Here is a 72089-nt window from a genome sequence, read left to right on the forward strand (position 1 = left end):
GACAACCCATACAACAACTAGGGCAGACTTTGTTACCGCAGGGGCAACCTTTTTTGCAGCAAGGGCTCTTTGCGCAATAGCAAGGGAAAATTATCCCGCAGCAAGGTCACCTGCAACAACCGTAAGGTTAATCCTTACAACAGTTGTAGCAAGCCACAAAATAGCAGATGCAATATGCTTTACATACCTCTCAACCCATACCCTCGTCGGGCCAACCTATGCAACCCCTAGGACAAGTTTTGCAACCGCAAGGTCAACCCTTGCAACAACAAAACCAACTAGGGCATCAACAACCCTTGTATACATACCAACAAGGTCAACCCTTGCAGGGGTACGGTCAAGGTCAAGTCCTACATCAACAAGCCCAAAACCCTCTTTTCCTAGGTCAATAGGTTTAGAATCCTGCCAACCAAGGGCACCAGGTACAAAACCCCTACATCTAAGGGCAAAAACTGTATCAACCTTATGCCCAAGGACTGCAGGTCCAGGACCATCTTGTTCAGGGACAACATGCTCAATGGCCCTATGTTCCAGGACAATAGGTCCAATATCCATATGTTCAAGCTCAATAGGCTCAATAGCTTTTTAACCCATACATTGCTTATCAACAACCTATGCCTTGATAGTTTCAAGGTATTCAAGGTCAAAATCCTCCCTATGGTCAAGGTAATCCACAATGGGGACAACCTCAGATGCCATATATCCAAAATCCCCCACTGTGGGGCCAAAATCCTTATCAGCAGGGATGGGCTCTTCCCTATGGGCCCGCTCATCGACCTCCCATGCCTTCTAACACTCAATTACCTTTCTTGGCTACACTTGAGTTGCCAGATGTATCACACCTTATGAATGATCCAATCCTTCATTCATCGTACTGGCCTCTGATGTCGTCCAAGATACCAAATGATTGCCCAAATTTCGATGGAAAGGCTAAAGAAGATCCTCAGGCCCATGTAATGACATATCACCTCTGGTTCTCGTCGAACTTGTACGTGGATGATTCTGTCCATCTTCATCTTTTCCAATGAACCCTCATGGGTGTTGCAGCGAAATGGTACATAGAGCTACCTAGAAGTACTTTCCATGACTTTAATTCATTAGCCATGGCTTTCCTCACACATTTTCGGTTGCCAGTTCACTATGAAACTGGCACCTATTTTCTCACATCATTTAAGAAAAATACTGCAATGCACATCTTTGATCATATCCATGAATGGAGACATAGACGTCGCATGAACAAATTCGAGATAGCTAATCAGTTTCTCACTGAATGGTTTACCAAATAATTCGTAGCCCTAATTTCTAGCGATATAGCTATGGGTGGTTGCGTCACTTAAGAGCAAGCCATCGCTTGTGCCTAGTACTTGGATCTGGTTTACTCTCAGCCTGGCACTTTATACGAGTTGTTACCAAATGCTCTGTGGCCATTGCCTAGTCAATTTAATGTCTTAAATTGCTCTACATAAATCATCAATCCGGGTATCGTAAACTGATGAAGTGTGGTGCACCATATGTGCTTAGTTATCCTTTCTCTTACTTCATTGTTTTATAGTTTATGTTGTGTTTTTGGGGTTTTGTTCTTGTTGGTTTTCTAAAGTGTTTAATGCAAATGGAAATCCTATTCTAAGGTCTTAAGAATACTTTTAAAGGACAAGTATGGATAAAGATTTCAAGACAAGGCCTATGTCCCTAATGGTAACTTCCAAAACTTAGCACTTCAAAAGAACTTAAAACATGTTATTGATGGAATTAGTATTTAAACAAAAGTGTAAATATACAGCTAATTCAATCAAAATAAAATGCAATAACCAAACAATGAGCTAGTGACTATGAGACCCAGTATCCTTTCTGCTTCAGCAGAAGGACAAGATGATTCTATCATGTCATTAGTCATTAAAAGGATATGTGCATCACTAATCTACAATCAAAATAGAATGCAACAACCAAACAACAAGCTAGTGACTATGAGACCCAGTATCCTTGCTGCTTCAACAAAAGGACAAGATGATTCTATCATGTCATTAGTCATTAAAAGAATATGTGCATCACTAATCTACAATCAACCGGTTGAACACACTTGCATGAATTAAAATTGCATGAATGAAAAATCTAATCTATCAAACTTGAAAGCAATCAAATAACATAATGAAATCAAAGCAATATTTACAAAATTAAATCTACTCTACCTTACATTCTACAAAGCAATATTTACAAAATGAAATCTACTCTACCTTACATTCTACAAAGCAATATTTACAAAATGAAATCTACTCTACCTTACATTCTAATGTGCTCCATGACATCTACTTCACATCTCCTTCCATGTTGAGAACATCAAAGCTTTATTCAAATTCTTCAAAATTACAAAGTACAACAAAGCTCTCCAAAGCTTTCAAAAGCCATCAAGGAAGAACTACAAACTCACAAGCTAAAAAGACTTAAGAACTCCAAACTCTAAGCTAAAAAGGACTAACTAATGAAGGAGAGAGATCTCCTATTTATACAAAAAGATGAGAGCCATCTCATTAATGAGAATCCATGAATCTCTCCCTCTACCTCTAGAGTCCTAATAAAAATAGGAACTGATAAGACACATGTCTTCTTAGAGTTACAATACAATTAGGAGATGTGACACATATCCTCATGATCCCATGATTCTTTCCACTCAAATTCGAATTTGGCCTTGGGGTGCCACATAAGGGTCTTCTAGAAGCCTCCTTTCAACCTACACATGTCAACAATCTCAACCCATTTGTTAGGTATAAGCATATGCACATTATTTTCTAATGTTTAACCACAAATTCACTTAAAAGGCTTAGAAATAATAAAGATTGGAAAAACATAAAGGTGGTCCAATGATAATGAAAGTGGGATGAATGTGGTGACATAGTAGTGAAATGGAGGTGAAGTGGAGGTGATATAATGGACATAATAGTGAAAGTGTAATGGAAATGAATGACATTTTCAAGACTCAACAACCATCATCCAATCCTGTAGAATCAAAATCACCAATTATTCCTCCCATTGATGGAGTTATTGGTTGAGTAACCCAGACCCCTTCTGAAACTTCTTCCAAATAGAAGTCAGTCTCGAATCCTACTCCTAAGAGTTCATCTTAGAATCTACCTGGCCCTGGTAAAATCTTAGAGGTATATGCTATTCAATCTACCATAGCAGACAAACCCTCGAAAGGAAAAAAGAAAGGCAAAGGCAAAGCTAAAGCTGATGCCCCAAAACAGGGTCCTCCCAAATCGTCTGCTGGCAAATCTTCGCAACAGAAACCTAAGTATCCTTACCTCATTTGCAAGGAGGATCACTACACTATGGATTGTCCTCGACGATCTGAAGTTAGTTGCTTGCTCAAAGGGAGCCTTGTTGTCCTTAAAGAGACATTTCCGTCTCAGTAGACCGAAATGGTAGACTAACCTCGATTTTCTTCCTATGGATCTCAAGTGTTCATGATGAGCATGCCAATTAATGTGGCCACCCAGTCAAAAGATTATCAAACTCCGGCTCCAGAAGCTGGGAAAGAAAAATAAGTTGCACCTTCTTATTCTATCCAAAGTTCTAGCCCTCTGCAAATTGAGTGCCCTAACCTTGATTCCTCTACACGGCCACCCTCTCAAGGTGTGCTGTGGAAATCCTCATATAATCCCAATGCCTGAGGTGCTCAGTACTACAATATTGTTGAGGATTTGGCTCAGGCGCCGTCAACCATGTTGGCTCTTGAGGTATTCCAGAGTTGCCCGTCACAATGGAAATATTTACTGTCAGCTATCGGGGGCATCAATCCCACCGATTCTAATTTGATATGTTCCGATCTGAAGAACCATGTTCCACGGCTCCCTCATCAGTTTGCCTTTGTTATTCAGGTAATCATTAATGAGAAGACCATCCACCACACTGTCATCGATGAAGGTGCCTCTACCTAGATCATGTCAACTACATGTTGGAAGGCTATTGGTTCCCCTGCACTAAACCAGTCTCCGAACACTTTGGAAGCTTTCGATGGGCATGATTTACAACCCTTCGATGTCTTACCTAACCTTGCCATCACCCTGGAAGGCAAGATAGTGCAAGTTGAAGTAGAGATTGTTAATGTCAATCTCAATTATAATCTTCTACTCAGCTGAAGTTGGACTCATGCCATGAATGCCATAGCCTCCTCTTTGTTATGTTTGATCCATTTTCCCCATCATCAAAGGATTGTCACCATCGATTAGTTGTCTTTCTTTGCCTCTTCCTCCTCGGATGGAAATTTTCCATATGTCAAGCACTCTGGTGCTCCCTATGAGAGTGTGGGGGTAGGTCTCTTCAAAGATTTTTCCTTAATGGAAATGTTTCGACTCCCACCTCCTCAAGTTTCCTCTTTCAACATGATATTGGTCAAATATGATCCCTGGGTCATACTTGTGCTAGATCTTGTTGATACTTGGATGAAGTTATGCCGCTTAGCCCCGCTAAAGTCAACTACGTGGAAATTGTTTCAGCCTCAAACTCTGCATCCTCTGATTCTCATATGTCAAAGACATCTTTCGATATGTACTCTCAATCCCCCTAGCTTGGCACTTTGGTATCATCTGATCCCTTAGCCAAGATCTTCCTCGCTAATGAAGGTATCATGGAAATCATGTCTCTCAAGGAACTACTATGGTTTGATACTCATCATTGCTCCTCATTCATACCTCACCCGACGGTTATGTCTACCACTTTTGAAGAGTCCTCTTCTCCATTTTCACCACCAACCGTTACTCATGAAGTATGGTTGGAAGGAAATATGGGTAATATTACCCAAACGGTGCCGATTGACATTTCTATCAAACCCGATATCGTTGAACATGTTCATATTATGGTATCTTGTTCTTCAGATGAGATCAAAACATATACTCTTCTATTTCTGGAATTCCATGATGTGTTTGCATGGTCTTACGAAGAAATGTCTGGCATTAATCCTAGCATTGTGGTGAATGAAATACCAATGTATCTGCATGCAAAGCCCGTTCGCCAATGGCTTCACCTGGTGCACCCTAGGAAGGTTGTTGCTATTAAGGGTGAACTCGAAAAGCTTCTCAAAGCTGGGTTCGTATATCCCATCCCCTTACAGACTGGGTGTCCAATATTGTCCCGGTGACTAAAAAACAAGGCACGATCCACATTTGCATGGATTATCAAGATCTTAACCATGTTTGTCCTGAAGATAACTACCCTACTCCTTCATTGATAAAATCATTGATGAATGTGCCAGGAGCGAGATATTTTCCTTTATGGACGGTTTTTTTGGTTATAACCAAATTAATATCACACTGGCCGACCAAGAGATGACAACCTTTATCTACCCATGGGGTACGTTCACGTACAAGAATCTCCCTTTTGGCCTCAAAAATGCTGGAACCACATTTCAACAGGCGATGTCCTATGCATTTCATGATATTCACAACATTTTCCAGCCTTGGATGACCTTCTTGCCCATTCTCGTAAGCGTCAAGATCACCCAGACCATCTTTGGTAGATTTTTCTACGCTGCAGACACTATAACATTCGGTTGAATCCATACAAATGTGTTTTCTACGTGGAATCAGGACGACTCCTCGGCTTCATCTTTTCCAAGGGTAGTATTCGCCTAGATCTGCTAAAATTCGTGGCCATTGTAAATTTACCCCCTCCATCTTCACTGCACCAACTCCAGAGCCTACAAGGAAAGGCCAACTTTCTACATCATTTTATACCCAACTATGCGAGGCTAGCAACAAGATTTACCCAGTTTCTCAAAGAAGGAACGCCCTTTGCATGGGACAAGGTGGCCCAAAAATATTTTGATGATCTTAAGGCCATCCTCATAAATTATCCTCTATTGCATCCACCAGACTATTATCGAGATTACTTCCTTTACCTAGCCATGGCCCCTAGCACTATTGCTGTGGTTTTGGTCCAAGATGACGACGAAGGCAGCGAACATGTGATCTACTACCTTAGTTGGAATCTCCTCGACATTGAAAGGTGTTATGCACATGTTGAGAAGTTGGCTTTGGCTGTCGTTCAAGTTGTTCAACTCTTTTGGCACTATATCATTTTACGTACGACTACAGTGATTTCTGAATGCAACCCTATGACCTATATCCTGACTCATCAATTGCTGGGGGGAAAGTATTCTAAATGAATAGTTATCCTACAAGAATTCGATCTGGTCTTCACTACGGCCAAATCTAAGAAGTCACTTATTTTCACTGAATTAATTTGTTCTCTTCCCTCCAAAGCTCTCCCTGCTGGTGTAGATGAACAGCTCCCAGATGAGACCCTTTTCCTTATTAGCACCCTTGATCTGTGGTACGGTGATATCATCGTGTATCTCCAAACCTCCACGTTTCGGTCTGTGTTGACCAAGGATGATTTTCGAAGGATTCGACGTCATTCCCAACCCTACCGCATTATTGGTGATACTTTATACTGTGTCATTGTTGATTATGTTCTTCGTTGATGCCTCATGATTGAGGAAGCTGAAAGATCTCTCTATGATTTCCACTTAGGGGCATGTGCTAGTCATATGTTTGGTTACGCTACAGCTCAGAAAATCCTTCACGCTGGTTATTTTTGGCCGTCTATCTTCAAAGACTGCATTCTCATTGTACGTAAGTGCCATGAATGTCAAATTTACCAATGGAAGATGTGTGCCCCACCCGCTCACCTACACCTTGTCATTACCATTGGTCCCTTTTCCAAATGAGGAATCAATTATATGACATGTAACTCTTGTTCTACTGGGGGCATGGCTATATTATCATCGTTGTGGATTATTTCACCAAATGGGCCAAAGCGATGCCTATATATTTTGCAGATAGTAAGACAGCTACTGAATTTATTTTTAACCATGTTATTTCCAGGTTCAACGTACCCCAAGCCACTATCATAGACCATGGCTCCCATTTCAAAGATTACATGATCGTAGAACTGACATCTGCATTGGGCTTGCACCACGATGGCTCAACCCCATATTACCCTCAGGCCAACAGCCAAGTTAAAGCTGTGAACAAGGTTTTGGTCACCATGCTTTAGCATCCTATTGGGATGCATAAGTAAAATTAGTATCTCATGCTCTTTTCATCTCCATGGGCTTACCGAACTTCAACCAAAGATGCAACTGGTTCCACACCATTCCAGCTGGTCTACAGTTTGGAAGCAACATTGTTGATCTAATGCGAGATTCCTTCACTCAAGATAGTCGTTGAACTCCTCCCCAAAACATCACCTCAAAAGGAATGTCTCTTATATTTAGAACGACTGGATGAGACTCGCCATCATGCTTCCTTGGTCATCGAAGCACAAAAGAAATGGGTCAAATCCCATTTCGATCAGTCGGTATCCTCTCATGCTTTCTTTGAGGTTGATTTGGTCCTATTATATGACCAAGCTAACGATAAGCTAGGCGCATGTAAGTTTGAATCTATGTGGCATGGTCCCTATATTGTAAAATGTGTTTTGCAGAAAGGAGCCTATGAGCTTATTGATTATGAAGGAAATCCTCTCAATAAGCCCTGAAACAGGCTTTACCTCAAAAAGTACTATGCCTAGGTCATCTTGCATGGTTACTTAAGTACATTAGTGTGTGATTCATTTTTGTACAATATTGTTTTGTGTGATAGTCTTCAAACAAATTTATTGTTTGCTATGCTTTTCTTTCTTTGCAGATGTCTGCAACTCCTCACGTTGGTTTTGCCAATGGTGCTTGTCATAGTACCCAGAACCTATCATCTGTGGCATGGGCTATCTATGACCCTAACGGTGAGTTGATTGACCTTCAAGGCATCTGCCTAGGTCATACAACCAAAAACATTGTTGAATATAGTGTGGTCATCGAACTATTGTCAGAAGCCATTGCTCTAGGCATCAGGGAATTGGTTGTCAACCTGGATTCACAACTTGTCATCCTTCAACTCAACAGGAAATATTCTATCAGGAACCCTCAAATATTACAAATGTATCTCTATATCTGTCTATTGGAAAGGCATGTGATTATATTACATATCATCATATTTCTATACGCATGAATACATTAACAGATGCATTAGCTAATTTCCTATTGGATAGACATTTACAAAACATGTAAAAAGATAAGACAAACCATTTGTACCATAATAGATAGGAAAATACAACATAAATATATATATGTATCTCTGTGTGTGTGTGAGAGAGAGAGAGAGAATGTTTGATACATTAGAACCCAAAAAAATAATATGTGTCTATAATAACATCAACGGCTCGTAGGTCTCATACATTCCTGGCACGTAGGCCTCAAAAAAATGTAATTGCTAGACCTAGGAACTACTTAGCATGGTGTTCTTGGTAGCATGAGACAGCTTGTTCTACATGACTTAGCAATTGATGGATCCAATCCGAGACTCCCACTATATGCCTTTGGTAGCAACAGGGCATGTCTCCTATCCGAGCATACTTTGGAATACCATGAGTAAACCCCTTGAGGTTCTTCATGATCTCCTCCTCGTTGTCACTCCCTTCCTAATAAGGGGCAACAACATCAATACGGCGAGGGACGCTCCTGGCTATTGAGGACATCCTGGCTAGCCTCTCTGGTCCAACATCTGCATAAACAAGAGAAATGTTGTAAGCATGCATATACCAAACCTGTTGGGTAGCGGAGGTCCCACATAACAGTTTTGGGGCTTAAAGCCTATAATTTAGGATAATAATATTGTAAATCTCTAAAATATGTGGAACGCGAAATGTAATAGGTCGAGTCAAAGGCCTATCTACCCAATAAATAGTATAGAATAATAGGAAGTAAGTCAGCCTGCCCTTGGTCCGCAGACCATGGGAATGTATAAATAGAGCACGACTCTAAAGGAAAAGGGCAGTTTTTGTTGGTGATAAATCTAAGTGCTAGGGGTTTGTAAGGACAGTAATCTCTGTGTCTGTAAGTTTGAGTCGAGGATGTTGGTGGATAGATAGAGGCTCTACAGCTATGTGTGCAAAGGCTTAGTAGAGTCTACAACTGTGTGCGTAGACCCCTGCAGCTGAGTGCACAGGGTAGATCTAGTTGTATTGGTGACAGAGTTGAATAAAGATAAGTTGGTTCTAAAATATTGTCTTGATTATGAAATATTGTGGATCTGGTTAATTTATGGTTGATATATTTATTTGATCTGCGCACTTACACTTATATTGTGAGTTTATGCAAATCTATAACTTTTCCAGGTGCACGAACTAGTTACCTCTATTAAATGTTTGCTTAAATACCGTAAGAAGTAGATTTGATTTGTAACAAACTTAGTAATAATAAATATTTCTTTGTTCCGTATCTACGCGAAAGAAGAGTGGCACGAGGCCACAAAATGGCACGCGGACCTTCCAGACCACATCAAGACATCCCAAGGGTGTGGAAACCTAGTTCCAACACCCTCCCCTACTACCTTGGGTGAGACCTCAGTCTGCGCTCCACGATCTATTGACGAAAGGGCCAGTAGCTGCGGGATTTTTTTGGCTAAATAACTCTTCCAAACCTGGGTCAATCCCATATAATCCAACAAATGGTTCCATTACTGGGACCGAGATCTGCCTGAGGGATGATTGATGTCAGAACATTGGAATCCTAAGAAGAAAGAACTTGAGGATTAATTGAATCAGGAGTGGTACAGGTTCATAAAAGGTCCTAGTGCAGTGACGTGCAAACTAGAAGTTAAAGATGACAAGTGCAATTTAGTTGCTGCTATTCAAAGGAGCAGGAAGCGAAGATCCAGAACAATTTTGGTTCATGGTAATGGCAATATGGGAAGCGCATGGAGTTATGGACGACAACATCAAAAAGGCTACGCTAGTTAGCGTGCTACAAGACCATGCACTGACGTGGTATATAAATTACTCAAGTGATCACCTGAATGCGAGGACAGGAGATATCTGAGCTGAATTGAAAGAATAATTTAGCCAACCAAAATTAGAAACATGTTTGATTATAGGGTTCAAGGAGATCACAATGATGCCTGGTGAAACCCTGTGGGATCTAGATCAGAGATTGAAAAGTACAATCCGCGAAGCAAACATGACACTATCATATGCGCAACACTACATGTGGTTTGTGGCGTCATTGACACCACATGTAAGGACAACGCTGTCACAGCAAAAGATCTCAACCCAGGATAAAGCATTAGAGACAGCGATGAGGTTTCATGAAACTCCAATATAGGATCCAGGGTTGGGAGTTCAACAAATCCATGTGCAAATACAAAACCTATGTTTGGAAATGCAGAGCTTAAAAAAGGAAAAGCCGCCTCGGCCAGAGCTCTAGGAGGAAGTGTGGTGCATAAACTGTAGAAGCCAGGGTCACAATAAGGATCACTCTCTGGTTTTTCCGAATTATGTGGCAATGGGGGGACCATTGCCATTGTGACCAGAGGCACAAGCAGGGCCGATCACGTCACCCTCGCTCTGGTGTGCAATTTGTCAGGTGGGAGGGAAGCACAACATGAAAAACTACCATCTACTACCAAAATTTAACCAAACCCCCCAGTAATTATTTTGCAACTTTTGTAGATCGGTGGGCCATAATGAGTGAGAATACCGTAGTTATCAATTATTAATGGACCGGTCACCTGCCTACATAATGTAGACTAAAGCACGAGGTCAGGATTCAGCTGCGGCAATAGCACGTGGTGGGTTCCAGGGATGCAAACTAAGGTGGGGAGGAATGGGGCTAGGAAGGATTCGTGGGCAACTAATTTGTTACAACTACGGAGGACCAGGACACTATGTTCGAGACTGTACCAACATGACTAGAATAGTGTGCTTGTACTGCAAGCAGTTTGATCATGAAATGATAGATTACCCCACATTGATTGCACAGATATGGGAGAAGAGGGCAGCACAACCTACGATGATGCAGAATGTCCAAATGATGAGGGCCAAAGTATGCGAGGAAGACCCTAGCATAAACATGGTGCTCCGTAGTGGCGCAGCTACAGGGAAGGATAAGAAGAAAGTGACCAAGGACGATGTCGGGGTTCACAAGGAACCAGATGTGGAAGCTATGGAGAGCTTCGCAGATCTCTCTACCCCAGGTAGTAATGATCAACTTGAGCTGGAGAGGGATCCCTCAATGCTAACTACCTTTTTAGAGACATGTATGAAATTGCTTCGCGACAATAGGGTTGTTAGAGGATTACAAGAATTGATAACTAGGTGCACAGGGTTGGGGGAACCTCACGCGATCCGAAAATTGGGGAAACAAGTGTCACGGACTCGGTAAGAAATGCGACTAATGGCGTAGATTGATGACTTTGAAATGGATCAAATCATTCTGGACTTGGGCTCAGATGCAAATGTACTACCTAAACAAACTTGGGAAAGCATGGGCAAACCCACACTACAATGGTCTCCTATTCAATCGCAGATGGCAAATCAACAAAAGATTCTACCCATGGGAAGACTGCAAGGAATTATAGTAGATATAGAAGGCGTGAGCACTCGAGTGGACTTTGAGGTAATAGATATCTTGGATGAAAGTAGACCGTATCCTGCATTGTTGGGGATAGACTAGGCCACCAATATGAATGGGGTTATTAATTTTAAAAAGTGTAAAATGATATTTGAGAAGAAGTCACTCCGCGTAGTCATTCCTCTAGACCTGGTTGAAGGACCATGTTACACTGAGCCTATGCGCAATGAAGGAAGTGATGATGAATTAGACTATATCTACAAAACTACCGCACGCAATCAAGATTGGGTCATTCCAACTGCGGGAGGAAGAATCTTGTGGGGACATGCTGAATCCTGCGTCGAAGATTCAGAGGAGGAAGATGAGCAGTGGCACACTTAGCTGAATAGGGTAACCATGTTAAACTGTAATATGATGACTAAGTCACTGTATTGCGTCAAAGCAAAGGATCGTGAACTGCCAATGTATGATGGGCTCACAACAGTAGAGGAATTCCTGACCAAATCTAAAAGTGTGGTCCCATAACCCCAACTGTTTGATGCATTACAATGGGCACTACACACAACGCCTACGCATTGGTGGGTCACACGTGAAGGAACTTTCGATGATTGGCGCAGCTATAGGCACATGATGCAGATAAGATTTGGGAACCCAAAACTACAAATAACTAAGAAATATGATGGACGTGATGACCCGCGCATGCACCTTACCAGATGGGTCCAAGCCTATGGAGAAGAGCCTCAACTGGAGTGGGTACACCTATTTTATCATACCCTCAATGTCATTCCAAGGAATTGGTATACTAAAACTGTGCTCCGACACAGTACAGGCAAATGGGATATCTTGCATGAGGGTTTTTTGTTAACGTTCCTCTTTGAAGATCAATAGATGGATACGGCAGACGACGCGTTGCAGTTTGTGAAGGCCACTATCTTCAAAATACCACTGGAGCCAGAAGAAATTTTGTAGCCAAACTGGTCGAGACAGTTGAGGCAGGCCTTGGAATGTTACAATGTGCAAGTATAAGATGATGAGGACGACCCTAGGAATATCAATATTCTGGAAACAAATGGGAGTTGCGAGGTTTACAGACCAGAAATCAATGATCCAGACATCATCGTGCCATTGAAAATGAAACAATAAACATCAAAACGGAGGAAGAGCTAAAGTATTCAATTTTTGGGGACTATTGGGATGATGCCACAGTGGAAAAGGTTGTCGAATTACTTTGAGAATATCAAGACTTATTCCCGACTAAAATCACGGAGCTAAAAGGGATCATCAGTGACTTGTGAGTGATGAAGATAACCATGAAGCTGTATGCGAAGCCAGTTAAGCAGCGGCCTTACCGATTGAATCCAAAATACAAAGCAAAGGTCTGTGAATAATTGGACAAGATGCTCACAGCTGGGATAATTGAAGTAGTGGAGGAGTCCAATTGGGTCAGTCCTATGGTGGTGTAGGAGAGAAAATAGAAAGGTGAAATTCGCATCTGCGTGGATCTTCAGAAGCTCAATTATGCATGCATTAATGATCCATTTCCGATGCCATTTACAAACAAAGTACTGGAAAATGTGGGAGGACAGGAAGCCTACTCCTTTATGGACGGTTTCTCGGGGTACCACCAAATCAAGATTGTGCCGGAGGATAGGAGTAAAACAACGTTTGCTACTGAATGGGGCTGCTTTAAGTATACGATGATGCTATTTGGACTAAAGAACGCACCGACAATATTCTCACGCATTGTGGTAGGGACATTCAAAGAGTTTATACACAAGTTCTTAGAGGTATATCTTGATGATTGGACCATGTTTGGGTTGGTTAAGAAACATACCGCGAGCTTACAGTTAATGTTGGATACTTTCTGAAGGCACCAGATTGTGCTTAACCTAAAGAAGTGTACTTTCCTCGTCCCCTTTGGAAACCTGCTCGGCCATGTGGTTTGTAAGCAAGGTCTGATGGTGGATCTAGTAGAGATTGTTGTCCTACTCAACCTACAAGTGCCGTGAAGTTTCAAACAACTACACGCCACACTGTGACACATTGGTTACTATCGGAAGTTCATAAAAAGCTATGCATAGATCACAGCACCAATGGAACAATTACTGAAAGAGGATGCTACGTATTGCTAGAATGAAGAATGTAACAAAAGTTTGGAAACACTTAAGGAAAAGATGACATCAACCCCTATATTGGTCTTTGCAAAATGGGACATCGAATTCCACGTGCATGTTGATGCGTTGTGTATTGCGTTGGGAGTGGTACTCACACAGGAAAGAGTGGAAGGAACCGGTCACTCGATCGCGTTCAGAAGTCACTGATTGTCAAAAGCTGAGAAGAACTATTCCACTAATGAACGAGAAGGATTGGCAATGGTATACATGATCTAGAAATACGACCATTATTTGCTCGGAGGACACTTTAAGATATATACTAACCACTCTGCACTAAAATACCCAGTGAACAAGCCTGTGTTGGGGGGGCACATTTGTAGGTGGTTGCTATTATTTCAAGAAGATGACTTCGAAGTTGTCGTAAAGCCAGGACGTCTAAACACAGGCCAAGATCACATGTCCCAGATTGAGAACGTTGAAGAGCCCACAAACTTAGAGGAATGACTACTGGATGTACAACTGTATGCGGTGTGCATCACGGATGGCCATTTTGAGGATATAATCCACTTCTTAACCACAGGAGCCATGCCGCAAGGATATTTCATTCATCAAAAGAAAGAATTGGTGATACACGCAGTAGATTTTACTATTATTGCAGGACACCTCTACAAAATGGGCAAAGATGAAATATTACGCAAATATGTACCTGAATTTGAGCGAGGATAGATTCTGGCCGAAGCACATGGGGGGCTACTGGAGGACATTATGCAGACCGTGCCACAACATAGAATATTCTTCACACTGGACTATGGTGGCCAAATCTCCATCAAGACTTGAAAGCATACTATCGGGCCTGCGACGTATGTCAATGGACTGGGAAACCATCGCGGAGGGATGAAATGCCACTCAAGCCACACATGACACTACAAGCATTTGAGAAATGGGCGATCGATTTTGTGGGGTCGATCACACCCCCAGGAAAGACGAGGGCATGGTACATCATCACGGCCACATAATACTTGACCCAATGGGTGGAAGCAAAGCCGGTTAAAGACTACAAGGCCACTACAACCACGAAATTCTTGTTCGAGAATGTGTTAACGTGATTTGGATGCCCAAAAATTCTAATGAGCAATTGCGGAACACATTTCCTGAATGAGAATATCAACGCGCTCACTGAGGAATTTTAGATATACCATCAACAGAGTACACCATTCCATCCGCACGAAAATGGGACCGTTGAAGCATTTAACAAAATTTTGGATACATTGTTGACCAAGGTCTGTAATGCACAACGCAATGATTGGGATTTATGCATATCTACTGTGTTATGGGCATACCGAACAACATGAAAAAATTTGACAGGCTAGACACCTTTCCGGTTAGTCTACGGCAAGGAAGCCATCATGCCCATGGAGTACATTGTACCTAGTTTACGAATCGCAGTGGCGACATGCATGGCAGACCGCGTGGCTTTGGAAGAGAGGATCCCGCAACTGCAGGAACTAGAGGAGGAGCGATTTCTGGCAGGATTTCATCAGCAAGTACAAAAGTAGTGAGAAAAAGGCTTGGCATGATCTCCATATCAAGATGCGCACGTTCAAAGAAAATGATCTAGTCTTACTATATGACAACAAGTTCGACAAATTCCCCGGAAAGCTCTGCATGCATTGGTTGGGACCTTATGTAGTTAAATAAGTTACAGATGGAGGCACGGTCTAGTTAGCTAAGCTCAATGGAGGCCCCTTCCTGGGTAGCATAAATGGTAGTCGCCTAAAGCTCTACACGGGTGGGCCGACCGCCTGACTAACCATTTGAAGGACAATCTCACCGCTCAAGCCAGTTGAAAGAGAGCATGGGATGGTAAAGTAGTTTAGGGAGCAACCGCGTGACAACCAGCGTTCGTGTAGATTTGATGTGTCACAAGGGTTGTGGTCGCGCGAAAAGAGCTGCGCTGCTGCATTAACAAGTAGGGAGGTGACCATTGCTATCACTATTCATGACAAGACATCTGAGTTATGGCAAAAGGGAGTGGGCGGTGGGCAATTAAGTGATGGGGTATGAGCCAGATCTGGAACAATCTACCATAGCCATAGCATGAGGGTAGCAGAAAAGGCGGGGCCAACGAATTTGAATTTCGAGACACTTATAAATCATAGGGCACCATCCATCGAGCGGGTTACATTTCTAAGAACCGTAAGCTATTCTGCCTTCGAGCCACTATGGAACTATTCAGTATCTACGCTCAAAGAGTAAGGCCGAGCATTATGATATGGCCATTGTAGGTGTTGAGCTTTCTGAAAAACATGGTTTTGATAGTTGCGAGCACCGCACCAAGTTTAGCATCAATGGTAGGGGATGTGCCGGAAATTTATAGACATGAATTAGAACTAGTCCAGATGTTGCCACCTCACCCATGGGCTAGATGACGAACCATGAGAGGTAAGGGAACCGCTATAAATATGCAGCCAAATGGTGGAATTGCAGTTAATATGTCGTCTCTGATGCACCTTGAAGATTGGGATCTCATGGACAATAGCAATGGTCTTGAAAAATTGCAACACAAGCTGCAACAGAAAGTGTGTATAGAAGACACAAAATTGGAAAATGGTTGCATTGGTATGAAGAGTTCCCATATGTGGCACCCCAGCTAGAGCTAGAATCCTATGAGGGGGTGCTCTGTATTAACCGAGCAGAGCAGAATGAGCAGTATCGGTTGTGTAAATTGGTCGCGACACTAGAGAAGGAGCTAGAAGAAGCATTACAGGAGACAAAGAGGGAGCAGTACGTCACTCATAGGAAGGTGAACTGCGAAGCCTAGGCAGCATGTATCACTGCACTAGCGAGTGACTTGAGACGAGTCACGATGATTGTGTTGGGGGCTTGTTGGGTAGCGGAGGTCCTGTGTAATAGTTTTGGGGCTTAAAGCCTATAATTTAGGATAATAATATTGTAAATCTTCGAAATATGCGAAGCGCAAAATGTAATAGGTCGAGTCAAAGTGTTGTCTGCCGAAGAAATAGTACAGAATAATAGGAAGTAAGTCGGCCTGCCCTTGGTCCGCGGATCATGGGAATGTATAAATAGAGTGTGGCTCTAAGGGAAAAGGAAGTTTTTGTTGGTGATAGATCTAAGTGCTATGGGATTGTAAGGATAGTAATCTCCATGTCTGTAAGTTTGAGTCGAGGGTGTTGATGGATAGTTAGAGGCTCTGCAACTGTGTGTGTAGAGGCTTGATAGAGTCTGTAGCTGTGTGCGCAGACCCCTGCAACTGAGTGCGTAGGGTAGATCAGGTTGTATTGGTCACAGAGTTGAATATAGATAAGTTGATTCTAAAATATTGTGTTGGTTTTGAAATATTGTGGATCTGGTTAATTTATGGTTGATATATCTATTTGATCTTCACGTTTGTGCTTATATTGTGAGTTCATGTAAATATATAACTTTTCCGGGAGCGCAAACAAGTTATCTCTATTAAATGTTTGCTTAAAGACTGTAAAAAGTAGATCTAATCTGTAACAAACTCAATAATAATAAATATTTCCTTGTTCCGGATCTACGCAGAAGCAGAGTGGCACGAGGCCACAAAACGGTGCGCAGACCTTCCAGACGACATCAAGACATCCCAAGGGTGTAGAAACCTAGTTCCAGCACCCTCCCCTGCTACCTCGGGTGAGACCTCAGTCCATGCTCAGCATGTTGTTTCCGAAAGGGCCGGTGGCTGCAGGATTTGTTTGGCTAAATAACTCTTTCGAACCTAGGTCAGGCCCATATAAGCCAACAACGGATGAATACATTGACAGATGCATTAGCTAATTACATGTTGGATAGACATTTACGAAACATGTAAAAAGATAAGACAAACCATTTGTACCATAATAGATAGGAAAATACAACATATATATATATATATATATATATATATATATATATATATATATATATATATATATATATATATATATATATATATATATACATATATATATATATATATATATATATGTATGTATATATATATATATGTATATATATATATATATATATATATATATATATATATATATATATATATATATATATATATATATATATATATATATATATATATATATATATATATATATATATATATATATATATGTATGTATAGATATATGTATGTATATATATGTGTGTGTGTGAGAGAGAATGTTTGATACATCAAAACCCCAAAAAAATATGTGTCTATAATAACATCAGCGGCTCACAGGCCTCATACATCTGTGGCATGCAGGCCTAAGAAAATATGTAAGTGTTAGACCTAGGAACTACTCAGCATTGTGTTTGTGGTAGCACGAGACAGCTTGCTCTACACGACTCAACAATCAGCAGATCTGATCAGCTTGCTCTACGCGACTCAACAATCAGCAGATCTGATCTGAGACTCCCACTGTATGCCTATAGTATCGATGGGGCATGTCTCCTATCCGAGCATACTCTGAAATACCGTGAGTTAACCCCTCGAGGTTCCTCATGATCTCCTCCTCGTCGTCACTCCCTTCCTAACAATGGGAGACAACATCAATATGGAAAGGGATGCTCCTGGCACTCAGGGACATCCTGGCTGGCCTCTCTGGTCCAACATCTGCATAAACAAGAGAAATGTTGTAAGCATGCATATACCAAAAAACAATTTAAAAAAAAAAAAATCTCAAAATTTAAAAAAAAAAATCTCAAAATTTAAAATTTTGATTTTTTACCTTCATCATCAAAGTCCTCTCCATTTGGTAAGGGAATATCGAGATCTCCACAGAAATTAGGGCCGCTGTATGGCTAGTCCTCCACGACAATCTTCTATTGTCATAGCCATGAGAAGAATGCAGGTCAGTCTGACATATGCTGACCCCCAGTGATCTTGGGCATCAAACGGCTCCAGTGGGCCATCGATAGATCACATGGCACAATAGGATCAACCTCAGTCAAATGATACTGGAACAATTGCACTCGTTCTAGGAAAAAGGTCACAAGTATTGATCCGAAGCCAAACTGCTTCAGATTTCCCGCCTTGGCCTTGGAAAACTCACGCTTCATGTTCATCTTCATGACCTCTGCCTAGTTGAAGATTGTAAGAGTTGTGCAATCAATAGCATAAAGGAAATTCCACTTGTTAGTCTCATGTTCGGCCTAGGATCCCGCTACTCTATTGATAGTAAATAAGAGCACCCTTAGTGTCAAATCCTGCACACTTGAAATCTATATCTTCCCACTCTTGGATTTCAGGGCCTCAGGGTAGTGTTCGACAAGCAGGGAACATATTCTTGCCCCAAGTGGACATGGCCCATACAATTTCACTGGCTCACCTCTGCGAGACAGTCCAGTGACAAAGTAGATATCTAAAGTTGTCAACCCCAGCTCCTGGTCCCCAATGACAAAAATCTCACAATTAATGTCCCAAAGGCTTATCAAGTATCGAAGTAACTTGGGCTGGGCCCCCATCCCTGGTGTAAGGAAGAATTTGAGGAGCTCGCAAGCCCTCAAAGCCTCCAGGCAATTTGGATCATTCAATGCCTAGGTGTCAACATCTTCATGTTCTCTTTCCTTCCAATTCACCATTTTCGATGAGTTCTCTCTTGCAAAACCCATTAATTAAATTCAATAATCATCATTGTCATATAAAATTCAAGTTGAAGTGGTCAGTTCTTGAGAAAATTGGTTTTTCCATGTCCATGGCTAGTGCACCTATTTTAAAAACAATTGCACCGATCGGCGTAGATGGTCATGCAAATCACCCTCGCCCAGCACGATCCGTGCCCGAAAGTCGCGCCGACCGAGGGCGAAAAAATATCTCAAAGACCTCCCTAAAAATCCAAAAGAATGGCTAAAAATAGAAATGAATAGCATGAAAATGGAGCTCTGGGCTTTGGCTATTACCTAGAACTGATGGCTCGTCGATTGACCTCCCGGATTGCCCACAATGTACTCCAGAACAACTAGGGTAAAATTGGGTAAAAGGTCTTCAATGCAAAGGTAAAATGGTAAATGGTAAAAATATATTTACTTTTCCCCTTTTTATTCATTTTTTCATGAAAATATCAAGTTTTCTAAATATTTTTGACCTATTTTACCTCAAGGACTCAATAATATGCTTTGCCTTACTTGTGCAGCAACACATGATGGATGTTCAACAATGGCGATGAGTCACATTTCAGCTCTTTCCTCGACTCGTTAAACTCATATGAAAATATTGCTAAGTATTTTTTCCCTTTTTGACTCATTAAAGAGAATAAAAATGGGGGGTCCGATTTAAACTCTTTTTCGACCCTTTAAAAACAAAAATATGGCCGATCCCTTGTCGTTTCAAACTCGTTAACGTATGCGAACTGTCATGCGCCCAGTATAAGTTTACCCCTTTTTCGGGTTGGGATGCACTATTTACGAAAACGTTACTCCTTGATTGAAATGATAAGGCGGTTCTCTCAAGTATTATTTTCTACCTTTTTGGGCTCGAGAGACACAAATGTACGAAAGGGGACCATGTGGAGTTTTCTTTTACATGTCTTTTAAAACTCTCTAAACATGGAAAAGATACCAAGTTACACCTTTTTCAGACTCATTAAACTATTAAATGACATTAGGTTCATCACCATGACGAACATGAGCTTATCTTTCCTAGGGCTTGTTAAACTTACTAGGCTGGATTCATCTAAAGGATGAACTTACAGTGCAAGTGTATGCTATCCCCTTCAAGCTTACAATTAAAAAATAATCGGGGTACCTGCGAGAAATGGTGGGGGAAAATTTGGAAATCTATCAGTCATGTTAGCATGATCCAAATGGGTCCTAGAAAAACCCTCTAAGTCTTCTAAATATCAAAACTATCACACGAGAAGAACTTTTAGAAAAGTTAGATAACACTATCGAGAGGCAAAAACATGAAGAAATAGTGAAAATCAAGCCTATCGGAGGTCAAACCAACTATGCATAGGAACCGTCAGATCTGGATGATGAACAATCTAGATCCGATTAGAAAATCGCAATCGGCAGTGGCAAGCAGAGGCTATTGATGGAGACCACATGGAATATGTGACAGCGATCAGCGGGGTCAACGAGGACTGTCGATCAAGCATGCCGATCAATGGCCCAAATTGAATTGTGATATCGCAATCAGCAAATACAAGGAGTGGGGTCATTACATATATGTGATGTGATGGCCAGACCCATCGAGGCTATAGGCGATGTTTGATATATTTTGAGTTCCGTCAAATGGCAGTTTTCTATGTATTTTTGTGTATTTCATTTAATAAACGAAATACGAAGGGAAGCGCCAATGTGATGAAACCGGGCTCGACAGGATCTGTGAATGAGATATTATATTATTTCAAATCCAATATGAGTCATTTTGCAGGATTTTCAGTGTTTTAACGTATTTTCCAAATACAAAAGGGAAACCACGAAACAAGCGGGATTTCGAGTAAGGCATAGATGGTAAGTGGTTTTGGCCAGGCTCCACTTGAGCCCACACACTGGCTACCACGTGTCCAGGCCTTGGAGAGATAAAACCACCCTTTTCAGGCAGTTAACCCCCGTACGAATGAGCCACCTGAAATGAACCTCATCTGTTGGATCAAGATCTCTCATATCAACGGTGGAGATGCGAAAAGCTATATAAAGGCGAACCCTATAGGAGTTATAAGGAAAAATCTATAATAATTCAAATTCGATAAGCGATAGTTTGGTGGATTTTCACAGTTGTTAGTGTGTTTCTCTGTGTAAATAGAGAATGTTGTTTCTGGGAATTTCAAAGGCCCGATGACCCATTCTATTACAGAATAGGTGGCCACCATCCCTGAAGCCGTTTAGCAATGATTGCTAATGCTCACAGGGGGATCTAAGCGGACAAAGGCCAGGAAGCCAGAGAGCCCAAGAAGGAGAAATGAATAAATAACGTTGATTGGATTTAAAGCCATTGAATGCCGGAAACAGAGACAAGCAGTGCTAAGACAGAGAGCAAACAGAGACAGAGAGTCAGTGAGGAGGGTCTGTGTACTCGGAAGGACTTGGGGGATCCAAGTAAAGCCTTGTTGTTTTGTATCTATTGTGTGAGACTTAAATTGATCTCACTTTTTAAAAAAATCTACTTTTGAAGACATAATAGAGAGGTCACCACTAAAGCCTGGAGCAGGAGATGTAGCCTAGGAGTGTTGGGTGAACTCCTTATTAAACTTGTTCTGTCTATGGGTGTTTGTCTATGATGTTCTTTATCTACTTTATTATCTATGTATTTCACAATCTTATCGATTCATTACATAAAGTAACATAGGAAAATCCACGCACATGAGTTTGTAATACCTTAATAATTGTCTAAGATCTCATTATCATATCAAGTGGTATCAGAGATTTAGGTTTGCTAAGGTTAGACAAGCTTGTGCTGGATTGTTGAATGCTAACTAGGTCAAAGCTCAAACTAGGATAAGGAGAACTGGTTGAGGCTAATCGATAAAATGGAAGAGTCAATCATTGGAAGGAAATGGCAGAAGAGATTCCCTTGGAATCAGACTCTCAGTTCATGGACAATTTCATGACCACGAGAGCCATGGTAGAAGAGATGTATCGATAATTTAAGAGAGGTTGAGGTGAAAGTACTTCAACCTCCAAACAAGACAAGGGAACCGAGGAACCTCTTCTAGATGGCCATTCAGAAGGAAAAGGAAAAAGGGAAGATTTAGCATCAGACTCAAGTGATGAAAGAATAGTCACAGCCACAGTTATAAAAGGTAAAAATTCTGAAGCATCTACTAGTAATTCTACACAATCTATTGATAATGAAGAAAATGAGAGGAAAAGACATGAGATTTTTCATATTAGAGTTATTTCCAAGCACCAAAAGATTGATACTTTACTTGATAGTGGTTCACAAGTAAACTTGATTTCTGAAGAAATTGTAAAGAAGTTGGGATTACTAACAACACCTCACAAGAATCCATATCCATTAGGTTGGGTATGTGATAAAGCAAAGCTACAAGTGACTAGACAATGTAAACTTAGGTTTGCATTTGGGTCAACATTTGTAGATGAGGTTGAGTTAGATATAGTTCCCCTGGATATGTGTGGTATTATTTTAGGAAGTCCTTAATTGTATGACAAAAAAGCTATTTTCTATAGAACTGAAAATAAGTATCAACTCACAAAAAATGGAATAGAATATATTGTAAGAACTCATCATTTCAAAAATAACTACACTCTCATAAAATTAGGGCAAATGAAAAGAATTGTAAATTCATGCAATCAATTTTTACTAATGGTTGTAAAGGAGAAGACCCTTGATAAAACCAATGTATTTGAAGGTTGTGATGCTAAACAGAAAGCTAATTTAGAAAAAGTTGTTTTAGAATATGATATCCTATTTCAAAAACCTAAAGGTCTGCCACCCAAAAGGGAAATAGTACATGATATTCATTTGCAACAAGATGCTCCATTGCCTAACATCAGAATGTACAGGTTATCTACATTAGAGAATGTAGAGATCAAGAAGTAGGTATATGAGCTGCTCAAGAAAGGGTTCATAAGACCAAGCACATCACCATGCAGATCTCCAATCATTTTGGTGAGAAAGAAAGATGGTTCGTGGAGGATGTGCATTGATTACAGAGCACTGAATAAAATAACGATTAAGAATCATTATCCTCTTCCTCGCGTTGATGATCTATTAGATCAGTTGAAAGAAGTTGTTTACTTTTCCAAGTTACACTTGTGTAGTGGCTACCATCAGTTTAGAGATGCAGAACAAGATGCATGGAAGACTACTTTCAAAACAAAGCAAGGGCTGTATGAATGGATAGTTATGCCTTTTGGCTTAACTAATGCTCCTGCCACTTTCATGAGAGTTATGAATGATGTACTCAGACCTTTTGTTGAATATTTAGATGACATTCTTGTTTTTAGTAAAACACGGGAAGAACATTTGAAGCATGTAAAGTAGACTTTAGATGTTTTGAAAAGAGAAAATCTCTATGTGAAATTGTCAAAATGTGAATTCAGCAAAACATTTTTAAATTATTTGGGTCATATTGTAGGGGATGGTGAATTGAAGATAGATCCCTCTAAGGTTGAAGTCATTGTGAACTGGCCTAAACCCAAATCTGCTACAGAAGTTAGGAGCTTCCTAGGAGCAACACAATATTGGAGAAAGTTTATTGCTAACTTTTCCTTGATTGCAACTCCCTTACATGCTTTAACAGGATTGAACAAGGTGTTTCAGTTGGGAGGCAAACAACATAAAGCCTTCGACACCTTGAAAGAAAAAATTAGTACAACACTAGTACTAGCATTGCCAGATCATCAAAGACCATTTGAGATCGAAATAGATGCCAGTGACTATGCCATGGGAGCAGTGTCGATGCAACATGATAAACCATATGTTATCATTCTAAGACATTTAATTTTGCAGTAGTTAATTATTCCACATATGATAAAGAATTGTATGCATTAGTGTAGAGTGTGAAAACATGGAAACATTACCTATTGGGCAAGGAAACAATTATACATACAAATCATCAACCACTTCAATAGTTACACTCACAAACTAAATTGCAGCAATCAAGACACTATAGGTGGATGGGTTTTCTACAACAGTTCCATCTTGTTATTAGATATAAGAAGGGCATACACAATAAAGTTGCAGATATGTTACCAAGACCAATCATAAATTCATCTACTATACTTAAGCATAATTAAGTATTGCATGAAAGCTACATTGAAGAATATGCTCAAGATGTAGATTTTAAGGATGTATATGCAACTTTAAGTCATGGAAAACAAGTGGAAGAATTAGATTATCATGTTAAGGACCAATTCTTGTATCATTTGGGAAAGTTATGCATTCCTCAAACTAAAAGATTTAACATAATCCAAGAAGCTCATACTTCTCTAATATCATGTCAATTTGGTGTAAGTAAAACAGTTGCACAGCTGCAAAGGTTCTATTATTTGCCAAGAATGAATGAAATGATTTCTAGATATATTAGAGGGTGTACCAGGTGTGCTAAAAGAAAGCCCAACAATAGAAAACTAGGCATGTACACTCCACTTCTAGTTCCTTCTCATCCTTGGGAAAGTGTTTCCATGGACTTTGTTGGGGGATTGCCAAAATCTAGAAAATGTCATGATTATTTATATGTTATTGTAGACAGGTTCAACAAAATGTGTATTTTAATACCTTGTAACAAGGAGATTACAGTTGAACAAACATCAAAGTTGTTCTTTCAGCATGTATGGGTTCATTTTGGGTTACCCACTTCTATTGTCTTTGATCGAGATTCCCGATTTGTTGGGAAGTTTTGGTCAAGTCTATGGGAGTTAATGGACACTAGATTGAAGAAGAGCACAACATTTCATCCACAAACAGATGGCCAAACAGAGGTGGTCAACAAGACAGTGATCTAGTTGCTCAGAAGCTATTGCAGCAAGCATCCCAAGCTTTGGGATGAACATTTTTGTTATGTGCAACATGCTTACAACCGTGCTAAGCACTCTTCTACATAGATATCTCCTTTTGAGACTTGTTTTGGTTTTACACCAAGGTCTCCCTTGGATTTTGTCTTTAGTAAAGACATAGCAGTTGATGGACACAGTGATGTGGAGAAAGCAACGAAGTTCATTGAACAAATCCAAGAAATTCACCAGGCAGTGTAGGAAGAGCTGGAAAGAAGCCAGGCCAAGTACAAGGCAAGGCATGATAAGCATCGAATTAAGCATAGCTTCCAAGTTGGTGATCAAGTCTTGCTATACATCAGCAAAGACAGAATGCAAGGCGAAGGTAAGACGCTGAAGCCAATAAGATATGGGCCTTTCAAGATACTTGAGAAAACTGGTGAGAACAATTTTTGCCTTGATTTGCCAGCTTATATGCATATCTATTCAGTCATTAATACAGAGAACTTGAGACTATATGAACCTTCATTGATTAAAGATCCCGAAGAGCAAATTCAGTTTTCTTCTATTGATAATCTGTTGCCTGAATATCTCAATGAGTTGCAAGAAGATATAGTTTTGGACATGAAGGTGAGAACTATGCGTAGAGGGGATGTTGAGTACCTCAAAATCAGACTCAAAGGTTCAAAGCCAAGCAGTGCAAGATGGATAGAGATTAGACAAGTGAGGAAGTTGTATCCTCACTTGACTAATGCTTAAAAACCAACTTTTGGTGGTCCAAAAGCTTTTTCAATGGGAAGGTGTGATCCAAATGGATCCTAGAAGAACCCTTTAAGACTTCTAAAGATCAAAACTATCACATGGAAATAACTTTTAGAAAAGTCGAATAACACTATTGGGAGGCAAAAACATGAAGAAATAGTGAAAATCGAGCCTATTTTTGGGCCTCTGTTTTGCCTTGCTCTATATCACCTTTTACTCGAAATCACTCATGCTTTTGTTTAGCTTCACTAGTCATTATCATAGTTATGTGCATTCTCAGAGATAATAAGCAAGTATTTGCTATTGCTTTGTTTTAATGATATTTAAACATTAAAGGCATACTTAATAATAGTTTGTGTGTTTGCAGGTTTACAAAGTTGGTTATATGCCTATTCTGATAGAGGCTAATTTCCTGCACCACACATTATTACACTAATACCAGTTGGATTCCTGCACCAACATTCCTTCACCAACATTGCAAATTAATAAGTCTGCTCAAAATCTGCATAATTTCTAAATGGCCAAGTTTGACCTCGGTTTTTATGAAAATGGAGGTGAATTATGGAAATCCGAGCAAATGGGTTTTTCACAAATATAACCAATTACCCATAACTGAAACTGTTTCCTACATTTCAAAGTATTCCAAAAGTTACGAATAGGTATTTGAAGCACTTTTATAAAAAAACACTGTTTTTTCTAGAATTCTAGAAAACACAGTCAACAAGTTTCCAGATTGCCAACTTCCACCTCGGTTTTTATGCAGATGAAGGTACATAAAGAAATTATGCAACATAAATTTCCAGACTACCAACTTCCGCCTCTGCTTTTATGCAGATGAAGGTAAATAAAGAAATTCTGTGACATGAGTTTGTTTCCTAATATAGGAAATTGAGTAAAACGCGAGACATTTTCCAAAATACGTAATGGTTGAGGAGATACGAATGGCTCTCTAGAGGAAATTTGTCAAAATTACCAAATTTTCCAGAATTCTAGAAAAATCCTAGAATTGGAAAATTCGTATTAAATCTTCATTCTTTTAATAGGGGAATGGTTGTACTATTATACTATGTAATTAGAATTGGTTAGGATTCAATTCCCATATTCCTTGCAAAGGAACAACTTGTTTTAATAATTATGAAAGATTATAAAAGGAGGAATGATGCACGTAGAAAGGAGGACAGTGGGGTAGCAACACTATAGCAGTGTTGTTGTAACTCTATTTTGCTAGTATCACCCAAATCTGGGCTGGACTCTGTATTTCATGATGTACTTTTCCTTTGTGAATTAATAGGAAGAAGGAGATCCACCTCATGCTTTTCGAATCTTATTTGTTCCTTTAAAAAAATGAGTCTGATCTGAGTTACTGAGCAACATTTTTTTTAAAAGGGAAACGTGTTGGTTGGCTAGGGCCCAGCAAACCCAGCACGTTTACCTTCTTTTTTGTTCTAGTAATTTATGTTTATACTGCCAAGTGTGATTTAATTTACAGCACATGAATTCCTATTTGATTGAAAGTGGATCCGTAGCGTGTAGTTAAATTTCTTTTTCCTGCATCTGATTTTGGATTGGTTTCCCTGCTTGGTCCAAGCAGGATAAATAACCCTACACCAGTGCACGTTGGTGTGCTATTCATTTCCTGTACCTAATTTTGGATTGGTTTTCTCGCCTGGTCCAAGTAAGAGTAATAACCCTGCACTAGTGCATGTTGGTGTGCTATTCACTTTCTGCAGTTCTGTTTGATTTGGTTTCCCCGCTTGCTCCAAGCAGGAGAAATAAACTTGCACCAATGCACGTTGGTGTGCTATTCATTTCAGCAAGCCTTTCTAGTTTACTTCCCACAATTTTCTTGCTTTCATACTTTATGACAGGATAAATTATATGGATGGTTTCTTTATTTCTGCACTCTATTAAAATCAGAAACATTCATTTTTATGTGTGAAATTTGATTTCATAACATAATAACACTTGCAATAACTAAGCATTGATTTCAAGAATTAAATGCTAAGTATAAGAAGCTCTGATCAAGTGCAATAACTAGTTTCTTGTCATAGGATTTGAGTTCTTTGAACCTTGGATGTTCGAGCCCTTGCATGAAGTAAAATTCCTTTGGTAAAGACACCATTTATACCTCCTTCATAAACCTCTGTTCCAGGTGCACTAGTACAAGCAGACTGCGATAGTGCAAGACAGATTAGTGCAAGAAGGAAATCTCTAAAGAGGCAGGTTTAAGGGCCCATTCTATGAGACTGACAAGTGTCTCTACTAAAGAAAAACATAACACATACTGAGTAATTAAAAATTGATCAGTTAGAGTGATTGCCTTTTTATTTTGGTTCCTTTGCAAATGCATTCTTTCTTGTTCCAGCACTAGATTACTTTGATGATTCAATTATCTTTTACTCTTTTGATTCTGCAAGCTTTTCTTTAAAGTAGGAATTTATATCAGGAAAATTCATACCATCTCTGGCATTTCCTGTGCTTCATCTCTAAGTTTACGAATCCCCCAGGTTGACAATTAATTGTTGAGGAGCTTGCTTAAGTGCAACTCTTGCACCCAACATTTTGGCATTGTTTCTGGGGAGGCGATTTGATTTGGTAATAATTTTCTGTTGATGCAATAGGGGTAAGTCTGCCTTTATCTTTATGCAAGTGTGGTGAGTTTCACTTCAGTCAATATAGCTTTTAAATTCATCTTCAGATCTTTAACATTATATCATTTTGGGGTGCTGTAAGAACCCCCGTTACTAATATGTGTGTGGAGACAGGGACTATCAATCAACCAGATGGACTTGAAGATGATAAATATGAAGGACCTCTCACAAGCCCTAGCAGCTGCTGGGATCTTGACCTCTACCTCTCAGGAAGAGAACTTCTTGACAATATTCAAGAACTTGTCCATTTCTCCACCACCACAAGAGGATTTGGAAGTCTCTTTTGATTTCCCTGACTAGTCATCTAAGGAGACGAATGAATCATGCACTATAATCAATGGAGAACATCCACTGGAACCTGAGATCGAGGAGTTCTTGACATGTCTATCAGCAGATCCATAATGTAATCAAGAGACTACTCACCCTACGGAGAACAATCAACATGACATGGAAGAAGAGGATGAGCAGCATGGGCCAAATCAAGAAATGGACCAAGAATACCATGATCATATTGAACATTGGTTCTGAACAATGACTCAAGCAAGGGAGTATTCTTCTCTTTTAAAACTCTTGTTATCATATCAAGTACGTTGGTTGGTTCTTCATGTTCATGCACACTTCCAATTTTGTATGATAAATTTGAGCATGACTATATATTTTCACCTGATCTGCACATGGCTTCATTGGAAGTACTCCTATACATAAAAGGAAGTCTTCCACCTCCTAGGTAAAGGAGGGTAGGCGAATAAAATGACATTAGGGTTTTTTATTTTTAAAGTGTATTCACTAAAAATACTTTTGTTCCGCATTGGTTGTTAACACAAACAGATCTTGTTGAGTATGATTCACTCTAATACCTAATGATTTTCCAAAGTAACCATGATTAATCACTCTAAGAAGTTGTCATCTGATATATATAATTTCAGTTTCCCTTAGAAGGTACTATTGGAAACCCCCTGTGGGGGACCACTCTTGTTAAGACCATAATAAGCTATTCATGAGAACACTAGCATTCTTAATTCAAGGAGTCTTTTAGTCATTATTTGGGATATCTTTAATAAGTCTTTGGAGTAGAGGAACTAATCAGTAATGATTAGCCATTAAAAACTTTTCACGCCATCCTATACTCTTAAGGAGTAGATCTGTCTCCCCACTTATTAAGTAACCTTTTAGGTTAATCATAGTCAGAGTATACAAAAGATTTAGGGGAGGATAGGAGGTCTCATGATGAGCTGACCTACCACGATCATGAGACCTAGCATGCATGACATTACTGCTTCTGGTCACCAAACCATAGTAATGGCTTTCAACCGAAAAGTTGGAAGACAGGAGGTCTCATCACAAGCCGACCTATTCATCCATGTTACTTCTTGTGAGTGGCACTGTCATTAGTTGTTTACCAAGCCAGAATAGTGGCCTTCATCTAAAATTAAAATAAGATAACTCTGAATCCATTCCTAGTAAGTGGGACACAGACATTTCAATGTGTCAAATGACACCCCTGCCGAGGTTATGGAAACCTGCTAGTAGTAGGGCTATGTCCATGGTATTAAAGTTAATTACATACTATGATTTGCTTGGATATATTTCTCTTCCCCTAAATTTATCCTTTTTTCCTTGGAAAATGGTTTTAAATACGATTTGAACATGATGCTTTGAGAATGTGGTACCCTTAGTAAAGGTTATTCTTTGTGCTATATTAAGAGGAAATTTAGTTTGAATCCGAATGACAACGGAATTTAGAGTGTTCAATAAAGAGGTTTCTAATTGGTTTCATAACTCATTTTGACTTTCATGGTATTCAAACTGATGAATTACTCAATGATGACTGCTCACAAGATGCTGATTAGCAACAATGTGTATTGATGGTGGTTGCCTCTAAATATGTGTTGCATAATCTAGGTACAAGATTGCTATAGTAGGTGCATGAACTTGTGGTAGTTATTTTGAGATTGCAACTTTTCAACAAAATTTGATTTTCATTATAAGACTTTGTGCAGAAACAAAACAAGGAATTCGTTTGGGACAAGGTAACAGGTATGTACGATACTTTTTGTCTATAATTTCTACTTTTTGTACCTAATCTTGTTACATTATTAAAATTGATATTTTCATTAGAACTGTAACGTGGTTAGCAGGCAAACCTTCCAGAAAATTTTCTGCCTTTCTTCATATCCCATTTTCGTAATTCCCCACCAGTTTTCTTCTTCAATCCCAAAATGATTACCTTCCCATCGGTTTCTTAAATCACACTTTACCCCTTGAATTTTTTTCCTATTCCAATTTTGTTTACGCCCTCTTGATGGAACTGTTCCTAGAATCCCTGTAATAAACTTCCTTCCCATTCTTAATTTTTTCCCTTTTCCCACTTCTTTGTTCCCCCATGAACTTATTGCAAGATCTATTGGAGAAAGAGCAAAAGGATATGCTTAGAAGCATCAAAGAAATGGCAAACCAAACCTTCTATATGATTGAGGAAGTCATGTTAAAGTCCAGCTCACATTTTACCAAAATTCCCTGTTTTTTAGTAGATTATATGCTTAAACCAATGCAATCACGTTGTAATATATAGTAGTGCAAGCAGAAAAGTGCCAACAAAGCAACACAGTTTAAGTGGTGTAAGCAGATTAGTGCAAGCATGCACCATCCTTGCAATTTGGTATTTTTATTGTAGTCCTTGTGATAGATTTTCTTGAAATTAGTATAAATAATCAAAGAGTCTAGCAAACACTCTGTTCTTGAAACAAAATTTATCTAGTGTAGGAAATGTGATCACATAGAATTGTAGGAAACATCATTACAAATGCCCATAAATGTTTTTAATCTTGCTTTCTGCAAGGGAGAAACAACGCAATAATTGATTTCCTTGCATGAGGACATGCAAGAAGGTCAGCATGGGGGAATTTTGGGCCTCTATTTTGCCTTTCTCTATATCACCTTTTACTCAAAATCACTCATGCTTTTGTTTAGCTTGACTAGTCATTGTCATAGTTTTGTGCATTCTCGAAGATAATAAGTAAGTACTTGCTATTCCTTTGTTTTAATGAGATTTAAACATTAAAGGCATATTTAATAATAGTTTGTTTGTTTACAGGCTTACAAAGTTGGTTATGTGCCTATTCTGATAGAGGCAAAGTTCCTACAACACACATTCTTGCACTAGTACTGGTAGGATTCCTGCACCAACATTCCTGCACCAGCATTGCAAATTAATAAATCTGCTCAAAATCTGCATAATTTCTAAATGGCCAAGTTTGAACTTGGTTTTTATACAAATGGAGGTGAATTATGGAAATCCGAGCAAATGGGGTTTTCACAAACATAACCAATTACCCATAACTAAAACTCTTTCCTCTGTTTCAAAGTATCCCAAAATTTACAAACAGGTCTTTGAAGCACTTTCATAAAAAATGATTGTTTTTTCCAGAATTCTAGAAATCACAATCAACAAGTTTCCAGACTACCAACTTCCGCCTCAATTTTTATGCAGATGAAGGTAAATAAAGAAATTCCATGACATAAATTTCCAGACTGCCAACTTCCACCTCGGTTTTCAAGCAGATGAAGGTAAATAAAGAAATTTTGTGACATGGGTTTTTTTCCTAGTATAGGAATTCGAGTAAGACACAAGCCGTTTTCCAAAATATGTAATGGTTGAGGAGATACAAAGGGCGCTCTAGAGGCAGTTTGTTAAAATTACCAAATTTTCCAGAATTCTAGAAAAATCCCAAAATTTGAAAATTTGTATTAAATCTTTATTCTTTTAATAGGGGAACGGTTGTACTATTATACTATGTAATTAGAATTGGTTAGGATTCAATCCCCATATTCCTTGGAAAGGAACAACTTGTTTTAATCATTATGAAAGATTATAAAAGGAGGAATGATGCATGTATAAAGGAGGACAATGGAGGAGCAACACTACAGTAGTTTTGTTGTAACTTTGTTTTGCTGGTATCACCCAAATCTAGGCTGGACTCTGTATCTCATGATGTACTTTGCCTTTGTGAATTAATAGGAAGAAGGAGCTCCACCTCATGCTTTTTGAATCTTATCTGTTCCTTTAAAAAAATGAGTCTAATTTGAGTTACTGTGAAACCTTTTTCTTTAAGAGGGAAATGTGTTGGTTGGCTAGGGCCCAGCCAACCCAGCACGTTTACCCTATTTTTTGTTCTTGTAATTTATGTGTATACTGCCAAGTGTGATTTAATTTACAGCACATGAATTCCTGTTTGATTGAAAGCGGATCCGTAGCATGATGTAGTTAAATTTCTTTTTCTTGCATGTGATTTTGGATTGGTTTCCAAGCCTGGTCCAAGTAGGAGAAATAACCCTGCACCAGTGCATGTTGGTGTGCTATTCATTTCCTGTACCTAATTTTGGATTGGTTTTCCCACCTGGTCCAAGCAGGAGAAATAACCTTGCACCAGTGCACGGTGGTGTGCTATTCACTTTTTGAAGTTCTGTTTGATTTCGTTTCCCCACCTGGTCCAAGCATGAGAAATAAACCTACACCAGTGCACATTGGTGTGCTATTCATTTTAACGAGCCTTTCTAGTTTACTTCCCGCAATTTTCTTGCTTTCATACTTTATGACAGGATAAATTATATGGATGGTTTATTTATTTCTGCACTCTGTTAAAATTAGAAACATTCATTTTTATGTATGCAATTTGTTTTCATAGCATAATAAAGCTTGCAGTAACTAAGCAATGATTTCAAGAATTAAATGCTAAGTGCAAGAAGCTCTGATCAGGTGAAAGAAATAGTTTCTTGTCATAGGATTTGAGTGCTTTGAACCCTGGAAGTTCGAGCCCTTGCATGAAGTAAAAAGCCTTTGGTAAAGACACCATGTATACCTCCTACATAAACCTTTATTCCTGCACTAGTGCAAGTAGACTGCAATAGTGCAAGACAGATTAGTGCAAGAAGGAAATCTCTAAAGAGGTGGGTTTAAGGGCCCATTCTACGAGACTGCCAAGTGTCTATGCTAAAGAAAAACATAACACATACTTAGTAATTAAAAATTGATGAGTTGGAGTGATTGCCTTTTTATTTTGATTCCTTTGCAAATGCATTCTTTCTTCTTTCAACACTAGATTACTTTGATGATTCATTTATCTTTTGCTCTTCCAATTCTACAAGCTTTTCTTTAAAGTAGGAATTTCTATCTGGAAAATTTATACCATCTCCGACATTGCCTATGCTTCATCTCTAAGTTTACGAATCCCATGGGTTGACAATTAAGTGTTGAGGAGCTTACTTAAGTGCAATTCGTGCACCCAACACCTATTAGAGGTCAAACCAACTGTGCATAGGAGCCGTCGGATTTGGCCAATCAATGGTCTAGATCCGATTGGCAAATCACAGTTGGTGGTGGCAAACAGAGGCTATTGGCGAAAACCACATGGAATATGCGACAGTGATCACTGGGGTCAACAAGGACCATCGATCAAACACGCAGATTGACGGCCCAAGTTGAATCGCGATATCGCAATTGACAAATACGAGTGGGGCCATTACATATGTGCAATGCGATGGCCAAACTCGACGAGGCTATAGGTGATGTTTGATATATTTTGAGTTCTGTCAAATGACAATTTTCTATGTATTTTCATGTATTTCATTTAATAAACGAAATACGAAGGGAAGTGTCGATGTGATGAAACCAAACCCGACGGGATCTATGAATGTGATATTTTATTATTTCAAATCCGATATGAGCCATGTTACAGGATTTTCAGTGTTCTAACATATTTTCTAAATACAAAAGGGAAATGATGAAACAAGCAGGATTTCGGGCGGGCCGTAGGTGGTAAGTGGTTTTGGTCGGGCTTCACCAGAGCCCATACACTGGCTGCCGCGTGTCCAGGCCCTAGAGAGAGAAAACCGCCCTTTTCGGGCAGTTAACCCCCATACGAATGAGCCGCCTGAAATGAACCTCAGCCGTTGTATCAAGATCTCTCAGATCAATGGTGGAGATGTGATAAGCGATGTAAAGGTGGACCCGATAGGAGTTATAAGGTAGAATATATAATAATTCAAATTTGGAAGTGGTAGTTTGGTGGATTTTCACAGTTTTGAGTGTGTTTCTCTATGTAAATAGAGAACAATATTTACGGGAATTTCAAAGGCCCGATGACCCATTCCATTATAGAACAGGTGGCCACCATCCATGAAGCCATTTAGTAATGATTGGTAATGCTCAGAGGGGGATTTGAGTGGATAGAGGTAGGGAAGCCAGAGAGCCCGAGAAGGAGAAATGAATAGACAGTGCCAATTGGCTTTAAAGCCATAGACTGCCAGAAATAGAGATAAGCAGCGCTGAGACAGAGATTTAGCGAGGAGAGTCGGTGTACTTGGAAAGACTTGGGAGATCCAAGTAAAGCCTTGTTGTTTTGTATATGTTGTGTGAGACTCAAATTGAGCTCACTTTTGTAAAAACTCTTCTTCTGAAGACATAATAGAGACAACACCACTAAAGGCTGGACCAGGAGACATAGCCTAGGAGTGTTGGGTGAACTCCTTATTAAACTTTTTGTGTTTATGTGTGCTTGTCTATTATGTTCTTTAACAACTTCATTATCTATGTATTTCACAATCTTATCGATCCATTTCACAAAGCAACATAGGCAAATCCATGCACATGAGTTTGTAATACCTTAATAATTGTCTAATATCTCATTATCAGATCACAACAGCCCACTCTTTAACATGACACTCTTTGCTTCGTGTTGGGTTGGGACATCCTCCTTTGCATCGTTGACCCTCCTAGGTTTGGGTTGTTCATTTCTTCCTTCTATTTGATCTCTGCCATGTTATCATGACCATTGATCCTATGGATCCAAAAGCTGCCAAAATTTTGGTTGTGTCGCCAATATGTTCAAGAGTTGTCCCTTTGTAGTTACACTTACCCCTGGTTCTCTATATCATCCAAAATCATTTTGCATCCTCTCGTCTCACGTCGATGATGTGGGATTCATTATGGCCCTCCTTTGACATGGTCACTTTCTGTCGACTTCAACTCATTATCTAGGATGTTGACCAAGAGACTCCTTTCTAGTACCTTAGAGATTACATGCCCTAATGGCAAGTGCTTCGCACTTGACAACAAGTTCACATGATTGGCTTTCGATCGAGTGACTTCATGGGTTTTTGAATTCAATTCCTGTATTCACATTCCATGGATTGTGCTAATAGTACCTTGAGGACCATTGTCATCATTGGTGGTTTCTCTCGCACTTGTTAACAGTTTACATCATTGACTAGTAATCAAGCGACTTTCTAGCATGTTTGACATCAACACATCTATTCGCATGCTACAATCTATACTTTTATCAAGTCATGTTGGAGTGCAAGACCTTGGACTCCAATCACACAAGTCTAGGTTGTGAAGTGGTGTGACATGGTTCTTGATATGCATGTCTCTTTCAAATGGCTAGTTGCGACTAGACCATGAGTTAACATGTGTGATCAATCATTCTCATTATTAGACAGTTGCAACCATACCTCGGTTTTGTTATGATCCTCTTTGACGGATGGCTGCGCACATACCCGGATCCATTTACATGATCATCCTCTGGATGGATGCGTCCATGCCACGATTCATGTATCATTTGAGAGAGATATCAATTTATGTATATGTATTTGTACTTGCTTGCAAGTTTTCCAACAACATATTGGTTCCCCGCACTGATTTATAGAGCATTTCGTCCCTCACTCCTGCTCGGCCTTCATGCTTTAGGGGGCATCTATTACACAACATTTTGTCACTATCCGTGTACTCCCCATTCCTTTATCCTGGAGGACCTCTACAGTCAACCCCACATACTTTTTCTTCATGAAGAAACTCCCATTATGTCCCTCTTCATGAGTAGATCATTTCCATTTTGCACCATTTTCCCTGAAACTTCTATTTTGCCCAATTTACAAGACCAACGCTAATGGCCTTTGTATCACCCGTGCCAATGTGTAGAGATTAACACTACTCCTCATGCCGACTGGAGCGATTGAGCTGTGTTCCAATCACGCCGGTCCTATTATGGAATGTTTTTTAAATTAGAGCCAAAGCTTCCAGCTCTAGAAGCTCCATAATGGAAGTTTGGTAAATGGTTTGCCTGGATGGGTTTGAGGATGACAGTTTGGGCTCCTTTTCCCTATAATGATGGAACTACCTCAAGGGATAAGTCCTTCTACCATGAGAAGAGGATCCATCTCCCATCCATATTTCCTATATAAACCTCCCTTCATCCCAAGCACAAGCGAGTCATAGTTACAATTTTGGCTAAGTGTGAATATAATATTTTGGATTAGACAAGCAGGCTACTACTATTCGTAGTCATCTAGTTGTGTGAGGAAGAAGTGTGTTTGGTTTGGAGTGAAGCCTAAATGGAAGAGCCTTTAAACTATTATTGTTTGAAGCCATCCTGGAATTCTAGTAGAAGTGTGTGGGAACCTGGTCTTGTCAGAGGAAGACTGCAACATCAAGACGAATGGTTGTAATCTCTCTTTGATATTAATATATGAAACTATCGATTGATTTCGTACATGTTTTGTAATATTACATATCCATGTCTTAAGGCTTCTTGACTCGTTAAGTAGGTTGAATTGCAATTTGTCTATTATTATGTTTGTGTGCTGTTATTGTTCACTTGTTTTAGGAAGTTGAAGAAGGAAGTGAGAGATAGTTGGAGCGAGAAAGCGAGGACATCATCAAGCAAGATAAGTGACCAAGAGGTAGGCCCTCTTGATTGATTATAACCTAAGGAAATATTCCATATAATGTTGTGGATAGACCCATTATCGGGCTAGAGAATTTCGTTCATGTCCGCACTTATAATTTTACTTCACCACAAGCATGAGGGGGGATTATATGAGCCAAAAACTCAGATGAAGGTGCCCTCTTCGATGGGAAACCAATATTCACTGCAAGAAAAAAGGATATTGGTTAGGAGTGAAAAATGTCACCATAAGCTCATTGGTGATGGTCAAAAGAGCATTCGTCACAAAAGGTGGCATCCCAAAAATTATAGGTGTTGTAGTGACATACAAAGACAGTCACCAATAATGATTTATAATGACAGATAATGACGTCACCATTTCATATGAGCAGTGGTGATGGACCATAGCCTCCATCACCAAAAATTGAATGTCACCAAAGGTGGTGTTATCACTCCAGGAAACTCTCCTAGGTTACAAATCGGAGATGCCTAGTAACATATAATCTTCAATATTGTTCTTTGAACTATTGGAATGAATGATTCTTTGGATCAAGCCAGATAACCATTTCAACTCTGTTTTTACTAAAGACATGCATGAACACCCTCAAGATTTACAAGGCTTTAGACCGCTAATGCTCAATAGTTTGTAGATTTAATGAATAGATGGAGAATACTGACTGTACCTGCAGATGCATATATAAACACATATGAATGGCGAGCTATAGGAAGTAACAGAAGCTTGAAAATATAATTTATCAATGCAAAGATAAGATTATAGTTATCTGGCATTAGACACATAAGAAACATGAACAACCTATTCAAGTGCAAGCTTAGAACAGAAGAGAAAATAGGCATTGAACATATAACAGCAAAAGAAGCTTATATTTGCTAGAATGAAGATGAGAAGCTTGAAGGAATAGAGTATCAAAAATCTCCAAAAGTTGAACCCTTGTTACCTTTAAATTTTAGCCATTTATAGGCCCTTTACAATCCTCCTGAGCTCTCAAAGGTTCGGAGTGTCTTAATATTCCTCTCTATCTTGTCAATAGTTTGATGCCTTGACTAGGCAAGCATGGGCTCGGATGTTTCTTCTTATAATAGAAGAGTAACTGCTTTGGGGTAGTTTTTTGTGTTTTATAGGAGCTCTCTCGTGCTAGAGATGCTCCACGATCATTTGTTTGTTTGGATGGGTTGCGTTTTTTGCTCCATGATCGATTCTATTTCAGCCAAGCTGCACTGTCTGTTCCATGATTATTTCTGTTTCGGGCTAGCTGAACTGTCATGGAAGGGCTATCAGGCCTCTGTTTTTCCTTTAAATGTTTATAACGATTGTTTCTTTAGTTCACCTGTTGACTATTAAAAATATGAACCAAGCCCAAACAGAGCTGTCGGGTCCATTCCCAATTGTTGTCGCCTGTTGCAAATAGTCTGTCCCTTTGTCTTCTACAAATACATCAAAACATTGGAAATATATTAAAATTGGCTCATGACGGACTTCGAATATCCTCAAATCTGGTCCATTTTTCTATTGGGTCCATCTTTGTAGTGAAATCACATCTCCACCGTTGATCTGGGAGTTCTAGATCCAAAGGTTGTGATCCATTTCGAGCGGCTCTTTTGTACTGGAGTTAACCACCTGATGAGGGTGGTTTTCTCTCTCCTCATCCTAAACACGTGGCATCCATTGTATGGAATCGGGAAAAGCTTGGCCTAAACCACTCATTGCCTTTGGCTCTCCCGAAATCCTGCCGGTTTAGTGATTTTCCCTTTATATTGGAAAATACATTAAAATGTGAAAAACCCGCATTATCAGACTTGAAATGGTGTTCAATCACCTTAATAAACCCTTTCGGGTCCGTAATGTCGCATCGGTGTTGCTCCCATGTTCGCTTTGTATTTCGTTAAATAATGAAATACATTGAAAATGCATTAAAAATCAGCGTCCTGAAAACCTAAAATATTATGCAATATGATTCAAAACTCTATCGGTTCCAGCTCATCGGGTCACACATATACCTGTGCATAAGCCCTGCCCCTTAGTACAGCTCCGTTGTGATACATCGATGCGATCTGATAGCAATCGAATATTGCTCGTGCCTAACGCCACTGTTAGCGCGCTCCTTGTATTTCTTTGATAGTGACTCTAGTGATGAGATGTGGGCCATCGATCTGTGTCGCTTGATTGACGGTCCACATTGCATCATTGACTGTAATCATATATCCACTCGGTCCGTGGTTATTCCGCCGGCCTATCTCTGCTGATTGCGACTCGTTGATCCGATCATCAGAGACGCTGATCGGGGGTGTCTTGCACCCATCCTTAAGTCATCCTCTCTGCTTGCCGATTTGCAATTTGCCGCTTAGATCTGGGCCATTGATCAGCTAGATCTAATGACTATTGTGCAATTGACTATGTACGCTTGCGAAAATAGTTTTTTCACTTTTTCTTAGTGTTTTAGCCTCCTGATAGTGTTTTTCTGCCCTTCCAAGGGCTCTTGGCATGCGATTGTTTTGCTCTTTGAACGATCCTTAAGAAAAATTTTAATACTTCATGGAGTGTTTTGGATGCATTTTGGGCCACATGCCGATAAGGCTAACACTAGCTCCTTCTGGGGATGAAATCCTCCCTTTGAGGTTTCAAGAATCTCAGACCAATGCCTTTCCTATAACAACAAAATCAAATCTTCCTCCTAGTATTTCATTGGGCATGGAGTCTATTTTGCAATGGAAAATAAAAACTGGAAAAAAACATATTTACAATACCAAGGCTTTAAAGCCTTAAATGAAATAAAGTTTCAAGAACCGCCCATTTACTGGGCTACCAAAAGTATCTCCTCCTTCGAGACTGTGCATAATAAATGTATTATTCTACTGAATTTGAGCAATGACAAATGGACATGTCCATAAGGAGTCGAACTTACCATGATTACCTTTCTTTTCTTTAAATGCATCTCATTTGAGAACCCAGTTACCAACTTGGAAAGTTTCCACTTTTTCCTTCCTGTCAAATGTTTCTTTGATTTTCTTCTGATGAGCTTTTGACTTCTCAACCAGGTTATTCATTCTTCTTACCATTTCATTCTCTTCATATTGTTATTCTTGCAAGAATTTAGCCACAGGGAGAATCAGCTGGATAGGGAAAACAACATCAACACCATAAACTAGCTTAAATGGAGAATTCCCTATGGACTTTTTGATGGTAACTCTGTCAACCCATAGTGCAAACTTCAACTTGGAATCCTAGCTCTTTTTGTTGTCGTCTAACAATTTTTTGATTACCCTTACCAGACTCTTGTTAGATGATTCTGCCAGGCCATTTCCTTGAGGATAACATGAGGTAGAATGCACCACTTGAATGCCCATGGATTCAGTCCTGTCCATCAATTCTTTTTCCTTGAAAGCTATTGCATTATCAATGACTAGTTTGGTTGGGAAACCAAATCTAGTGAAAATATTCTCATTCAAGAACTTTTTGACTACTTGATGATTAGCATTCTTAATGGGTATAGCCTCAATCAACTTGGTGAAATAATCAGTGGCTACTAAGATTCACTTGTGTTGGCCATTGGAATGTAGGTCGATCTCACCTATAAAGTCAAATCCCCACCACTTGAAGGGACCATTCACATGTACTGGCTTCAAGGGCAGAAATTTTAGTTGCTATCTTCCTGCAAACCTTTGACACTTGTCACAAGATTGCACAAAAGAAAACACATCAGAGAACAGAGTAGGCAAATAATACCCAGCCCTCAAGATTTTGTGGGCTATGGTTTTCCAATAATGATGCCCTCCACAGATACTAGAATGGGAATGGTGTATGATTTCCACAGATTGTTCTTTATCTAGACATCTCAAGAGGATTCCTGATGGGCCTTTCTAATAAAGAAAATTTTTATTAATGCAAAATTTGGTTGATCTGAGTTTAATGGCTCGGGCTTGACTTGAGCTAAGCCCTGGAGGGACTTCTAGCTTATACAAAAAATGAACTATGTTGGAATACCATTCACAGGTGGCTAGATTTTCAGCTAGAGACTGATTTTGCTTTTGCTCTTCTGTTGCTCCCTCTATCTACTCATCATCTAAATTTAGACCCATGCAATTTATGTCTAACAGGCTGCAATTTTCTTCAGCCATAAGTTTAGCCAAGCCCTGGCCCTTGACAAGCTTATTGGGCTTCACCTCTATGTTAAACTCTATGAATTTTGCAATCCATTTAGCTCTCTTTCCATCAATATCTGGCTGAGTTAAGACATCTCTTACTGAGGCTGAAGGTACATATGCAACCACTTTGGAATGTAGAATATAAATTCTAAATGCCTTTAAAGATTTTGTGAGAGCATGAGCTTGTTTTTCAATAAGGTCATACCTTAGTTCAGAATCCCTTAGAGTTTTGTTGAAAAAGGCCACGGGGTGCTCTATCCCTTCATCATTTTTCTACAACAAAACTGCTGCAAGTGTATCATAAGAGGCAAAATAGAAGATACAAAACTCCTTAGTGTAATCTGGGCTGATTAGAGTGGGAGCTTCCATGATAGCTTGCTTGATGGCTTCAAAAGAGCTTCTTGAAGCATCTGTCCATTTCATTTCTGATCCTTTCTTCAGCATGGAAGTGATGTGCTTTACTAGCTCTGCAAAGTTTCGAATCAACCTACTTACAAAGTTAATCTTACCCAGGAAGGATTGAATGTCCCTTTTTGACCTTGGGGTGGACAATGTCTAAATTGCTTGAACCCTTGATGGATAAATCTTCACACCTTCAGCAGAAACAATATGTCCCAAAAGTTTTCCTTCTTCTAGAGAAAACTATGACTTCTTTGGGTTCACTGAAATTCCAAACTATGTGCACTTTAGGAAGACCTTATTCAAATGTTGTAACTGGTCTTTTTGACTACTGGAGGAGATTTTTATGTCATCAAGATAAATAAGAGAAAGCTTGTCCTTCTCTCCCACAAAGGCTATGTCCATGGCCCTCTAAAAAGTAGCGCTAGCATTCATTAGCCCGAAAGGCATCTTGGAGTACATGAAAGTGCCCCAAGGAGTAGTGAAGGTAGTCCTTTCCTAATCTTCTCGATGTATAGCAACCTGATTGTAACCTAAAAATCCATCTAAGAAAGACATTACTCTAGCCCCTGGAACTCTTTGCAGCAAGTGTTCCATCTTAGGCAGGCGGTAGTTATCTTTCTTAGAGCACTTGTTCAAATTTCTGAAGTCAACACAAAGCTTGACTTCTCCATTTTTCTTTCTTACTACCACAAGGTTAGCTATCCACTTTGAATATCTTAGGGTAACTATGATTTTGGCATCCAACAGCTTCTTGATTTCTTTCTCAATCAAAGGCAATAAGAAAGGGTTCATAGGTCTTATTTTCTGTTTAAAAGGGATGGTGTTCTTTTCTAGCGGAATCTTATGCTGAATGATGTTTGTGTCATAGGTTTTAAGATCACTATACTCCCAAGAAAAATTGTTAGTGAATTGCTTCATGAGGGTGCAATACTCATAATTCTGGGCAGAAGAAAATGAGTGGACAGATTTATGTATCTCAGATGGGCTGGGCTCCCTATATTGTGTTTACAAACAATAGACTCATTTTTTGTTTTGGTAGGCTTATAAGGCACATCTTTATGATCAAACAACTTCTCTAGATGCACCAATCCCTTTGGTATATGGTTACTAGGAAGCTGGACAATGCTTCATCAGCTGAACTCGTTTTTTAGCTTGGAGTGGCAGCATTCTTCGATGGTTTCATTTTCTTGGTCGATGTGCGTTTCAGAAAATTCCTCAACGACTTGTAAAAACCTGTTAATTTCATCATCGTCTTCAAAAACTTTCCAATATTTGACGTTGTTAGGGAGAGACGGTCTATATTTCACTTGAACTTCATACATCAATTTAGGAGGCAAAGGAGGAATAAACGTGCTAGAAGACACAACAATGGAGTGAACAAGTTGGTTCTTCATTCTCAGAATGTAAGAAATGGTGAAATTATTAAAAGAATCCTTGAGCCTCCATACCTCATCTCTGTATGCTTTCAGCCTTGGATGCTTTGCTTGGAAAGTTTTATTGACCTGTTGAATGATGAGGCCTACATCTCCAAACACTTTCAGGCCTTTGATGCCCATTTATTTAGCAGCACTTAAGCCTAAAATCAAACCTTCATACTCTGCTATGTTATGTGTGACCTAGAAGGTTAATTTGAAAGATAAATGAATTTATTCTTGTGTGGGGGACATAGGGACTACACCTGCCCCTACAGCTTCCTTAGAGCAAGCCCCATCAAAGAACATGTCCCAAATCTGTGGGCCTTCTTCTTCAGCGATCTCGCAAACTATTTTTTTAAGCTACGTGGAGGCCAACTGGGATTCTTCGATATAAAGAATACAGGCTCCAATATTAGTGTCAACAGCATAGATGGGATGATTAGTGGGATTCCTTTCATCGCTGATGATATAAGCCAACTGAGATTCTCTATATAATCTCCTGCTCTCACCTCTGAAAATTGGGACAATAGCATATGACGGATCATTTTGTAATGATCCACCTAATCTCTTGATCCAACTTGTGGAAAGTAACATGCCAAACTCGGGGGGTACATCTACTACCACAATATCCATCATCATGATTTTCATGGGCAGTTGAGACAAAGTGATGGCTAGGTCCTTGATTAATCCTAGACATTTCACTTTTCTAGAGTCAAACGAAAGCAAGTCATGATAAGGCTTGGTAATGTCAAGACCCAACTCATCCATGACAACTTTGAGCTTTAGATTATGGCTGGCTCCAGTGTCCAGAAGGTATTTGTGAAGGATTTTATCTTGAATAGTCAAAGAGACATAGAATGATGGGGAGTTGTCTTCACAATTTTCAATCATTGGGCTGAGAATAATAGCTGATTTGTCATCTTACAAATTTGAGGCTTGGATGGCTTTAGGCTCAAGGGCCTCGAGGATGGATCTTTTGAAGGACTCATTCTTCACTAGTTCAATCAGAGGCATAGGTATTCTTAGTTTCTGAATTTCTGATTGAAAACTAAAAGGAGAAGGAGACTTGTCAAGGCCTTTTACCTCGTGAGCTGGAGCTTTGAGGATGATGGGATCAATTGTCGGTTGCTTCTGCATATTAGCTTGTTGTACTACAGGGACAACAGCTCTTTGAATAGGGGTTCCTTGGCATTATTCATCTTTGACCTCAAATTATGTCTTTGATGATCTTCAGTTTGTAGAACAACTTCACCATCCCATTCTTAGTTAATTTGGTCATTAAATAATGACTTTTCATAGGCAGTTGAGGTCAAAAAGGAGGCATTTCCTTTGTCTTCTAGACAATTGATCTCATCATCTTCTTCAAACTTATCTTCTTCCATGACTACATTCTAGAAAGGGGTCTTCACCTTTTGGTCTTCATTGGCATCTTTACTTCTTTGCAAAATCTGCAACTACTCATTAGTTCTTCTATATGGATTTGGATTTGGATTTCTAGGAGCAAAGATATTAGGAACTCTCCCTTTCCTAGGGTGCTACTCAACCTTTAATTTGGAGATTTTAGAGGCTAATGACTCTATCATTTTGGTCATTTTATCTATCTTGGGATCTGAAGATGATGAAGACTCGCCCCACTATCTTCTTCTATCAACATTTCCCTTGAGCTTCTCTGTAGCCATAATGTTTGATTCCACTTCCAAGGTTGCATCCTGCATGTTAGCCAAAGTAGCACATCGCATCTCCCTCAACAATAGGTAGAGGTTAAAATCAAAAGCACTGGTAGAGGTGAGTTTAAAAGAGGTAGTAGTGGGTTTTACTTTAGTTGTATCTTGCTATACATATGGTTAAACCACTTATTAAAATCAGACAAAAACTCACCATTTTCCCTCTTTAAGTTCCCAAACTCAGTGTGGTAGTAGAGGAGATCCTTCTTGTCACCCCAATGACTCTCATCTACACATCATCTTCACTAATGTCCAGGTTATCAACATAGCTATAGAATGACTCAAGATGTTCTTCAGCTATAACACCTTCAGTCCCAGTGAACTTAGGCCTATATTTCTTATATTCTCCAGTAGGCATGGCATTCAAAGGAGTGAGTAGTATTAGAGGTCCATACCTAGCAGTTATGATTCTCTCCAATTTGGTGGGTGCTTGTGGTCCTGCCCGCTGTGGTGGCTATAAGAGTACTGGCAGTCTGAATGATAGTGGGCTGAGGAGTGACTGACAAGACTAAAGGAATATGATGGATAGGAGGTGAGGTTTCCTTTGGGCTTATAACAAAAGGAGAACCTAAAGAATAAGAAGCTTTATGAATCTCTAAGAGTTTTTCTTCACTACTAGTATTAGATGCTTTACTCTCAACATGTATTTGTTCTATTTCAGGATTTTCTTGAAGAGATATAGAATATTGTTTAGGTTTACTTGAACCTGATGCTCCTTTCTGCAATACCTTTCTTTCTTTGATGATTTTTTTAGGATCAAGTACTGGGTCAGCTTGTGGCTTCTGAGGAATTCTCCGGGTATGCCTCACAAACTAAGCCAGAACTATGAAGTGGAGTCGCCAAGAGGTTCATCCTTCAGTAGAGTCACCAGATAGATGATTACAACCAAAAAAGTGCACAGACTTTGTCTATCATCAAAGCTGGATCTATGTCATTTCCCAGAGAAGTTGAGTTTCAATTTCATCTCCCTGGAAATGGTGCCAATTATGTTATCACTCCAGGAAACTCTCCTAGGTTGCAGATCGGAGATGCCTAGTAACATATAATATTCAATATTGTTCTCTGAACTATTGGAATGAATGATGGTTTGGATCAAGCCAGATAACCATTTCAACTCTGTTTTTACTCAAGACATGCATGAACACCCTCAGGATTTACAAGGCTTTAGACCACTAATGCTCAATAGTTTGTGGATTTAATGAATAGATGGAGAATACTGACTGTACCAGTAGATGCATATATAAACACATATGAATGGCCAGCTACAGGAAGTAATAGAAGCTTGAAAACCTAATTTATCAATGCAGAGATAAGATGATAGTTATCTACCATTAGACACATAAGAAACATGAACAACCTATTCAAGTGCAAGCTTAGAATAGAAGAGAAAATGGACATTGAACATATAACAGAAAAAGAAGCTTATATTTTCTAGAACGAAGATGAGAAGCTTGAAGGAACAGAGTATCAACGATCTTGAGAAGTTGAACCCCTGTTACCTTTAACTTTTAGCCATTTATAGGCCCTTTACAATCCTCGTCATCTCTCAAAGGCTTGGAGTGTCTTAATATTCCTCTTTGTCTTTTCAACAGTTTGATTCCCTGACTAGGCAAGCATGGGCTCAGAAGTTTCTTCTTCTGACAGCAATGTAACTGCTTTGTGTTATTTGCTGCACTGTCTAGGAGCTCTCTCGTGCCAGAGATGCTCCATGATCATTTGTTTGTTTGGATGGGCTGCATTGTCTGCTCCATGATCAATTCTATTTCAGCTGAGCTACACTGTCTGGTCCATGATTATTTATGTTTCAGGCGAGATATGTTGGCATGGAAGGGCTATCGGGCCTCTGTTTTCCCTTTAAACATTTATAATGACTGTTTCTTCAGTTCACATGTTGACTGTTAAAAATATGAACCGAGCCCAAATAGAGCTATCGGGTCTGTTCCCAATTGTTGTCGCTTGTTGCAAATAGCTTGTCCCTTTGTTTTTTAGAAATACATCAAAACATTGGAAATATATTAAAACTGGCTCATGACAAACTTCAAATATCCTCAAATTTGATCCATTTTCCTATTGCGCCTGCCTTTGTAGTGATATCACATCTCCACGATTGATCTGGGAGTTCTAGATCCAATGATTATGATCCATTTTGGGCGGCTCTTTTGTACTAGAGTTAACTGCCCAATGAGGGTGGTTTTCTCTCTCCTCAACCTAGACACGTGGCAGCTGCTGTATGGCATCAGGAGGAGCTCAGCCTATACCACTTGTCACCTTTAGCTCTCCCAAAATCCTGTCGGTTTTGTGATTTTCCTTTTATATTGGAAAATACATTAAAATGTGAAAATCCCACTTTATCCGACTTTAAATGGTATTCAACCACCTTAATAAACCCTTTCGAGTCTTTAATGTTGCATCGACGCTACTCCCATGTTCCCTTTTTATTTTGTAAAATAATGAAATACATTGAAAATGCATTAAAAAGCGGCTTCCTGTGGACTTGAAATATTCTACAATATCATTCAGAACTCCGTCGAGTCTGGCTCATCGGGTCGCACATATACCTGTGCATCAGCCCCACCCCTTGGTGCTGCTCTACTACGATACAACCATGAGATCTAATCGCAATCACATATTACTCATGCTCAGGGCCACTGTTAGCATGCTCCTTGTATTTCTCTGATAGTGACTCTAGCGACACAATGTGGGTCATCGATCTGCATCACTTGATCGATGTTCCATGTTGCATCGCTGATCGCAATTGCATATCCACTCGGTCCATGCTTACTCCATCGGCCTGCCTCTGCTGATTCTAACCCACTGATCTGATCATCGGAGATCTTTGATCGGGGGTGTCTTGCACCCATCCTTAAGTCGTCCTCTCTTCTTGCCGATTTGAAATTTGCTACTTAGATCTAGGCCATTGATCGGCCAGATCTAATGGCTGCTATGCAATTGACTGTGTACGCCTGCGATAATGGTTTTTTCACTATTTCTTAGTGTTTTAGCCTCCTGATAGTGTTTTTCTGCCCTTCGAAGGGCTCTTGGCATGTGATTGTTTCTCTCTTTGAACGATCCTTATGAAAAAATTTAAGACTTCGTGGAGTGCTTTGGATGCATTTTGGGCCACATGCCAATAAGGCTAACAGGTGGCGTCGCAAAAAGTATAGGTGTTGTAGTGACATTCAAAGTTCATCACGAATAATGATTTATAATGACGGATAGTGATCGTCACCATTGCATATGAGCAATGGTGACGAACCATAGCCTCGATCACCAAAAACTAAACGTCACCAAAGGTGGCGTAGCCAAAAGTATAGGTGTTATGGTGACATTCAAGGTCCATCAAAAATATTGATTATAATGATGAATAGTGACTGTCACCATTTCATATGAACAATAATGATTTATTTTGATGGATCTTTAATGACTGTCACTATTGGTGCATATATATGGTGACGTTCATTGACCATCACCAAAAGCCGCATTGCTAGAAGTATAGGTGTTGTGGTGAAATTGAATGTCCATCACAAATAATGACTATAATGACGGACAATGATTGTCACCATTTGATATGAAAAACAATGATTTATGGTTACAGACCTTTGAGGGTCATCATTATTGATGCATATATATGGTGGCGTTCGTTAACTGTCACCATTTCATATTTTTGGTGAGGGTTGTAAAATGTCACCAAAGTTCATTGGTGATGGTCAAAAGAGCCTCCGTCACCAAAAATTAATCGTCGCCATTCCATATGGATGTCAAGGCATGATGGAATCAAACCACCAACCTCCTGCTTGTAAAGCAAGTGCTCTTCCATTGAGCTAGCACCCTTTAAAGAATTATATTTTTTAAAATTAGACCTTGAAACTTCATAAATTGTAAATTCTACAACTTTTAATAAATTAAAGTCTCAACAATATTTTACTAAACTAGAAAAGAAACATCAAATATGTAGGTCCCTACCTAATGGTTATTGAAGTTATGAAAATTGGGTGCAGGGAAAAATAGTTATGTATAAGAGAATCAATATGTTCAGTTGAATACTCAATTAGAAGTGAAACTCTGAAGACATTTATAACCTATAAATGACCTATAACTATCAAATTCACCAAATATTCAAAGGAAATGTCATAAGCGGATATCATATGGAAGAAGAGGAGCAGAGACTTGGAACCCTTGTACATCTTGGCATGCCTTAGCACTTGGCACATCTTAGCTTGTTTGACATGTCTTCGTATTATCTGGTACATCTTAGCATGCCCTAGCATTCCCTAACACACCCTACAGTCATGACCTCACAACTAGCATTGCATTTTTCTATGACTTGGGAACCTTAGATTGACTAGAATAGCTTGAAACTCCTTAGTTGTCATGCCCTCCATTATCCTCCATAATGTCCCAGGCTGATGAAAAGATCGATGGACGTAACCACATACCAAGCTTTTAGTTTGTTAGATATCCCTACCAAACCAGAGAGGGCTCTCTATATGAAATCACAACCAAGAGATGACTCGAATGTAAAGGATTTTAGGCTAGATAGCTAGGGTCAGGTGGGTTTTTGGAAAATTTACAGACTTGGAACTCTATCCATCGGTGTCTTTTCTAGCAGGGACTTTGTCAAGGAGGCAAGGAATTGGAACTCTATCTAGGATAAAGCACCTAAAATGCTTGACAAAAGCTCCCTAGAATAGAGTACCTCCTACCTAGAAGAGTGTCCCCTGCTCAAAATATAGAACCCTTCTCTACTATGCACTTTTCTTAAAGATAAATATGTGCATAAAATAGTACTAAGAAAAACACCTAAATTAAGAAAAGTGAGCATCTAAGTCAAACTATAAAAGTATAATAAATATGGCTCTATATAAGTTTGGGAAACACTAGAAAAGCATGCTTTCATACAACAACAATAAGATGCCTAAAATCAATGCGATTCTTTCATTGTTACTATACCCTCACAACAAAACTAGAATTTATAGCATGTACTCCAAGGTTGTATGCATTTGCCAAAGGTGTAGATTGAAAGGATCTACTGAGATGAAGTACTATTGAAGGAGAAACACCTTCAAAACAATAGATAAAGTCTATTGTGAATTCAAACCATTTGCACATAGACTAAGGCTACTGCTGGGTACACTTCTCTGCTGAATGAAAACTACAATGTATTGTAGTGCTGCTGAAGGAAAAACACCTTTAGTGCAACATGGATAAAACTCTAACAGATATTGTCAATGTGGCCTCGGTTGTCAATTATCTCATCAATATAGGTAACAACTTCGATAATTGAAAAACCAAAATGTGAGATGCATAGATAATTTGAAATGATAGATTTGGGCATACTTTATTATTGTTTAGGAGTGTTAGTATAGAAAATGCAAGGTAACTTGTTGCATATTTATGTCACAGGCCAAGGATGTGAAGAAATACATAAAATATTAAATATCATGGTGTAAGTCGATTGCAGGTTATTTTGAAATGGGAATGGAATTCTCTTTGTGCATGTTCTAATCTAGTGGGTATAACTTTAAATAAGAAACTGATAGTTATGGGGTTGAAATTGTCCCACAATCCATGAAAAGTCCCAAATTTGTTGACTAGAAAGAAGTAGAGTGATTCGTCAGGTTTATTGAAGGGAACACCCTATTCACAAGAAGATAAATTGAAATTAGTCGGGCATATTATTTCTTGTCTTGTTGTACGTGTGTCCTTCGAAAAGATGACCATATCCAAAGACTCAATAACAACTCTGGTAAAGTTTATAGATGTGAAGCACTTCTAAGAAAACCCATCGCTTAATGACAATTGAGTGAGGAATATGTTGAAGGATTCAATCTTACACTCAGCCATAAAAAGGAAGTTGGGGTATCTAGCATCATGCCAACAAACCGACTCCAACCATAATGTGAAAGGCAGGTTAAATGTGAAACATCTTTCCCACTTTGTAGTATTGTTCCCTCTTGAATTCCAACAGGTATCTCGCTGCTTAGATCCAAAAAACTCGTTCTAGGTAAACTCTGCATGATACAATTGTGGCATGCGATCTTGACACACACTCTAGTTTCCCTCTAAAAGAGGGTAAGTCAAAATATTATGACAATCTTAACTCTAATTTGATCATACAATATTGAGGTATTGCATGGAATAAACAATATACTATCAATGCACTAATGAAGAACTCAAAATAAATGAATTTCTTATTGCTACAATAGCACCTCTTGGGATTCTCAGATAAAGCACCTAACCTGCATGGCAAAAGCTTCCTAGAATAGAGTACCTCCTACCTAGAAGTGTGTCCCCTACTCAAAATATAGAACCCTTCTCTACTGTGCACTTTTCTTAAAGATAAATCTGCGCATAAAAAAAAACTAAGAAAAACACCTAAATTAAGAAAAGTGAGCATCTAAGTCAAACTATAAAAGCATACTAAATATGGTTTTATACAATATTGAGGTATTGCATGGAATAAACAATATACTATCAATGCACTAATGAAGAACTCAAAATAAACAAATTTCTTATTGCTACAATAGCACCTCTTGGGATTCTTGGATAAAGCACCTAACCTGCATGGCAAAAGCTTCCTAGAATAGAGTACCTCCTACCTAGAAGTGTGCCCCCTGCTCAAAATATAGAACCCTTCTCTACTGTGCACTTTCTTAAAGATAAATATATGCATAAAATAGAACTAAGAAAAACACCTAAATTAAGAAAAGTGAGCATCTAAGTCAAACTATAAAAGAATACTAAATATGCCTAAAATCGATGCACTTCTTTCATCGCTGCTACAACCTCATAGGAAAAATATAATCTACAGCATGTATCCCAAGGCTACATTCATCTACTAAAGGTGCAAACCAACAGTATCTACTAAGATGAAGTATTTTTGAAGGAGAAACACCTTCAAAACAACGAATAGAGTCTAATGTGCATTCAACCCATCTTCACACAGGCCAAGGTTGCTACTGGGTACACTTCTCCCCTAAATGGAAACTCAAGTGTATTTCTCCTCTACTTAAGGAGAAACACCTTCAGAGAAACACAGATAAAACTATAACATATATTGTCACTGTGGTATCAGTTGTAGAAGTTCTCATCAATATAGGTAACAACTTTGATAATTGAAAAACCAAAAGGTGAGCTACATAGATCATTTGAAATGATATATTTTAGGAGTGTTAGTATAGAAAATGAAAGGTACCCTATTGCATCTTTATGTCACAGAACAAGGATGAAAATAAATACAGAGAATACTAAATAGCATGGTACAAGTCGATTGCATGTTCTTTCAAAACAATAATGGAGTTCTCCTTATGCAGATTCTAATCTATTGGGTATAGATTTAAATAAGAAATTTATAGTTATGGGGTTGGAATTGTCTCATGATTCATGGTAAGTCCCAAATTTGTTCACTGGAAAGAATTAAATCGAGTCGTTAGGTTTATGAAAGGGAACACCCTATTTAGAGGTAGATAACTTCAAATTAGCCAGGCATATTGTTTCTCCTCTTCTTGTACGTGTGTTCTTTGAAAATCTAACCACTTTCAAAGACTCAAGAACAACTATGGTAAGGTTTATAGGTGTTCAACACTTCTGAGAAAACCCAACACTTAATGACAATTGAGCAATGGACATGTCGAAGGATTCAATCTTGCACTTAGACATAAAAAGGAAGTTGGGGTATCCAACATATTGCCAACAAACCGACTCCAACCATTATGTGAAATCCAGGTTAACTGTGAAACCTCTTTCCCACTTTGTAGTATTGTTGCCTCTTGAATTCCAACAGGTATCTTGCTGCTTAGATCCACAAAACTTGTCCCAAGTAAACTTCACATGATACAATTGTGCTATGCAAGCTTGACATGCACTCTAGTTTCCCTCTAAAAGAGGGTAAGTCAAAATATTATGACAGGCTTAACTGTAATTTGATCATACAATGTTGAGGTATTGTATGGAATAAATAATATACTATCAATGCACTAATGAAGAACTAAAAATAAACAAATTTCTTGTTGCTACAATAGCGCCACTTTTGGCATTCCCCAAGGAGCCACTAATTTATACACATTTGGAATCTTTACTTGGCTTGCAGAAAGATCACGCAATGGTAGTGATCACTCTATACCCTCCCATGGAAGGTCTATACAGAGTCAGCAATAAATTGATTTAAAAGTGACATATATGCCTAAAAAATAGGAGTCTGAATATTCAACTCTAATTCAGTGGCAAGGAAATATTCAACTGTAAATGCTTGATCTTCTACAGTGTAAATTTCTAGATAAATGGTTAGTGTAAATTTGTCCATTGTCCAAATATCCCAAAAAACCATGTATGCTTGGACTCTAGTTGTGTGTAAGAGAGGGGATATCACATAAATAATCCATTATCAAAAGAAAAAGTTAAAGCACAACATTCTATGGAGAAGTTTTTTAAAATTTTATTAAATACCTTAGAAAGTTTGAAAGGACATAACTAAAGCTTACCTCTCCTTCAACACTTCATTAAATATGCCCCTTTTCCAATGCAGATGTGGCCTAAAAAATCAAAATTAGTAAATAGAATATGAAAAGTAAGTTTTAGAATTAAAGTAGCTTTGTTATACCTCAAGCAAATGGACTATGAGAAATTGGATTCATTCTCTACAAAAGATGATATAGCAAGATCTAATTACATTTTTAACTGAAACAAAGGTAAATTGGATTCATGCTCTGCAATAGAATATATAGTGAGATCTAATGACATTTTCAACTCAAACAAAGGTAATTTGAGTAAGCTGAAGCTCCAAAATGATGGCATCCAACTTCTGAGTGGTAGTTACTGTATATATCTAGCTAGAGGCTATAACATAAATATATTTTTTATATGTGAAGATAAAAAAATGAAAGGAATGTGAAATTTTGACTATCAACTATAAGTTCCTTTCAAGGACTAGATCAAACCATAACATTGTTATCAAGCTAATCAACTCACCCATTCTAGTATGCTTCTATTAGTTTCATGATAAAACTCAAACTCAATAAACTTCAAAAAACATAAATTAACCAACAATATGTCTGAAGTTGGTTACCTAAGGATCATATCATACTAAATTACCTTTTGCATCTAACATTGAAAATGACTATGAAAGAAATGAAGACAAATCAATGATTATGATGGATGTATGTGATGAAATAAAATAAAAAAATACCTTTCTTCTTGCTACTGATGAGCCTTCTAGGGGATTCTTGGATGAAGTTGATCTTGATCTACTTTCTAAAATCAAAGAGACACTTTCTAGCTGCTCTGATTTTCTGGACAACAACCTTAATGCTTATGAAAATGAATATGGAAAGCAATAAGCATAGATGAACGTAGTATTGAAGAAGGTGTATCAAAGTCTAATATGGATAGTAGTTTAAATTTCGACAACTAGAAGAGGGTTTTCCCAGTTGGGTTCCCTAGAATTTTTTTATTTTTTCTTGCTCCCTAGATTTTTTTTTTTTTTTGCCATAGTGTGACTGTGTTTTATTTCTGTTCTATTCCACTACAAATTACTAGAGACATTTTTTGTCTTCATGAAAAATTAGTTTCAGATTTATTCATTCAAGCACTAGCAAAATTTCAAAGAAATTCTACACAAGGGACAATTAATATATATTTTCACTTATACCTTTCGCAAGTAAAATTAACAACTAAATTTTTAACCAAAGTGTTTAGGTTACTAGCAAGTGGTATCACGACATATCTCAACATTGCAAGGCATAAATCATATTATTCAATAAGGTTGAGACTTGAGATACAAAAATCTTCCCAAGCTATGCAAGCAAGAAAACTGATGATTTTTAGTTCTAAATCTATCTAACTAGAACAAAATTATGCCATTTTCAACACCCTCTAGTCAAATTTATTCCTGGCCTCATTCAACTCAATTAAGAATATGTCAATCGCATTGAGATTTCTTCTTCATTTCATAATTCTAAGTTATATATTTATGCAACCTAATATATCATTTATGTTAAGTGATTATTCATTAAAAATTATTTAGTCTGTCCAACGCATTTACCTAATTTTCTGATCCGTTTCTGGGAAGACTCTATCAAACATTTGCAATAGAAAATAGAAGATTATTTAAGTACCTAGTGTTATAAAACTCTAATATGGAAAAAGTATTTTGAGTTGTTTCCCTAAAAATATTTACAAAGTTTTCAATCCCAAAGCCATTTCAGAGAGAATTTTAGTCAGGGAGAAATTTAGTATCATTTTTGGAAATTTTGAATGGAACTAAAAGAAATTCTTCCCATTTTCTCAAAAGATTCCAGCACCAAATATGAGTGAATTCACAGAACTTAAGATTTGGAAATAATTAAATTTCACTTCGCTTTTCCAGGACCATATATGAGTGAATTCACAAAACCTTAGATTTGGATTCTGGAAACACTTAAATTTCACCTCATTTATTAGGATTGGAAGTTCCCTGAGATACAAACATGTAGCATTAAGGATTTACTTTGCTTGTTTAAGGACAATGTTCAGTTTATAAATAGTGATACAAGAATCCTTGTATACATTCTTGACACAGTTCTTTGGTCATAACTAATGGAACTAAACTCCATCAATACATATCAAACAAGGTAGAATGTAAGAGAGCATCTACTTTTCAACATATACTCTAAAAAAATAAACATCTATACAATCATATGAAGTTGTCACCACACCAAAGAAGGAATTCAAAACAAAAATAAAAATAGGAACATGCTTGGATTGTTATGGTTACTCTAACAAAGTGTTAAATAGGATCAATATTTTAATATGGAAAATGGTGTAGTTGATTATGATTTATTGAGCCTAAGGGGTTAGCCCAACCGAATGGCATTAATGTTACTGGGTATTTGGCTAGTTCTGTGTTGGCAGGTGCCCTATTTGAAATCCCTTGGGTGAGGTGCACTAGTCAATGCTAATGGCTTTACTAGGGATTCCATCCATGAATGTGGGGAAACATCCATTGGGATCCCCGAGAGGGTTTTTCTTGGAAAGAATAAAGATAGGATTTCCTAAAGAGAAATTTTGAGATGCATACAATGTACACCCAATAAAATCAGCTCTATAGAGACAAACCATAAAAGAAGGAAAAATACATATGATTTTACCTATGTTCACTCGTTTTCCCTCCCACCCTATGAAAAGTGAAAATATGCTATATTAAACTTAAAAAAAGGATGAAAAAAATAGTGAATTTTGAACAATTCCTCCTTGTGTGGAAGAACACTAAAAGTGGGGTGGAAGTGCAACGAGGTTAGAAATGAAACATACCTGGGTGCCATTAATGGATTGAAGAGGTAAAACCTCAACTCACAACTCTCTTCAATCTCGTTTTCCCTCCCACCCTGTGAAAAGTGAAAATATGCTACTTGTAAACTTAAAAGCAAGGATGAAAAAAATAATGAATTTTGAACTAGAGATTTGAAGTGTGTGTAGTCCTCCCTGTGTGGAAGAAGACTAAAAGTGGGGTGTAAATGCAGCGAGGTTAGACATGAAACATACCTGGTCACCATTAATGGATTGAAGATCCAATGGTGGGGTTCGATATCAGTCTGCTACTAGTAAAACCTTAATTCACAACACTCTTCAATCTTGTTTTCCCTCCCACCCTATTAAAAGTGAAAATATGTTACTCTTAAACTTAAAAGGATGAAAAAAATCGTGAATTTTGAACGAGTCCTCCTTGTGTGGAAGGAGACTAAAAGTGGGTTGGAAATACAGTGAGGTTAGAAATGAAAAATACATGGGTACCATTAATGGATTGAAGATCCAACGGTGGGGTTTGATATTTGTCTAATACTGGTAAAACCTTAATTCACAACTCTCTTCAATCTCGTTTTCCCTCCCACCTTGTGAAAAGCGAAAATATGCTACTCATAAACTTAAAAGCAAAGATGAAAAAAATAGTGAATTTTGAACCAGAGATCTGATGTGTGTGTACTCCTCCTTGTGTGGAAGAATACTAAAATTAGGTTGTAAATGCGGCGAGGTTAGAAATGAAACATACCTGGCCACCATTAATGGATTGAAGATCTAATGGTGGGGTTCGATATTAATCTACTACTAGTAAAACCTTAATTCACAACTCTCTTCAATCTTGCTTTCCCTCCCGCCCTCTGAAAAGTGAAAATATGCTACTAGTTTCCCCGCCTCTGCCTTATGAAAAGTGAAAATTTAATTCACAACTCTCTTCAATCTCATTTTCCCTCCCGCGATATGAAAAGTGAAAATATCTACTAGTTTTCCCTTCACCCTATGAAAAGTGAAAATATACTACTTGTTTTAGAAAGTAAATGAAGATTGGAATTATGAGGGATTTGTTACATCAAAATTAAGGCTAAATTTTTTCAAAAATGTTAAAATTTCCCTCCCTAAAAAACAATAAATACAATATTTATAGAGTATAGAGTAGATGTGTAGGTGTAATGTAAGTATGTAAGCAATTCCAAATATGGGCTTAGTTAAAGAATAATAATAATAATAATAATAAAAGTCAAAAGTATGGGGATGAGTGCAAAAATATAAATTTTGGCTCAATTAATAATAAAAATAATAAAATTCAATTTGTTATATTTTGATTTTGTTATTAACATGTGAATAGGTTTTGTTACAATACCATGAGCCAATACCATGGATTATCAATACCTCAAGCCCAGAAACCATAACTTATTTCACAACCAAAATATTTTATAACAATATGACAAGATTCTTAACCATAGATATTCACCCCCACTGTACAGTGGATATTATTAACTTGTAAAAAATTGGTTTTGTTATAATACCATGGGCCAATACTATGGCTTATCAATACCACATGCTCTAAAAACATAACTTATTTCACAATCAAAATATTTTAGAACAAAATATGAAAACATTCTTAACCATGGATATCCATTATCACTTTACCATGCATATTATTAACTTGGAAATAGACTTTGTTACAATACCATGGGCCAATACTATGGCTTATCAATATCACATGCCCAAAAAACATAACTTATTTCAAAATCAAAATATTTTATAAGAATATGACAGGATTCTTAATCATGGATATTCACCCCCACTTTGTCATTGATATTATGAACTTGTGAATAGGCTTTGTTACAATAGCATGGGCTAATACCATGGCTTATCAATACCACATGCCAAAAAATCATATCTTATTTCAAAATCTAAATATTATATTCACCCCCACTTTACCCTGGATATTATTAAGTTGTAAATAGGCTTTGTTACAATACCATGGGCCAATATCATGACTTATCAATACCACATGCCCAAAAACAAGAACTTATTTCACAATAAAAATATTTTAATTTAATTTAATTTTATAACATTTTTTATTTGAAGCCAATGGGAAAATGGTTTTAATTAGTTTTGAGATATATATAAACCCTCTATCATCACACTACTAAAATTATTCCCATATAAATTAAATTAAGGTTTTAATAAAATTAAAAATGAGAATACTTTTGTATTTAATGATGTGAAATTTATATAATACGAAAAATTAGTAAGAACCAACATAGATCTATCTTAACTAAGGATCCAAGTGATGATAGCAAGAAAAGTGGAGAGAGGAGAGGTGGAGGGAGATAGTGACAAAGATGGACGGTGGAGAGAGATAGAGAGAGAGTGAGAGAGTGATGGGGGGAGACAGAGAAAAGGAGGTAGGAAGAGAGAGAGGGGAGAGAGAGAAGAAGAGAGTGGGGGAGAGAGATATGGAGTTGGAGGGGGAGAGAGAGGGATGAAAGAACTAAGGCATAGGGAGATACAAGTGGAGAGAGAGAGGGAGTGACAAGGGATAGATGTATAGAGAGATAGGGAGAGAAGAGAGGAGGGGAGAGAGATAATAGGTGGGGATAAATATAGGGAGAGAAGGGAAAGAGATAGAGAGGGAGGCACAAAGATGGAGGGAAGAGAGAGAGAGTGATGGGGGGGACAGAGGGAGGTGAGAGAGAAAGGGAGAGAGATGAAGTTAGAGGGGGAGAGAGTGGGAAGGAGGAAGAAAGACATAGAGGGAGAAAGTTAGAGAGAGAGAGAGATAGGGAGTGACAAGGAAATGATGGAGAGACAAGAGATAGAGGGAAGAGAGACAGGTGGAGAGGAAGAGGGAGGGAGAGAGAGATAGATATGGAGAGAGCATGTGTATGTTTGGGGGGTGAGATACAGAGAGGGAATAATAAAGAGACACATAGATACAAATATAGATATTATATAGTATTATATAACTAGCCTAGATCCATCTTAACCTGGATCTACTAAGCACCAAAAAAGAGGTTTTCACATCAAGAGATTGGATCCCTCTCGGCACTTGATAGATTCGGGTTAACATGGATCTAGGGTGGCTTAATAAGTTTGTAGTTGTATTTGATAAACTAACAATTTTTTTATGGTTGTGCTTGAAAACAATTTTTCCATATTTGGTGTATTTATCATAATAATAATAATCCAATTTGAATTTAATGTTAATATTACCTTTTTATGCAATGATTTTGTTGTTAGTTTATAGAGATAGACATGTTATACTTTTGGAATTTGAAAAGGAAACACGTGCTCTTAACTTGGTTGTATTGAAAACATTCAAGTGTAAGAAAGAAACAAGCCCTCTAAACTTGGTTGTATTAAAAACATAAGTGTTCTTGTATACTAGGTGGGTGCAAACAAGAGAGAGTATATGCTAAGTGGATTAAATATTTAAAAACAAATGTTAGTTAAGGAGAAAGTTAAAAAAATCTAACAAATAGGCTAGGGTTAGGATATTACTGTTTTGGGACATCTAAAGTTGAAGGTACATTTTGTGGAGGTGTAGTCTAAGCCCTTGGGTGTAGGACACATATTATGGGTATCTTGGAATTTCGGTGTGTGTTAGTGGTGTCAACTAGTGGTGGAGTGTCCAACCAATGAGTAGGCAAATTTTTTCATTTACAAGGTTGGCATCAATCAAGTATTCTCCCTATCTACCCAACTCTAAGATGAGGAGTGTGCATAATGGACTTATTATTGTAACAAATTGCAAATATTCGATTATCTTTAAGTTCAAGTGCTTGAAGTGGCTCCCTCAACCTACAAATCTTTAAAGGAAGTATGTGCTTTTCAATTAAACCCTTGTGGTCAAGGAGCTGCAAAAGAGGAAGGCCTTATGGGTATTTTTAAGGGGTTGTAATGACCCTCGTCTTGTGGTAAATATGTGGATATGATGCTAATGGTCTTGATCTTAGTACATTCACGTATATAATGTAAATATTTTCCTATCACCTTGCATTGTGTAAATATGATAAATATTTTGTGGTTACCCTGATGTACATGTTGAAGTTCCACTTGCATGATTATGGGAAACACTTCTCAATTATCCTTGTGTACATGGGGAAGATCATAATTACTCTATGCGATAAAAGCACCTTGTAATATTTTTACACTAAACACTATACAATAAACTTAACCCTAATATCTTAGTGAAGAACAAGTAACTAGCTAGACTCTAGAAGGGTTTTTGGATTGACTGTTAGTGAAACTCATTGCAGTTAGGTGTGCCAATGTGTGGTGAGTGTTAGTGAGTGCTAGGGAAACATAAGGGAGCACTAGGTCAAAATTCATGGAAATGAATGAATAAGAGTGTGTGATAGGGAGTTTCAATGAGTTCCAAGTGTTGTAAGAGGGGAGTGACATGGTATGCTAAGTAGCCCTAAGTCATTCTAGCATGCTAGAGTGACATGCAACCAATATGTGCTAGGTGCCAAGGTGTGCCAAATAGTGCTAAGAAGTGTTAGGGAGTGTTAGGGAAACACAAGGGAGCGCTAGCTGAAAATAATGCATGCAAATGAGTGATTAAGTGTTTGTGACAGGAAGTGTTTGTGATTTCAGGGTGTGCTAAGGAGGAAGTGCCAAGGTATGCTAGGAAGTGCTAAGGCATTCTAGAGGCAAGGGAAACATGATAAGATGTGCTAGGTGCTAAGGTGTGCCAATGCATGCCAGGGTGAGTTATGGAGTGTAAGGGAAAAAAAAGGGAGCACTAATTTCAAATGCATGGAAATGAATGAATAAGAGTGCATGCTAGGGATTGTCAGTGAATTCTAGGTGTGCTGAGGGAGTGACATGGTATGCTAGGTAGTTCCAAGAAATGCTAGAGTGCCAAGGTGACATGCCAAGATGTGCCAAGTCCTAGGGTGTGCCAATGTGTGTCAGGGAGTGCCATGAGAACACAAGGGAGAACTAGTTCAAATTGCATGGAAATGAATAGATAAGAGTGTGTGATAGGGAGTGTCAGCAAGTTCCAATTGTGTTAAGGAGGGAGTGACAAGGGTATATGCTAGGTAGTGCCAAGGCATGCTAGAGTGTCAGGGCCTGTTAGGGAGTGGTAGGGTCTGTTAGGGAGTGGAAAATCATGCCAAGGAATGCAGAGGATGATAATGTGTGCCAATGGATTGTTATATGTGCCAGATGTTATGTCATGTGAGGATGTAAACTATGTTGCTTAGTTGTTTTATGGGCAATGTTGGGTGTGAGCCTTGACTTGCTAACTTGTTAAGTGAGATGAGTTAATATTGGACATGAGAAGCCTAAGATGATTTATAATCCATTAGGGGAACAAGACATAGTCTAGTTGTAGTAAATGTAACTTGCTAAAGTTTTTGTAGTCGAGGAAGGACTTGGTTGGGTTCCTAAGTCTAAAAGAAAATAAGTGTAGTTATGAGGGAATGATAACTAAGGAATGCCATGGAATGCCAAGGAATGAAAAGGTGTGTTAAGGATCTAAGTGTGCTAAGGAGAGAGTGACAAGGTATACTGTGTAGTGCCAAGGAATGCTAGAGTGTTAAGGCGATAGGCCAAGATGTGTCAGGTGCTATGGTGAGCTAGGGAGTGTTAGGGGGTGTCAAGGAAACATAAGGAATCACTAGTTAAAAATGCATGGAAATTAATGAATAAGAGTGTGTGAGAGGGAGTTTCAATGAGTTCTAGGTGTGTTAAGGAGGGAGTAACAAGTTTATATGCTAGGCAATGCAAAGGTATGCTAAACTACCAAGGCATGTCAGGAAGTGCCACGGTGTGCTAGGGAGTGTCAAAGAATGCCAAGGAATGTAGGGGATGTTAACACATGCCACATAGTGCCAAGGCATTCTAAGACATGTCAGGTGCTATGGCATGTCAAGATGTCAATTGTGTTGCTTAATTGTTTTAGACCAAGGTTGGATGTGATGAGCCTTGTCTTGGTAACTTGTTAAGTAGGATGAGTGAGATTTTGTACATGAGTACCCTATGATGAGTTACAAGTAGTTCTTAGGTGAACAAGGCATATGTTGAATTTCCATGACACATGAGAACCCAGGTTTGGCCTTAGAATTTTTTATGCGAACACACTCAAGTGCCACAACACATCTACTCTGTAGAACGAAATCTACCATGAAAGAAAAAGTAATGGATTGAATGCACATAGTTTAGGGTCTACACGTATTCATATGTTAATGCTTATTAATGTGATATACAATAGCTAGTTATATGTCTGGTGTAAGACTCCTCTTGAGATTTCTATCCAACAACAACATCTCTATGGTAAAAGGTGTACTGTCAAAGGTTGCTCCATCAAAAATAGCAACCAAAAGGGACCCTACTATGAACATAGATGAATAATTAAGAATATTGTTATCTATGAGTGCTAATGTGGAGGTATGGGACAAAATTACATAGGCAACAAACCTCTTTGTTCAGCCAATCAACATCTAAAAAGGAAAATGTGTGATTACATATACATGTGTGATATTATTTGGAGAAATTCCAACCCAGTCCACAAATTTGTTGACATTTTGCTGGAGTTGACCTATAATTGTTCCTAAATTTAATAAACATGTAAAATAGGACTGACTTTTCAATACAAAATATAAATTGATAGGAACATGGCCAAATTTTGAAAGTGTAAAAATTTGTATGGTTTAAAGGGACCGATCCCTTTGAAAAGTCTTAAATGTGGTAATGAAGTTTGACCCTTGTTCTAGAACCCCTTTGGGCATGCATCTTAGGAATTGGTGTAGGATGTAACACTTCAGAATAATTTTTGTAGTAGTGATGTCAACACTTGTATAGTGACATGGGGTTGGAGTTTGCTTGTCAAAGCTCATTGGTCTACTTTGGAACTTCTCTAGGGTGATGCCTTAGATGATTTGGAGTACGAGGGCATGATAGGATATTTATTTTGCATTGAAGAAGCTTTGGAGGCTAGATACTGTAGAAAAACCCCTTGTTCTGAATAGGGAAGCACATGCCACTAAAGAAAGTAACAACAAGTAAACAGATTTGAAACTCAAATCACATTGCTATTTATTACTCTTTGAAACAAGAAATAACTAAAAATTTCAAACACTACTATTCACTTTTCCTTTAGTCTAGAAGGTACAATGAATTTAGAAACATGTACAACAATGTCTCAACTTTCTTAACTCCTAATCATAATGCACCTTCCTTGCATGGATATATAAGATAATTAAATTCTGTCACTAGTGAATATGATATGAGATATGAAAACATGCTTCCTTAGCTAAGGGTGAGAATTAATAACTAGGGAATTGCTCCTTTTAACTGGGGAAATAAATCAAACAGTTTTGCTACTCGAGGTGCTAGAAACGAATCCACTGCCTAAGGTAAGTGCTTTGCCAAAAACATGATATTAAGGACTTAGAAACTTTGTTGCTTCCTTCAAGAGAGTTGTATGCCAAACAGAACTAAGTTATCATGCACTATCCTCCAAATTCATTCACCTTTAACATAAATTTTGTTCCCAGAAAAAGATAAGAGACCAATATCGAATAGAATTCGCTGACCAGCTAGAGACCCTTGTGCTCAAACTATGAGATAATAAGGGAATGTCAACTAGGGTGGAATATTTCAACATAGAAATTGACAAGAGTAAGAAGGGGTAAAAAACTATCATACCTAATGCTCAAGAACAAATGAATTAATCCACACTTGGTGATCCAAAATGAATTCAATCCTTCTTTATTTATAGATTTTGCAGAGGGGTTTCATATTCTTAAGTGATTGAGTAAACCTTACTCCAAACCCCAAATTTGGGTTTTGTAAGCCCATTTTCCCCAAAAATTGCGCAAAAATGGGTATTTTGGGGTTTTTTCCCTTTATGGAGGACTATAATCTACGGGGATGGATAGGATATTATGTCCCATTCGTCCTCAATTTGTAGAGGATGTTACATGGCACCTAATAAAAGAAACAGTGCTTTAGTTTAGGAGGTAATAATTAAATGCTTATATCTTTCCACATAGCACATACATCTTGTAAATATGATCATGGGGTACAAATACTACAAAAGGCCTAAATCTTACTAGCATTTTGATAGTCCAAGAATAAAAACCATTTCAAGTGAAACAAGGTCAGTACCACATACTACAAGCACAAATGACAAATTCAAAAAAAATATACTTATTCAATGAAAAATGACAAATTATATCAGCGCACTTTAAATTTAATAGCTCTTAATTTGCAGTGTCAATCAAAATTTCTCAGGTTGGATCATAATTAAGTACTCAATGTTGTTTTGGGTCCAATATGGGGAAAAGGAGGAGCTCTTGGTGACAATGGGTTGATCATGCTTTTCAGAAGGGGGCTCTTCTATACTTTTCAACATACAAGCCATTCATTCTAGTGGAGGAGATATAGAGAAGCCTTTAATAAGGACCTTTCCAAGATCAATTTGGAGGAAAATCCATTTTCAAAGCTTAAACATAGTTCTAGATTCAAACAAGAGTAGTCATTTTTCAAAACAATTATTAATTCCCAAGAAATTGGAGCCTAGCTAACATGTTGACCATTTATTCTTCTACTGGACAAGGAAGCATTTATGAAAATTCCTTGGCCCTTTGATCCAATTTTTTATGTAAATCTCTTGATTAGAAATGTAATAAGAGATACAGTTTATATTAAGGAAAAGGGAAAAGTAGAGGGTCAGTTAATAATTATCTCTAAAAAACTCTCAATAGAATCCCAACATATTTGGAATGGAAAAGGATAACTCCATCGTTATTTTTTCCTTTAGAAACATTGATAATTTCAATGATTGAAGCATGTATTCATTCCTTGAAAGAAGCTCACAAATTCTTTTGATATTGGTTGAAGCAAAGAAAATGTGCAAAGTTACACTCACATAGAGGTATGGAAAATAACTATGTGGAGCTTGTTGTCCTAGAATCCAAACAAAGAATGGAAAAAAGGTGAAAAAACCAAGTCAAAAGGTATGTATATCTTTTGTCATGTAGAGGTAGGTGTTAGCTCCACACTCTAAAATGAAGGCTTTGCGACAAGTGACACAAATGTTGCATGCAAAAATTTGGATTAAAAGGAGTGGAGCTTGATGCTACATGTCAACTATTACCCCACTTTCTGTATGAGTTACAGAAGAAAAAAATAATGAGATACGGGAGATACTGAGTAGATACTATTTTTATTCAAACTTAATAAAAAATATTACTATGTCTTCCTCGACATAAAAGAGACATCTTCCATAAAATATTTTCTCCATGACCATGATTCAAAATGAATCTCTTCCATTGATGCACCCAACCGCGAATAGAAATGATGCCGATGGGCCAATTTTAGTTTAGAAAATTCACAATTAGTTTCAATTGTAAGTTCTCCTATTTTTAGTTCAGATTTCATTTACAAGCAGTGAAACAGGACTTGCTGATCAATCACGATTAATCACGAGTTGGAATATTCTCGCTCTCCAAATGATCTGATCTAAATATTTGTGAGTCTAACTCACGTTTACCAAGTTTAAGTCAAGGTCAATGCAAGTTTGACTTCAGACTTGCCGATTAAAGTAGATTCCTGCGATTGATCCCAATTTATTCGATTTTCAGCCTTGACTTGACGAGCATGAGTTTTTCAAGTTTAGGTATGCCACATTGCTAAAAACTAAATGTCAGTCATTCCAAAATTTATTTCTCATTTCTCAGGCCCAAAACTCATACGTCAAGACCTTCAGTAATCAATCACTACTCACTATTACAAAGTCCAGACTCAATATCGGGGAATTGCCAAGGTGAGCCTAAGTCCAGACTCCATATTAAGCAGTTGCCAATGTGTGCTCTATCCATACTCCATATCAACCCTTGGGCAGTCGCGTGTCACCTTCAACATGTGTTACCTTTAGGCTTAGACACTTCATTATTCAACAATCAAGGTACATTGGCACTTGGCTTAAATAATATGTATATTACTATATTTAAGTTTCAATATCGTTTTCAATGGCAAGTTTCAAGTTTCAGTGTTTAGCAATCGAATGTTCGGAGTATTCCTTTGGTTATGACTTTTCAACCCTATAAATGGGGTTTAAATAGATTTTAAAAATTCACTAAGAAATGGTTTTATACCAGCCATCGAGCAAGTCATCAAACATTCCTTCCTTGGTCGACGTCTTGCCGACTTCAAAGGCTTTAACCATGCATTCACAACTTTGGGTATTTTTCTTTTTCCAGAATCTATTATTGATGTATTGGTTCAGTTGTCTTATGCTAAATGAACTTGAAAATTCAAGATTACAATGCAATATATGTTGATAATATTTCCTTTAGGTCGAATTTCCTCATATATCCCTAATTTTGTTTTAAGGTCATAATGATATATTAGGTTGAAATGTGCTTGTGTTGCTGGATAGACTCCTCTTTTATCCTAAACAAAACCTCATACCCTTTAAAACAAATAGTCTTTTTTGCAAAGTTATATATGGCATTTTTAATTTTTATTTTTTATTGTATTTTACAGGGGCCAAATTAAATAGAAGGCACAAATCCAAATCTAAATAGAAGGCGCAATTTAAACACAAGTCCAAAACAACAACAATGCTGAGGGAGAAGGACTTTGCTTAGGCTTATTGTGACAATATTCCTGGAGACCCTAAGCTCCTTTGCAAATTTTGCAAAGCAAAATGTAGTGGATGCATTTATAGATTCAACTACCACCTTGCAAAAATACCTAGCCATGATATAGGTCTCTGCAAAAACGTTGACAAAAATGTCAAACACCAAGAAACCTTGGTAATTGATATGTTGGGTCAGCATAATGCAAATAAAGAAAAGAAAAAAACAAAAATATGAACTCCTGGAGTTGACAATTTTTCTTCCAGTGTCGGATTGTCATCTCCCTCTGTTGAATCCTTAATGCAGTTCCCAAGTTTCCCACACATGCCTCCAAGTCCAACTCAAAATCAAGGCCAAATGAATCCTCCTGCATTCAACATTGGAGGTGGAAACATAAACACCTTTTTTTCTCCCCACAGAAAACCTGGTTCCCAACCTACCTTGGATACCACTGGTTGGAAAAAAATATCCATAGTCAAGAAAGGAAGGCCATTGCTAAACTTTGGTACTATTCTGACATACCTTTCCACTATGCCATAAGTCCTTATTGGCAAGCTATGATTGATGCGGTTGTTGTTGCAGGTCCAGGGTTCAAAGATCCTTCATTAAAGAGAATTAGGATTAATTTTATATTAGAAAGTGTTGAAGGTGCCATGTTTGTGCTATATGAGTTTCGTTCATCATGGGTAGAAACATGGTGCATGATCATGAGTGATGGATGGACAGATAAGATGAATATAACTTTAATAAATCTCCTTGTATCTTGTCCAGTAGGTACAAGGCTTCTCATATCAGTGGATGCCTTAAACAAGGTTAAGACTTCACAACTTATTTGTGAAATGATGGAGGAATTTGTTCAAGAAGTGGGAGAAGAACATGTTGTAAAAATTGTCACCGACAATGCCGCTAATTATATGGTTGCTAGTATACTTTTTGAGATTAGGCAACCCACTATTTTTTGGACCTATTGTGTTTCCCATTGTATATATTTAATGTTTCAGGACATTGGTAAGCTTCATTGGATACATGAGGTTGTGGAGAAGGAAAAATCCATAACCAAATACCTATACAACCACATTATTGTCCTAAACACCATGAGAAAATACACTGAAGGTAAAGAAATTATTTGACCTACAGTGATTAGATTTGCAACAAATTTCATATCTTTGAAATTTGTGGTCGAGTAAAAGATAAACCTGAAGAGGATGTTCTTGGGACCTCAATGGATGGCATCTAAACATTCCAAGACCCTTGAAGGCATTGAAGTTGTTTCACTTGTGTTTAATGATGATTTCTGGAAAAATGCAGAAGAGATTATTGTTGTGATGGAGTCCCTTGTTAGAGTTCTCAGGTACTTCAAGTCTTTTAACATTTTCATGTGTTAAATTTCATTTCAAGCTTCTTTTTATTTTCACTATTTCATATTAATTTAAATTTGAAAGCTTGAACTTTCAGGATGGTTGATGGTGACAAAATCGCTATGGGTTACATTTATGAGGCAATGGATCTCACAAAGGAGGCCATAAAAAGAAGATATGGGGATGAGGAGTCAAAGTATATGCCTCTTTGGGACATTATTGATGCACATTGGGATAGGAAATTGCATCCCCCCTTACCTACCGCTAGGTACTTCTTAAAATCATAGTATTTTTATGATAAGAGAAAACTTAATGAGGATGGGGAGGTTCACAGAGGACTTATGACATGCATGGAAAGGTGCTTCCCTGATACACAATTTGAAAGTGATGTATTTTCCCAACTATAGGATTATAGAGCACCACCTAAATTATTTTCCTATACCAGTGTTATACAAGAAAGGTCTAAGGTGTTGCCAGGTACCCTTTAAGGCTTGAAGGCTTTATCAGTTGATTAAATTTGTTTAAACTTTATTTTGTATGTTAAATGTTTTATTAAATTTTGTTGTCCTTTTAAGTTTTTACTATTTAGTATTCAATACGTCTACTCATGAACCCTTACCACTTGTTAGGTCTTTGGTGGAAAATCATTTGTAGTGATATGCCAGATTTGAAGAGATTTTCCATTCGAATCTTAAACCAAGCATGCAGTGCTTCAGGTTGTGAGTGCAACTGGAGCATGTTTGAGAAAATACATTCTAAGAAGCACAAACTATTGACATAAAAGTGCTTAAATGAACTTGTATTTCTCCATTACAATCTACAACTTTGCAACAAGAAAATACTAGGTGAGAGCTTGAATTTGAAGGTTTCATAATCTGATTTGGAATTTAACATTTAAACTTTAAAGTTAAAAGTCAAACTTAAATTCACATTTCAACGTCTCATCATAATGATAGGTTTGGATCATTCACCAATAGACCTTGAAGAGATATATTTGCAAACTACAAATGTAGCAGATTGGGTCCAATTAGAGAAGGCTCCTCTTTTAAACCTACATGACTTGAAGAACTTTGAGAGTCAAGCAAGCGGAGGAGTGGGAGGAATCGCTTCTAGTTCTCACTCTTAAGAGTATTAGACTCTTAGTTACTATTTTTTTCTAATTAATATGTAGTTGTTTGTAAACTTTTAGAAGAAGTTGCTTCTAGTTCTATGTAGTCACTAGTTAGGAGTCACGACTCAATACTTTGGATCATGTTTGGAATCATAACATATATGAGATGCTTATTCATTCATGATATTTTGGACATATATTGATATTATGAATTTTTTTGACATGGCTTTAATGAATATCAATGAAAATTGTTATTTTCTTAATTCAATATATGTGTATATTTTTATTTTTTGAATTCACTGATTTTTTCTCAATTTTTTTTTATTTATTTTTTTCTGATTTTTCCCCAATCTGATTAAAACTCTTAGCTCCTTTGCCTCGCCTATTTATTATCTATTTCGAGTTTGGTAACATTGGTTACAAGTGTCATTCTTCACTTATGAGTTCTAAGGTGTGCTAGAGAGTGCCAATGGGTGCTAAGGAGTGTTAGGGAGTACTAGGACAACACAAGGGAGCACTAGGTCAAAATGCATGGAAGTGAATGAATATGAGGGTTTTTTGGGGAGTGTCAACCAGTGCTAGTTGTCATGCCAAGGAGGGAGTGACAAGGTATGCTAGGAATGGGTAAGGCATGCTAGGGAATATCAGGGAATGCCAAGAAGTGCTAGAATGTGCTAGGTAGTTCCGGGGTGTGCTAACATGTGCCAAATAGTGCCAAGGCATTCTAGGTGCTAAGACATGCTAGGATGTGCAGGGTGCTAGAGTATGCCAATACGCGTCAAGAAGTTTCAAGGCAACAAAAGGAATAACCAAGCTAAAATGAAAGGAAATGAACACACAAGAGGGTTAATAAGTCGGGACTTTATATTTTTCAAAAGGGGGATGCTAGGCACACTAATAATATGTTCCAATACATGCCAAGTGCGAATGTGTTCCAAGTGCTATTTTTTGTCAATGCAATATTATGCCAAGGAGTTCCAGGGCATGCTAGGGACTATAGGTAATGCCAACACATGATAGGGGACTGTTATGCTATGCTGTGGCATGCTAACATGTGCTTTGGCATCCTACTCATGGCAAGATGTTCTAGGTACAAAGATGTTCCAAGGCATGCGAGGTGCCAAGGAATGTTAGTGTATTGTTCCAAAGCGTATTAAGGTGTGCCATGAGTGTTGAGGAGTGCTAGGTATCTCTCATTAATAGAATTGATAGAGCTTGATTATGTATTATATAATATAGTTCCTACACACACTAGTGGAACTTTATTTAAAGGAAATTTTCTAGATAATAAACCTAACAGAAATGAATCATGTGTTGACTCATAGGAAGAATATATTCTTATGACTTGAGGGAAACGATACACACTAATTACTTCTTAAAAAATTGACTAGCTATTATAACCACTATGACCTTGAACACATAATGAAAAAGACTCCACAACAATGGTCTTAAATCATTATATTTTGACAAAAAATATAGTAACAGGTACATAGTGTCATCAAAAACTCATTGGAATGATCAATGATGATGAACATTTTTTGGCTATCACCAAAAGTAACCAAATAGAGCATTGGTGAGGGTCAATAAAAGATCATCACTCGAAGTGTCACCAAAGAGAGAATTAGTGATGGGAAATTAACGACCCTCACCAAAAGTGTCATTGAAAATGGATTTGGTGACAAACCTTAAAGGACCGTCACTATATACACTTACAACAACGATTTTTTAAAGATTGTCACCATATGAGACATTGGTGATGGACCTTAAAGGTCCATCATAGGCATGAAGCGTCACCAAAAACTCATTGGAATGGTAAATGATGATGAAAATTTATTGACTGTCACTATATGTAACCAAAAAGATCATTGGTGATGGTCAATAAAACATCATCACTAGAAGTGTCACCAAAGAGAGAATTAGTGATGGGCCTTTAACGACCCTCACCAAAAGTGTCACCAAAGAGAGAATTAGTGATGGGCCTTTAACGACCCTCACCAAAAGTGTCATTGAAAATGGATTTGGTGACAAACCGTAAAGGACCATCACTATATACACTTACGACAACGATTTTTTAAAGACCATCACCATATGTGACATTGGTGACAGAACTTGAAGGTCTGTCACAAGCATGACCCTCTCCAATGACCTTTTTCCTTGTAGTGATTTACTCTAACAATTGTTTCCTTAGCTCTCTTAGACAAGCAAGGAGCATCATCCTTGAAGAGAAATTGGTACAAAGGGGAAATCAATGACTCGAAAGTGATTTCATGCATGCTCTTGTAGCTTGGGTCCCAAAAGATATTATAATTAAGGTGCACAACCTTCTAACACATTAGGGGTCTAGTTGTAGCTCCACCCCTCAAAATTACATCTCGCACATATTTCATCCAAGTGGTATGATGCCATATAGAATTTTGATGGCTGGTCATTCTCTGGGTTCTTTGCTTCTTATACATTGGACCTTAAAGCTGAAGCTAGGATACTTGCCTAGTTGAAAATAGTTCCCCTGGTGGAAAATGTGTACATAATAGGGAACCATGTTTCAAGAAAGGTGTCAATACATGGCCTACCACATAACTATTTCATGATTGCTACCAGAAGCTAATAGACTTTCGAGAGACTCTATGTTTTGTATACCCAATCAGGCTTAATCTTGAGTTTGGAGGGTTCTTGCCGCCATGACTTTAGAATATCTTTGGTCGACATATAGAATTTTGATAGCCACCCAATATTGAAGGACTCTTCTCTCTATGTAGCATATAGTAGGAAAAAATATTTGTGGTAGTGAAATAAATGAAAGTGTCACCTATATGACTCCTTATAACCCATCAATCTGTATCAATGTTATTTAGTATCCATTTGATGGTTTTTGCACATGGGAAGACTAGCAGATGCATGGCTATTTTATGAAGCCATGAGCTCTTCATATTGATGTAAACCT

Source organism: Pinus tabuliformis, chromosome X (genome assembly GCF_031772625.1).
Source record: "Pinus tabuliformis cultivar Carrire ecotype Pingquan chromosome X, CPIR1, whole genome shotgun sequence".
In the NCBI taxonomy this organism is placed as follows: Eukaryota; Viridiplantae; Streptophyta; class Pinopsida; order Pinales; family Pinaceae; genus Pinus; species Pinus tabuliformis.